Source organism: Brassica oleracea, chromosome C7 (genome assembly GCF_000695525.1).
Source record: "Brassica oleracea var. oleracea cultivar TO1000 chromosome C7, BOL, whole genome shotgun sequence".
NCBI lineage: Eukaryota > Viridiplantae > Streptophyta > Magnoliopsida > Brassicales > Brassicaceae > Brassica > Brassica oleracea.
This window is the reverse complement of record NC_027754.1, coordinates 15,330,690-15,402,585: the sequence shown is the minus strand read 5'-3', so window position 1 is coordinate 15,402,585 and position 71,896 is coordinate 15,330,690. Positions and strand designations below refer to the sequence as shown.

At 34.9% G+C, this 71,896-nt stretch overlaps 7 protein-coding genes across 7 annotated transcripts; 2 read left to right on the top strand and 5 right to left on the bottom strand.

Moving 5' to 3' along the window:
• Positions 1–11,514: 11,514 nt before the first annotated feature.
• Positions 11,515–12,487, top strand: LOC106302676 (uncharacterized mitochondrial protein AtMg00810-like). Its single transcript, XM_013739137.1, has 3 exons — positions 11,515–11,607; positions 11,697–11,765; positions 11,846–12,487. The coding sequence occupies exons 1-3, from the start codon at positions 11,515–11,517 to the stop codon at positions 12,485–12,487; spliced, it is 804 nt and encodes a 267-aa protein (XP_013594591.1).
• Positions 12,488–31,660: 19,173 nt separating this feature from the next.
• Positions 31,661–32,752, top strand: LOC106303984 (LOB domain-containing protein 4). The gene is made up of 2 exons (XM_013740348.1): positions 31,661–31,887; positions 32,374–32,752. The coding sequence occupies exons 1-2, from the start codon at positions 31,711–31,713 to the stop codon at positions 32,713–32,715; spliced, it is 519 nt and encodes a 172-aa protein (XP_013595802.1). The 5' UTR covers positions 31,661–31,710; the 3' UTR covers positions 32,716–32,752.
• A 2,392-nt stretch (positions 32,753–35,144) lies between these two features.
• Positions 35,145–36,034, bottom strand: LOC106305209 (photosystem I reaction center subunit III, chloroplastic-like). The gene is made up of 2 exons (XM_013741580.1): positions 35,638–36,034; positions 35,145–35,524 (listed from the first exon to the last, which is right to left on the bottom strand). The coding sequence occupies exons 1-2, from the start codon at positions 35,979–35,981 to the stop codon at positions 35,215–35,217; spliced, it is 654 nt and encodes a 217-aa protein (XP_013597034.1). The 5' UTR covers positions 35,982–36,034; the 3' UTR covers positions 35,145–35,214.
• A 1,636-nt stretch (positions 36,035–37,670) lies between these two features.
• On the bottom strand, positions 37,671–38,210 carry LOC106301789. The gene has a single exon (XM_013738264.1). It carries the CDS (start codon positions 38,114–38,116, stop codon positions 37,901–37,903), a length of 216 nt encoding a protein of 71 aa, XP_013593718.1. The 5' UTR covers positions 38,117–38,210; the 3' UTR covers positions 37,671–37,900.
• A 211-nt stretch (positions 38,211–38,421) lies between these two features.
• On the bottom strand, positions 38,422–39,831 carry LOC106301788 (ubiquitin-NEDD8-like protein RUB1). The gene is made up of 3 exons (XM_013738262.1): positions 39,629–39,831; positions 39,130–39,389; positions 38,422–38,741 (listed from the first exon to the last, which is right to left on the bottom strand). The coding sequence occupies exons 1-3, from the start codon at positions 39,719–39,721 to the stop codon at positions 38,624–38,626; spliced, it is 471 nt and encodes a 156-aa protein (XP_013593716.1). The 5' UTR covers positions 39,722–39,831; the 3' UTR covers positions 38,422–38,623.
• Positions 39,832–42,157: 2,326 nt separating this feature from the next.
• Positions 42,158–44,180, bottom strand: LOC106301478 (spermidine-binding periplasmic protein SpuE). Its single transcript, XM_013737882.1, has 5 exons — positions 43,739–44,180; positions 43,426–43,665; positions 43,025–43,342; positions 42,784–42,945; positions 42,158–42,703 (listed from the first exon to the last, which is right to left on the bottom strand). Exons 1-5 carry the CDS (start codon positions 44,129–44,131, stop codon positions 42,269–42,271), a joined length of 1,548 nt encoding a protein of 515 aa, XP_013593336.1. The 5' UTR covers positions 44,132–44,180; the 3' UTR covers positions 42,158–42,268.
• Positions 44,181–47,784: 3,604 nt separating this feature from the next.
• LOC106301430 (bystin) lies at positions 47,785–50,544 on the bottom strand. Its single transcript, XM_013737822.1, has 11 exons — positions 50,352–50,544; positions 49,705–49,929; positions 49,485–49,611; positions 49,365–49,416; positions 48,967–49,294; positions 48,798–48,877; positions 48,670–48,717; positions 48,453–48,599; positions 48,313–48,385; positions 48,147–48,225; positions 47,785–48,052 (listed from the first exon to the last, which is right to left on the bottom strand). The coding sequence occupies exons 1-11, from the start codon at positions 50,466–50,468 to the stop codon at positions 47,976–47,978; spliced, it is 1,353 nt and encodes a 450-aa protein (XP_013593276.1). The 5' UTR covers positions 50,469–50,544; the 3' UTR covers positions 47,785–47,975.
• Positions 50,545–71,896: the final 21,352 nt, after the last annotated feature.

Sequence of the window (71,896 nt, the reverse complement as noted above, 5' to 3'; positions counted from 1 at the left end):
CAGCTGGACGACTTATCGGACGACTTAATTAAGTCGTCTGGAAAGTCTTCCATCTGGACGACTTATTAGACGACTTATAATAAGGCGTCTGGAAAGTCTTCCCAGCTGGACGACTTATCGGACGACTTAATTAAGTCGTCTGGAAAGTCTTCCATCTGGACGACTTATTAGACGACTTATAATAAGGCGTCTGGAAAGTCTTCCCAGCTGGACGACTTATCGGACGACTTAATTAAGTCGTCTGGAAAGTCTTCCATCTGGACGACTTATTAGACGACTTATAATAAGGCGTCTGGAAAGTCTTCCCAGCTGGACGACTTATCGGACGACTTAATTAAGTCGTCTGGAAAGTCTTCCATCTGGACGACTTATTAGACGACTTATAATAAGGCGTCTGGAAAGTCTTCCCAGCTGGACGACTTATCGGACGACTTAATTAAGTCGTCTGGAAAGTCTTCCATCTGGACGACTTATTAGACGACTTATAATAAGGCGTCTGGAAAGTCTTCCCAGCTGGACGACTTATCGGACGACTTAATTAAGTCGTCTGGAAAGTCTTCCATCTGGACGACTTATTAGACGACTTATAATAAGGCGTCTGGAAAGTCTTCCCAGCTGGACGACTTATCGGACGACTTAATTAAGTCGTCTGGAAAGTCTTCCATCTGGACGACTTATTAGACGACTTATAATAAGGCGTCTGGAAAGTCTTCCCAGCTGGACGACTTATCGGACGACTTAATTAAGTCGTCTGGAAAGTCTTCCATCTGGACGACTTATTAGACGACTTATAATAAGGCGTCTGGAAAGTCTTCCCAGCTGGACGACTTATCGGACGACTTAATTAAGTCGTCTGGAAAGTCTTCCATCTGGACGACTTATTAGACGACTTATAATAAGGCGTCTGGAAAGTCTTCCCAGCTGGACGACTTATCGGACGACTTAATTAAGTCGTCTGGAAAGTCTTCCATCTGGACGACTTATTAGACGACTTATAATAAGGCGTCTGGAAAGTCTTCCCAGCTGGACGACTTATCGGACGACTTAATTAAGTCGTCTGGAAAGTCTTCCATCTGGACGACTTATTAGACGACTTATAATAAGGCGTCTGGAAAGTCTTCCCAGCTGGACGACTTATCGGACGACTTAATTAAGTCGTCTGGAAAGTCTTCCATCTGGACGACTTATTAGACGACTTATAATAAGGCGTCTGGAAAGTCTTCCCAGCTGGACGACTTATCGGACGACTTAATTAAGTCGTCTGGAAAGTCTTCCATCTGGACGACTTATTAGACGACTTATAATAAGGCGTCTGGAAAGTCTTCCCAGCTGGACGACTTATCGGACGACTTAATTAAGTCGTCTGGAAAGTCTTCCATCTGGACGACTTATTAGACGACTTATAATAAGGCGTCTGGAAAGTCTTCCCAGCTGGACGACTTATCGGACGACTTAATTAAGTCGTCTGGAAAGTCTTCCATCTGGACGACTTATTAGACGACTTATAATAAGGCGTCTGGAAAGTCTTCCCAGCTGGACGACTTATCGGACGACTTAATTAAGTCGTCTGGAAAGTCTTCCATCTGGACGACTTATTAGACGACTTATAATAAGGCGTCTGGAAAGTCTTCCCAGCTGGACGACTTATCGGACGACTTAATTAAGTCGTCTGGAAAGTCTTCCATCTGGACGACTTATTAGACGACTTATAATAAGGCGTCTGGAAAGTCTTCCCAGCTGGACGACTTATCGGACGACTTAATTAAGTCGTCTGGAAAGTCTTCCATCTGGACGACTTATTAGACGACTTATAATAAGGCGTCTGGAAAGTCTTCCCAGCTGGACGACTTATCGGACGACTTAATTAAGTCGTCTGGAAAGTCTTCCATCTGGACGACTTATTAGACGACTTATAATAAGGCGTCTGGAAAGTCTTCCCAGCTGGACGACTTATCGGACGACTTAATTAAGTCGTCTGGAAAGTCTTCCATCTGGACGACTTATTAGACGACTTATAATAAGGCGTCTGGAAAGTCTTCCCAGCTGGACGACTTATCGGACGACTTAATTAAGTCGTCTGGAAAGTCTTCCATCTGGACGACTTATTAGACGACTTATAATAAGGCGTCTGGAAAGTCTTCCCAGCTGGACGACTTATCGGACGACTTAATTAAGTCGTCTGGAAAGTCTTCCATCTGGACGACTTATTAGACGACTTATAATAAGGCGTCTGGAAAGTCTTCCCAGCTGGACGACTTATCGGACGACTTAATTAAGTCGTCTGGAAAGTCTTCCATCTGGACGACTTATTAGACGACTTATAATAAGGCGTCTGGAAAGTCTTCCCAGCTGGACGACTTATCGGACGACTTAATTAAGTCGTCTGGAAAGTCTTCCATCTGGACGACTTATTAGACGACTTATAATAAGGCGTCTGGAAAGTCTTCCCAGCTGGACGACTTATCGGACGACTTAATTAAGTCGTCTGGAAAGTCTTCCATCTGGACGACTTATTAGACGACTTATAATAAGGCGTCTGGAAAGTCTTCCCAGCTGGACGACTTATCGGACGACTTAATTAAGTCGTCTGGAAAGTCTTCCATCTGGACGACTTATTAGACGACTTATAATAAGGCGTCTGGAAAGTCTTCCCAGCTGGACGACTTATCGGACGACTTAATTAAGTCGTCTGGAAAGTCTTCCATCTGGACGACTTATTAGACGACTTATAATAAGGCGTCTGGAAAGTCTTCCCAGCTGGACGACTTATCGGACGACTTAATTAAGTCGTCTGGAAAGTCTTCCATCTGGACGACTTATTAGACGACTTATAATAAGGCGTCTGGAAAGTCTTCCCAGCTGGACGACTTATCGGACGACTTAATTAAGTCGTCTGGAAAGTCTTCCATCTGGACGACTTATTAGACGACTTATAATAAGGCGTCTGGAAAGTCTTCCCAGCTGGACGACTTATCGGACGACTTAATTAAGTCGTCTGGAAAGTCTTCCATCTGGACGACTTATTAGACGACTTATAATAAGGCGTCTGGAAAGTCTTCCCAGCTGGACGACTTATCGGACGACTTAATTAAGTCGTCTGGAAAGTCTTCCATCTGGACGACTTATTAGACGACTTATAATAAGGCGTCTGGAAAGTCTTCCCAGCTGGACGACTTATCGGACGACTTAATTAAGTCGTCTGGAAAGTCTTCCATCTGGACGACTTATTAGACGACTTATAATAAGGCGTCTGGAAAGTCTTCCCAGCTGGACGACTTATCGGACGACTTAATTAAGTCGTCTGGAAAGTCTTCCATCTGGACGACTTATTAGACGACTTATAATAAGGCGTCTGGAAAGTCTTCCCAGCTGGACGACTTATCGGACGACTTAATTAAGTCGTCTGGAAAGTCTTCCATCTGGACGACTTATTAGACGACTTATAATAAGGCGTCTGGAAAGTCTTCCCAGCTGGACGACTTATCGGACGACTTAATTAAGTCGTCTGGAAAGTCTTCCATCTGGACGACTTATTAGACGACTTATAATAAGGCGTCTGGAAAGTCTTCCCAGCTGGACGACTTATCGGACGACTTAATTAAGTCGTCTGGAAAGTCTTCCATCTGGACGACTTATTAGACGACTTATAATAAGGCGTCTGGAAAGTCTTCCCAGCTGGACGACTTATCGGACGAGTTCCTCGGTATATACCGAGGGACATTTCCCTCGGAATATTCCGAGGAAAGGTTTCCCTCGGTATATTCCGAACGATGTATATATGCCTAAAAACGCATCGATCGATGAACGTCCGAGGAAGTATCCCGACGAAGTTCTCCCTCGGTATATTCCGAGGACCTTTCCGACAAACTAGTGATCCTCGGAATTTCCTCGGAAGTTTATTTCCTCAGAATTCCGTCGGAAAATTCCGAGGAATTTCCGAGGAAAGAAGAAATTCCGAGGAATTATTTCCGACGACTTGTTTCGTCGGTATGTCGTCGGAATAACGATATTCCGACGAAATTCCGACGATTTTTTCCCTCAGAATCCTTGCTGTTTTCTTGTAGTGAAGGTTTAAATATCCTTTAGTACTGTTTGGAAACATGGATATCAATATAAATGATAATTGTTTGGAAACATTGATAACAATATAAAAAAGTATAATATTTTTAACTAATTTCATTAATATAATTACATTAATTTTATTTCAATATTTCACTGAATTTAACAATTTTATTAATGGTATTACATTAACAATACATTACATAATTAATTATATTACCGTAATAATAATAGTGCAGATTTTTATTTATTAGTTAATCAATATTAACTTTGTGCCATTACAAAATAAAAAATATAAATTAACTTGGTCTTTCATATGGTTAAACGTTCGATTTATTGTTTTTACTAAAACTTTATTTTAATTTTAATTTCGATCGGTGGAAAATTATGTAGCCAAAAACATAATTTAAAGACATATTTTTTGTGAATAAATTAATAACTTAAATTAAAATAATAAAAATACATTATATTTATTACCACTTAATTTTTCACTCCATATAATTATTTTTCTAAATAAAAAAACTCATCTATTTCACTTAGTTTAGCCAAACACTAACAAAATAATGTTTTTTTATTAGTTTATAAACATTATATTTATTTATTAGATTAAAATATTAATTATAAAATAGTTTATTTTAAATTGCCTGAGATAAAAATAAAACATGTTTAAAAAAAGAGAGACAAATCTTATATATATTATGTTGTTATCCAAAAATAATATTTCTGAATCATAAAAATTAAAACTAGAAAACATAACGATCTGTACAGTTAAATACTAATCAAATAAAATAAATAATTGAAAACGCAATAAATATTGAGGAAATTTTATTCTTACCACTTTTCATCTTTACTACCACTAAAGAGATATTTTCAAAAATACATTCTTCATTAAGTGGTAAAAGACTCTTATATCCTTGTTATCTATATATATAATAAATAATTATTTAAATAAATAAAAAATAATAATTATTTTTTTTATGTTTTCGAATTATACTCTTTCAAATTCGAACTTTTTTATAAATTTTTTTTTTGATTTTTTTTTGAAATCTTTTTTTATTATTATTTTTCAAAATTTCTTTTTAAAAATTGAAAATTATGTTTGAAACTATTTTTTAATTTTTTTATATATTTTTAAGTATTTATATATATATATTTATTAGAATCCTAAATTTCATATTCCAAAAACCATACCCCACCCCCCAACTATAAACCCTAAGTCTATATTAGTTAACCCTATAGATAATAGTGTCTTTTACCCTTCATTAAAAGTGAGGGTAAAAGTGATTAGTGTAAACATGAAAAGTGGTACTACTATGAATGTGGTATTTGTGTCAATTTCCCATAAATATTTATATTTATTTATTATATTAGATTAGATAATTGATAATAAATTAATATAATAAATTAAAAGAAAATAGGATAAAAATAAAAATCTATTTTAAAAGTAATAAGATAAATATTATATATATTTTGTTGCTATCCAAAATAATATTTTCAATTATAAAAAGTAAAATAAAAAAAATATAATGATACATGATTAAATATTAATCAAGAAAAAGGAATAATTAAAAATATTTTTTATATTAAGTTATAAGATTATATAACTGATTATAAATTAATATCATAAAATTGGTTAAGTAAAAATGTATTTTAAAAATAAATACGATAAATCTTATACATTATGTTGTTATCCAAAAATAATATTATCAGTGATAAAATTAAAAATTAGAAAACTTAACGATGCGTGATTAAATAAAAATTAAGAAAAAGAATAATTGACGAACGCAATAAAAATTTTAACATATTCACAAATATATGTTTTTGATGAAAAACTTTGTTATATGTACATGATCAGATGTTTGACTAAATATTTTGAAAGCACGAACAAAAACTTATCGTGTTATTATTAATATTTTAAACAAGTCGTTTTGGTCTAATGCTAAATGGGTTCTATCTAGAATCTCTGCCATGGGTTTGATTGCTTTGGCCATTTAGTTGTGTCATTTAGATAGATTAGTTGCTACCCCGATGCAATGCTCGTGGGTTTTGTCTCTGAGTATAGAAAAAATTTGGGATCTCAATGGTTATAAAAAAATATTAAAATTTAAAATGCATATATCTATTTATCTATCTATCTATTTGCAAAGTGATTTTACGTTTCGGAATTCTCGTGTTAAAAGTTAGAACGGCTAAAGTCTTCAATACCCTTGATGAATTACTCCCTCCGTTCCATATTGAGTGTCGTTTTAGAAAAAAAATTTCGTTACAAAATAAGTGTCGTTTTCGATTTTCAATGCAAAATTTATTAATTTTATACAAAGTTTATTTTTCTATTGGTTGAAATATGGTTAGCTATATAGGTAATAGTGTTTTTTATAGGAAATGTACAAAATTAATTGTTTCCTTAATCCGTGTGCCGAAACTTAAAACGACACTTATAATGAAACAGATGGAGTATTAAATAGATAATTTATCAATTAAGAAATAGAGATATAAATCTGTATAAATATTAATTACTAATCAATCAACGTAAATTAGGTATAACATATATCTTTAGTTATTATTTTCTTTCAGAAAAGCATTACGATTATGAGATCAACTATTAACATTGGTTTGCTTGCATACTTCTCATTCGTTCATATCGTGATGTTATCTGAAAAGAATAGTTTTCGGTCATAGATAGTTAAAAAATAAAAAAGATGCATAAATAGTAATTCAGTGAAAAAAACTAAATCGAATTTTGCATAATTAAAAAGGGATATTCAGTGATCTTGATAATTTCTAAATATATACTATGTTGTTATCCAAAAAGTATTTTTCAATCATAAAATTTTAGAAACATAATTAAATTTTGTGTAATCAAAAAAGGAACATTCAGTGATTTCAAAGATTTGGTTATTATTAATGAAGTTTGTATAAAATATTTTTAAAAATATTTATAATATATGATAATTTATAAAAAGAATGCAATAATGAACATATATATTTTGATGATAAATTTTGTCATATATAAATAATTTGATGTTCAATTTAAAATTTTTAAGAGTATAAACAATAACTTATTATGATGGTGTTTAAATTAATAATATATTTATTGATAGTAAACTTAAGATAATTATGTTTGCCGATAAAATATCTAGTTAATAATATTTAAAAATGGTTATTTATGCCCGGAAGACAACACATCTAGTATAACAATGCTTCCAAAATTAGGTGAGTCGGTTGATCATTTTTCAAACTTTTCAGAGGTATTACTTTTCAATCCACTTTAGAATTTTTTTGTTTTTTTTGTCATCAACTTAAACAGATTCATATTGATTCTATAACTGAATTTTTTGTTTAATTACTGAAAAAAAATCTAGTTTTACTATATTCATCTCTCCTTTCTGGCAAAGATTCAGAATTCGGACGAATAGATTCTCCAGAAGATTTGGTTGAACTCCTTCATCTGCAGCCGGATCAACTGAGTGTCCTTAATTCACGCTGTTGCATTTTTCTGTGTTTTTGAGATTGTACTATAGGAGAAACATTAAAATATATAGAGTTAAGGTTTGGTGATGGCTGAAAAAAAATTGAAAATGAGCCTTCCAGCAGAAAAAAATAGCAAAAACGATCAAAACATAGAGAATAAATTCTGAAAAGATAGACAGATAGTGGAAAAACAACAACAATACGAAGAAAACAAATCATGTAAAAAATGATAACTGGATTAGCACAATATTTATATGATATGTAGGTAACTGAGGTGGTTTGTGAATTGTGAGTGTTCACATGTAAGAGTTGTTGGACATTCTTGGCGCTTTCCCAGTCGAAAGTCAAGGTTTCTAGTCTCGGGCCTTGGTTGTCTCATATGCTTAACTTTTGAGGAAAAGTCGAGTTGGTATGGCTCATTTGCTCTGTTTTGTTTTGGCCATGTATTTTTTGCCGTTCTCATTACTAGTTGAAATCGATTTAGTTCCTTCTTCAGCCCCTTATTTCTGGTGGAGAGGTCGCAGAAATTTTAGATGTTGACTTTAATTGGTTCAGTGTCAATGTCTTATATAGAGATACAATCATATCTCTCAAGATATCAATTATATATTCTCATTTATTGTGTGTATATTCCCTTAGGGCTTCTCCTCTGTACTATATATGTCTTGTAACACTCTTCACGTTAATATAGAAGAATACAGTTTATCTAAACATATATGGTATCAGAGCTCCTCCTTCCAGGACCTTTCTAAAAACTTTCATATCTCTTTTTTTTTCTTTCTCACGTTTTAGACATCATGTCTGAAAATTCCACTGCAATTGTCAACTTCGCCACTGAGTCGAACACGATTGTCTCTGTCAACATGATCAATGTGACAAAGCTTTCCTCAACCAACTACATCACCTGGAGTGCTCATGTCAAGTCACTTCTTCGTGGCTATGACCTCTTGAAGTTCATTGACTCCAACTCTGTTCCGCTGCCGAAGACTATTACCAATTCCGGTAGCGAAGAAACAAATCTTGCTTTCACCGTGTGGAGAAGACAAGATAGTCTCCTCTACAGTTCCATCATGGGCTCTATCGAAGTGGCTCATCAACCTCTCATCGCAACGGCTGCAATGGCACTAGAAGCGAGGAACCTGCTTGCCTCCACATATGCAAAACTGTCACGTGGTCACATCAAACAGCTGAAGCAACAACTCAAACATAGTGTTAAGGGCTCAAAGTCGATTGATGAGTATATGCAACTCATCCGAGCCAAAGCAGATGCACTTGCCCTCCTTGGAAACGCTGTAGATCCTGAAGATCTCACATATATCATCTTCGACGGTCTCAATGATGACTACAAAACCATCATCGAGTCTGTTCAAGGCCGTGATACTCATATTGCCTTTGCAGAACTTCACGAGAAGTTAATCAACCGTGAACTCACCATCTCAGCACTAGCGCAAGCTCCTCAACAACTCCCCATCACTGCCAATCATGCACAGCAAAGGCCAACCAACTGGCGTCAAAATCATGGAGGAAACCACAACTCCAACCGCAACAATGGAAGAAACAATGGAGGTCAACGTTTTTCTCGCCCCTACCAAGGAAGGTGTCAAGCTTGTGGTACACAGGGACGCAGCGTCAAGAAATGTCCTATGTTCAGACTTGTTTCCCAAGGCTCAAGCTCCACACAAACCTACCAGGGAAACAATCGCAACTACTCTCAGGGAACACCACATGCTTACAACGCCATGACACAATCATCAGACACACCTTCCTGGCTTCTTGACTCAGGCGCCTCGCATCACCTCACTTCGGATCTTGCAAACCTATCACTTCACACTTCATACATTGGTGGTGAAGAAGTGCAGATTGGTAACGGCATGGGACTTGAGATTGCTAACACTGGTTCCTCTCTTCTCCACTCTGCTACTCGTCCTCTTAAACTCAATAATGTTTTACATGTTCCGAGTATTGCGAGGAACTTGCTATTTTGCTATCAGTTCACAAGCTGTGTAATGACAATAATGTTTCTGTGGAATTTTTCCCACACTTGTTTCAGGTCAAGGATCTCAGATCGGGGGCACCAATGATCAAAGGAAAGACTGAAGATGGTGGGTACGTGTGGACAAGCCGAGATTCATGATCCCCTTCAGCTTTTTCTTCTTCACTTAAATGTCCTCTCTCCATCTGGCACTCAAGATTAGGACACCCATCTATCCCTATTTTAAAAGCTATCGTTGCTCCTTCTATGATTTCTGATTCAAACTCTTTGTCATCTTTCAATTGCATTGATTGCTCAATAAACAAAATTCATAAACTCCCTTTCTCCACAAACTCTTCTCTCTCTACAACCAAACCACTAGAACTTGTATATTCTGATGTCTGGACTTCACCAGTTTAGTCCATTGATAACTTCAAGTACTATGTGATCTTTGTTGACCACTTTACTCACTACATCTGGTATTATCCCTTACGCCACAAGTCAGACGACAAACACATCTTCATCAGATGGAAAGTGCTTGTTGAGACTCGATTTGAGCATAAACTCATCACACTTTACTCTGACAATGGCAGGGAGTATATGGTTCTCTCTGACTTCCTCGCTACAGCCGGAGTCTCTCATCTCACAACGCCGCCACACACTCCCGAGCACAACGGGTTCTCTGAAAGAAGGCACCGACACATCGTCGAAACAGGGCTTTCTTTACTTTCCCACGCCTCTATTCCACCAACCTATTGGACTTATGCACTTGCAGTTGCAGTCTACCTAATTAACCGCCAGCCAACACCAACACTATCACTCTCCTTTGCTCATGAAAAGTTATTTGGCATCAAACCAAACTACATGAAGCTTCGTACCTTCGGTTGCCTCTGTTTTCCTTGGATCAAACCCTACAAAAAACACAAGCTTGAGCCAAAATCAAAACCCTGCATCTTCCTTGGCTATTCTCTTCGTCAAAGTGCTTTTCTCTGTCTGGAACCCTCAACATTTTTGTATATTTGTCTCTAGACATGTACAATTTGTTGAAACAGACTTTTCCTTTCAATCCTTAACTTCCTCACCAATCAAACTCAAACCTGCTTTTCCCACTTGGTGCCCGCCAGTCACCAGAATCTTGGTCCAGCTACGGTCTCCTCCGTCTCCAGCAATGCCCCCAGGTTTGACTCCTTCACCTCCTCATGAAACTACATTACCGTCTCCCTCTGTTCCTTTCCTCTGTCTCAAACGGTGCAGGAACAATAGAATATAAAAGAGTTAAATCTGGGGATATCATGCCAACGCGGAACAAGCATCAACTTCTACCCCAGTTGAACCAATGCCTCCAAAAGAGAACACCCACAAGATGGTTACACGCGGGAAGAACAAAATTTTTAAACCTGCCAAAAAGTTCTCTTTCGTCGTCAACAAGAAATCACTTCTTCCTTCAGACAATGAACCTGCATCTCTGATGCAAGCACTAAAAGATGAACGCTGGCGTCTTTCAATGAGTGAGGAGTTTGACTTGCAACTTCGCCATCGCACTTGGAGCCTAGTGCCATATAATCCTAAATACAACTTAGTTGGGTGCCAATGGGTTTACATGATTAAAAGAAGAGCTGATGGCACAATTGAGCGACGTAAATCCAGGCTCGTCGCAAAAGGTTATCATCAAAGACCTGGAATTGACTTCCACGACACCTACAGTCATGTGATCAAACAACCAACTGTTCTGATTGTTCTGAATCTCGCTGTCTCCTGCAACTGGGATCTCAGGCAATTGGACGTCAATAACGCTTTTCTTCAAGGACATCTCACTGATGATGTCTACATGGAACAGTCGCCTGGCTTCGTCGACAAGGATAAACCCACACATGTCTGTAAACTTTACAAGGCTATCTATGGCCTCAAACAGATTCCTCGGATTTGGTACATGGAGCTTCGCAACTTTCTCCTGCAAGCTGGATTCTAAAACTCACTTGCTGACGCCTCTTTGTTCATTCTTCACTGAGACAATGTCGTTCTCTATGTGCTTATATACGTCGACGACATCATCGTCCCAGGCAACAACCCCAAACGCGTACAAGAGTTCATCGATATACTTGGCCGTAAGTTTTCACTCAAAGACCTTGGAGCATTGTCATATTTCTTGGGTATTGAAGCACAACTCTCTGCTTTGGGGTTACTATTAACACAGAGGAAATACATCAATGATCTCCTCTCCAAGTGCAATATGACCACTGCGAATCCAGCTTCCTCTCCAATGGTAAGTGATCGACTGCAACTCACTTCGGAACAACTTTTAATGATGCCTCTGAGTACAGAATGGTGGTTGGCAGTCTGCAGTATCTACACTTCACGCGCCCAGACATTGCTTTTGCTGTAAACAAGCTCTCTCAATTTATGCACAGACCTACAGACCTTCATTGGCAAGCAGCAAAGCGCGTTCTTCGTTACCTCGCTAGAACAAGAGATAAGGGAGTCTTTCTTCGCAGCAACAACAGGCTATCCCTTCATGCCTTTTCCGATTCTGATTTGGCTGGCAACAAGGACGGCTACACCTCCACAAGCGCCTACATTGTGTACCTTGGCTCAAACCCGATCGTCTGGTCGTCAAAGAAGCAACAGACAGTTGCTCGTTCCTCCACTGAGGCTGAGTACCGATGCGTTGCAGACACAGCCGCAGAAATGACTTGGATTGTCTTCATTCTTACTGAGCTTGGTGTTAAGCCAGTGTCTCAGCCAGTCATCTACTGTGATAATGTTGGAGCAACATACTTGTGCGCAAATCCGGTCTTTCATTCGCGAATGAAACATGTAGCTTTGGACTACCATTTCATCCGAGAGTTAGTTCAGTCAGGTTTTCTGCGGGTCTCACATGTCTCCTCAAAGGACCAGTTAGCTGAATCTCTCACTAAGCCCGTCACTCATACTCTACTCAACACACACTCTTCCAAGATAGGACTTTCCTCCGGATGTTCATCTTGAGGGGGCGTATAGAGATACAATCATATCTCTCAAGATATCAATCATATATTTTCATTTATTGTGTGTATATTCTCGCGGGACTTCTCCTCTGTACTATATATGTCTTGTAACACTCTTCACGTTAATATAGAAGAATACAGTTTATCTAAACCTATATCTTATTGTTCTTTAGTTATTTTGTGAGAGTGCTTTGATTTAGCAGTTCAGGATTTTTTTTTTTTTCTTTCGTCCTGCTGATTCCTTTCTTTTTGTTTTAAAATTTTTCTTTTCTCTGCGTTTCGTATGACTGATAAATAATAATACGTATTAGTTCTTACCCACGGTAAGAATTCCCAATCAAACCCAACATATATACTGGGAGAGTTGATGTCGCCAAAGAATTTATTATTGTTTGGTAGGGGCCATAATGATATGGAAGTGATCTTCTTCTTAACTAATTGTTATTATAAAGTCCACGACAGTTTCTTTACACTGAGAAATAAACTGCTCTCCTATCTAGTTTTTTAGATTTGTATTTTTTAAAATATTCCATCAACCGAAAGAGCTTTTCTTTTGGGTTGATTTATTTCTTTTTCGAGCTTTTTCAACCGTCAAAGAAACGACGTCTCTAGTCTCAGCTATTTGTCTACTTCAATCGATAGTGTTCTACTCTCTCGTTTCTCTCTCTCTTTTCTCTTTTTGTTTGAACCCCTTGCCTTGAGGAACCAAATAACCAATAGAGGTGGTGGCTATTATCAAGGTTAAATAACTGGCACACAAAAATACAATATTATCAATATGCAAGTTTTTTCTATCTTTAAAGAAACAAAAATACGTGTCTAGGGTTTATGGAAAATTATATGAGTATATCTCTAAACGAGTCAGGTAAAAGTGCATTGCAGAAATTTTTGGTGATTTGATAAACAGTCCATAATTTTTAACTTAGTAGTTAGTACAATAGTGAATGACAAGTGAATACAGCATTTTAGAATATGGATTCTAATAGTCCATATCTATACTGAATCATCTTTACTAAATTTAATTGATAATTTGATTGGTTAAAGGGGAAGCTAATGATCAATCTCATGCTAAATACTTTTGATCATGAGAGTTGCTTTTTGACTACAGTATAACTAACTGCCTTATTGTGATGAATTAAAATATGGAATTTAAAATTTAACAATTGTTTAGTCAGAGAAATATTTACTCAATTGTTTGTGTTTTAGGAAATAAATATAAAGGAACATCAAGTCAGCGAGAGGTTACAAAAAGAAGGAACAATAAGTAATCAATAGGGTTGTTGTGGAGGACATTCTTAATTTGACTAATTAACTACCACTTAAAAACTACCATGAGTTATTTTCTAATTCCAAGAATAGTTGACCTATGGTAATAATAACACTCATGATGGATGTACAAATTATATATTGCATAAGCACTTTGTAAATGATATTTCGTAAGAATGACTTATTCAAGGACCCCGCCTTGTATAATCGTACTCTTGTTAAGTATGATTACTTAAGTATATAATTAGCTATATCTCGATTAGAAGATGACGTTATAAGTTATTTAGCAAAAAAAAAATGACGTTATAAGTTGGCTATGTTTGCTTGATCCGAACTGATGTAGTTTAATGTATGTTGAGGAAAGTGATACAGTATTAGTAGAAATGTCACATATATTCATATTTCATTTGCGCCACAACAAAAAAAAAAAAAACTATAAACCATAATTTTGACATTACATATAACGTTCATGATTCATCTATTTTGGTGAAATTTAGTCCCCTGTTCTCGAAGAAAAAATATTGAAATAGACTAGATATGATATTACATTGTACTTTTCTTTAATTTTGTAAACCTTTTTGGAGTACATAAAAAATCAAGAAAGATGTAGACAATTGGAAGTTAACCCTTAATGAATGAACATAGTATATCTAAACCAGAACTGAAGAAGAATGGTTGTTGTAGCCTCCGAGGGCAGTGAGTGATGGTAAGTAAAAAGCTTCCCCTGAGGTCTTGAGATTGTGTCAAGTGGAGAACTTGACTGGTCCAGTTTAAGTATGTTTGTAGATTTAGGGTTCAAATCTTAACATGGTTATAAAATAACATGTCACAAATATGAAATCCAAACCGTCACGAACATTGGATTGTTCTATAGAATTTTTTTTCCTGTGTAACTAAGATGTTAATACTGGGATCACTACTTTTTTATGTAACAAGGATCACTACTTATTAAATAATATACAGTGGTATAATAATCGGGCGGCTTCAGATAACAGTTGAAAGAAAACGAGTAGCAGCTAACTGCCAATACCTTTTTCTTAATTTAGAGAAAAATCAAAGATTTGGGATTAGAGAGGAAAAGATCTATTGAAACCGACACAGACGGTCCAAAATATTTCATTTGTACTACAATAATAATAATAATCTAATTCAATACTAAAATACATAAAATTCAGCTTTTTGGTCCTGTCACTGCATATAAAATCATAAAATATCAAGAAAATCTTTGAACTTTATTCCATTGCATATACAAAATATTAAGTTTAATGCATCAGTAAACTTTAATATTCCCATGACCAATAAAAATGATGGAAAACGGCAAAAGCTATAAGTGGTTATTGAAAAGAGTCGACTGTTGTAGTATTGTCGGAAAGACACTCCACCATATAACTACAAATCTTATCACTAGTGGAAACTGTCGAGTGTGGATTTTTATTTTTGGGTGATTTACACTGTAGGGCAATTTATGAGTTTTTACACCATAAGGCAGTTATTGCTCTTAAGGCAGTTTTTCACAACTACAAGTTAACTACGTTCTTCATTGAAATTAAATGGACTCCACAATTTTTCTTTTAATTTTGTTTTCTTTTTCTCTTTGTAAAAGAGAAATAACTTTTAACGGTAGAGAAATCCCAATAAAAAATCTGAAAACAATGATTTTGAAAGCAAAAAAAGATGAAGAGGAAGAAGGTGAGCGGTAGTCACTTGAATACGATGTTGATATGAACAAAGATGTTGCCGTAAACGCATATCGTCGTCTTTTACTTTGTCGAATGCCCTGATCTGTTGTAATCTTCTTTGTCATCTCCTCAGACGCGTTGATTCACCTTGGCATCTCTTCCATTGCGTTGTAACAATTTTCCCAGCGTCGTGACCTTATCTCTCGCCGTCACGGCACTGTAAAAGCTCGGGAACATCAATGGCCACTCTTGTTTTTTTTTTGGTCCTTAATGTTTTGTATAATTTTGTTTTTAACCCTAAACTTATTAATTGTGCATATATCTACTCAAATCAACCCATAAACTTCTTGATTGTTCATTTTTGCCTCTGAACTTTTAAAAATAAACACTTGTTTCTTTGATGTATTTCAAAATTATCATGTGTACAACTATTGTCATGTACACCATATTCAGTTTGAGTTGATCTATTTTGTTATGTATTTTGGTATTCTTTAGTAGACAACCACTAATCCACCTATTTGTGTACAATTTCGTCACATATATTGGTGCATTTTTGATGTACACGTGTACATGTCACAACTGTACACAAAATAACCAACAAACTTCTTGATTATTTATTCCAGTATATTTTTATAATTGCACGAATAATCCTTGTTTTTTTTGCTTTATGTTTTACCTCCAAACTTTAAAAATAAACAATTGTCTCTTTGATTTAGCTAAAAAGTAACCAATTATGTGTCACCCCTCTAGTAATGAAATTGAACACATATATGCACATAATTAAATGTATTGGAAAATAAATTAAATGAACTAAAATCTAAGCTAAAAATCATTAGATACGAACAACACACAAAAGCATGTGTACACCTATTGTTCATGTACATCATCTTCAGTTTGATTTGATTTACTTTGTTATGTATTTTGGTATTTTTTAGTAAGCAACCGCCAATCCACCTATATGTGTACAACTTTTTTATATATATTGGTTCATTTTGGTTGTACACGTGTACATGTCTCAAAATGTACACAAAATCACCCACAAACTTTTTGATTCTTCATTCTAGTACATCATCATAATTGCACAAATGATACTTGGTCTTTTGATTGCTTTAATTTTTTCCTCCAAACTTTCAAAAGTAAGCAATTGTCTATTTTATTTAGCAAAAAAAAATTGATTATGTACTACAACCCCATGCTAAAGCAATTGAACACATATATGCACATATTTAAATGCATTATAAAATGAATTAAACGAACAAAAATCAAAGGCTAAAATCATTAGATATGATTAACACACAAAACCATGTGTACAACTTCAGTTTGACTTTTGTTATGTATATTGGGAATTCCTTTAGTAAGCAACTGTCACTCATCTATATGTGTACAACTTCTTCACATATGTTAAAATAATATGTCCCAAAAATTAATAATGTATACACTAATATGTCCCAAAAATTTATGTACACAGATCATAGATATACATCGGTTATACTGTACACCGTTTAACACATAACCATGTACACCGATACACAGAAATACATGTACAACGATACACATAAATATTTGTACACAGTTATGTATACTACACAACAAATGTACACAATTTCCCACGAAACCACTCTTCGATTCTATTATATGTTCATTACATTGGCCATCACACCCCTTGTCATTTGTTAAACGATACATGTACCAGTGAACTTCTTTATTAGTATGCGTCATGTATACTAGATACATTTACGTACACAACCTACTAATTGTACACAGTTTCTAATCAACCATGTACTTGTGTTCACTCAAATTTGTCCACAAAAAATTGAAACTATAACTTTTGAAGCTATTTTATGTGTACACTATACCATGTACACAATTTTTTTTATTATCCACATGTACATTGATTCACATGTACGAATTTTTTATTATTATCACATGTAGATTGATTCACATGTACGCAAATTTACTTGTACAATAATTCATTAATTCATAGACCTCTCATATAATGAATTAGCATGTATATTTTCAGGCAAAAGACAAGTAATCACCTGTAAAAATATCACAAATATATTACTAAGATTTAACAAAATGCACAAAAGGAATGAACATATAACGTTTAAAGCCATTTGACGTGTACACTATACCACGTATACAAGTGTTTTATTATCCACATGTACAATGATTCACATGTACACAAATTAACTTGTACAATAATACATGAACGCCATATAATTTCACTATCCTCCTATACATAAACATGAAACATGTAGGTTTTCCAACTTAGAGCAAAAAATATGTACATCGATTTATTTATACATTGATCAAGTTATGATGGTGATTTTAATAGTTTTTAGTATAGTTGTTCAGAAAAAGAAGACAAATCACATGTGTACATGTAGACATTGCTCAAGTTATGATATAATGTAAAAATGAAAATTTGGAACTTCATTTAAATCATTTATACCGGTCATCTACAATATAGTTGATGTCCACATGGACACCCAAAATCATTGATATTCTTTTGGAGTTTTATGTTTGTTTCTATTATAGACAACATCAATGATATTTTGTGTACAAAGTAACATAGACAATTCATCAGTGTGAACATATAAATTATGGGATCAAATCAAAAGGATTTATTTTCCAATCAGAAACATCTGGGGCATAAACGAAATGAAACAAAACGGCATGGACCAATGTTCCAAAATAAGAATATTTGCTTGGTATGGATTGCACAATTAAAAGTTTCGGAAAATATTCATGAACATAATAGAATTTTGAGACAAATTTGAGAATAAACAAGAGTTGGAAGACTAGATGTGCAAATAATCAAAACTTGACCATTGTTGTTCCAGTGAAGCTTTCTCTTCGATCTGCGACTAAAGTACCGACGATTCCAATGTCCACAACTCTGGTCCCGAGCATGACGACCACGGCGAGGAGGAGAAGATTTGACCTTGACGTGGATAGCGGTAGAGCTATGTCGGAATGGAGCTTAGGGTTTGAGGTCGCCAACAATGGAATTTCCGTTGGCGAAGAAACGACGGTTGTTCGTTGGAGAAGAAACCACAAGGTTTTTCACCACTCCAAAAATGATCTGGATTCTTTTTTTGTTCTATTTTCATGAACGATTGTTCATCATAAAAAAAATTTTTGTTTGAAATCATGGGAGGAATTGTCTATATTATGTTACTAAAGATCAGTTCTTTTTACCGTAATAATCTCGTTCGGTAAATTTCAATATCTTTTTGATCTCTGAAAAAAAATATATTTAATATTGAGAAAAGAGAAAACAAGGAAATAGAGGAAGTGGGACCTAACAGTTACAGCTTGTTTTGGTTTGAACCAGTAAACGTAACCAAAAAGGAAGAAAGTTAGAAAAAAAAAATGTTCTAAGTGACTTATTGTGTTATAAGAAACTTAAAACTGCCTTTCAGTGTAATTATTTCTTTATTTTTCGAGTGTGGAGTTTTTTTTCTTTCTAATAAAACAACATTATCTTTCTAAATTCTTCCAAAAGTAAATTTTGATTTTCTATTGAAATTAAAAGGTTACAGTAGATTCAGATCTGCTCTACTGCAATTCGAAAGCAAATTTATCTTCAGAAATGAACAGAGCTCTACGCTCATTCTATTAAAATCTTAGGAACGAAATATGATATATATTTTTTTGTATCTATAAATTTATTCGAACATTTGAAACCGACTGTTACATCACTAAGCTGACAAGGATTACAAATCCTTTAGAGACACAAGCCAGCGAGTTTACAAACTGAATCTCCCGGAGCCAAGATATTAAAAAGATAGAGAAAGTAAAGCTTTCTAAAGAAACGATGATGTTTTATTAAGATATTGTAAGATGTTTTATTAAGATGTTCTATACTTCTATTAAGATGTTTTATTAAGATGTTTTCCACAAGATTACTTTTCTACTATTGTTTGATAAAAGGACAAGCTCGCCACGATTCTACTACGTTCTTTTCATTTGATTTGATTTCGAAAGCTGTGGGCGTCTTCTTTGTTTTTTTGTCCTTTTCTACGAAAATAGCGTGCCCTGTATAGTTTCTTTCAACTTTGTTTTTTGACTAGTGATGAATAGACATATTGTGTCCCTATTATATATTTGTGTTTATTTTAAGGTAGCTTTCGTTATAATTTGTGCCTTCTATAAAAAAAAAAGTAAAAGAAGATTTAGAGCATTTATTACAATCTACTTTTTTATTTTAAAATTGTAGCGTAAAATATTGTGCAGGAGCATTTTCTATTTTTTTTAGCAGCATTTCTATTGCTCAAACTTGAACTTGAGGTAGTCTTGTAACCAGACCGGAATAGAATAACCAATAAAATTCAATTTTTCTTCTAAAATAGAGTAATTATATAATGAAACTGGTTTTATTTAATTATATTTTATTTTCATATTGAAAATTAAATAGTGACCAGAAAATATTATTCTATTTAAACGGTGTACTCATACTTACTTCCCTCGGAAGCTAAAAATAAAATAGATTTAGAATATTTCTTATTCCAAATTCCGTTTTGAAATGAAATGAGATTAAAGATACTCTACTATACTTCTATTTATTTTCCAAAATAAATAATATTATTTTAATTATATATAGAGAATTGCTATTTTCCTGTATCAGAAAGTTATATTTTTATTTTCAAAGTATTTTTAAATTTTTTAAAAAAAAACTAAATTATGATTAAGAATATTTATTTTAGTTATAGTTTCTATTTTAATATTCATATGTTTTCCATAGGACTCTGTCTTGTAATATTAGATGAAGAATATTATAAATTTGTTTAATATATCATAATTTTAGGAATAAATTGAAATATATTGTAAATGTTTGCATTTCTGTTTAACCTTGATAATATGTTAATAGTTTAACAATGATAATATGTAATTTTAGCAACAAAAAAAACAATGATAATATGTAAAAGAAAAATAGGGAATTGAGATGTATAACCTTCAAATAATTAATAATTTTCTAGCTATCTAAATAGCTTAACTCACCGATACACCGCTTTTTTTTATAAATAATAGTCATATTGCCCTCATGAATAACCGCAGAAACCTACAAACAAAAATCAATATTTAATAATAATTAATGTGGCAAAGTTATTCGTGTCCCTTTGTTAGTCATACTTTTTGATAATCACACATATCTTTAAATGTTATTTTTATTAGTAAATATTAGAAAGATTAATCAATTTTGTTCAGATGTGTAGCGACTCTCGACGAACTCTATTGTGTTCATGGCGAAGGATTACAATGAGCAGATACAAAAACTCTTTCATTTCTTTTTTCTTCTTATCTTAAATCATTGATTAATTGTAATCATGGTTTTACTTTAATACTATGTTTTTTTTTCTGGTTTTGTTTTCCAGATACAGTGGTGAAGAATAACGACGGCAGATCGGTAAAAATGTCGCCTTGTCGGAAAAAGAAAGGAGATGAAGACGAGCTCTATATGGTGATGAAGAATAATGATTGTGAGTCTAGTAAATGTGTCACCATCAACATGTCTAAAAAAAAGAAATGAAGAAGATGAACTCTTCGTCGGTGAAAGGAATAATATAGTATATATATTTTAGTGTACTTATTTATGTAAAGGTACCATACTATTTGAGACATATTTCTATACTATTTCTTAAGGATATAATAATATGTCATCTTTTTAAATTTAATAGTTCTCTTCTCTGTAATTTTGTGTGATTGATTGTAATATAAAATTTATTTTTCGAGTGTTGGACAAATTTGATTATTTGTAAAATTTTCTTAATATACTACTTAGACTATATGGAATAGAATATATGCAACATGCTAACCAAGTAAGTGTGCCTTCAAGTGTCCAATATTGGAAAAAAAATTATAAATTTTATTTGGGTTTATAGGTTTCTGCCTAGGGTTTAGATTTACTAAGTAGAGGTTTGGGTATAGTAAACCATATGTATACATTCTATTTGGGTTTATGCTTCCTTGATTAGGGTTTAGTTTTACTAATTAGTGGCGTGTCTTATATTGTTGTATTTTTTCGGGTGGGGAGAGCTTACTATTTGCATTTCATACTATGGATACATCACTGGACAAATTTGATTATTTGGAACATTCGTTTACTATATTATTTAGACTATATGGAATAGAAGATATGCAACATGCTAACCAAGTAAGTGTGCCTTCAAGTGTCCAATATTGAAAAATAATTTATAAATTGTATTTGAGTTTACAGGTTCCTGCCTAGGGTTTAGATTTACTAAGTAGAGGTTTGTGTATAGTAAACCATATTATATACATTCTATTTGGGTTTATGCTTCCTTGATTAAGGTTTAGTTTTACTAATCAGTGGTGTGTCTTGTATTGTTGTATTTTCGGGTGGGGAGAGCTTACTGTTTGCATTTCATACTATGGATACATCACTGGATAAATTTGATTATTTGGAACATTCGTTTACTATACTATTTAGACTATGTGAAATAGAAGATATGCAACATGCTAACCAAGTAAATGTGCCTTCAAGTGTCCAATATTAGAAAATAATTTATAGGTTGTATTTGGGTTTATAGGTTTCTTCCTAGGGTTTAGATTTACTAAGTAGAGGTTTGTGTATAGTAAACCATATTATATGCATTCTATTTGGGTTTATGCTTCCTTGATTATTAATCAGTGGTGTGTTTTATATAGTTTCCAGTAGAGGTTTGAGTGAGATACAATAGTACATGCGTAACCGAGATAGAATAGTATACACGCAATCTGGTAAGCATTAACTTCTTCATGCATTCATGTTCTTTTATCTATGTTTATTAATGACGTAAGAAATTAAAGTGACGTGATTCTTTTTTCTTTCGTAAGTTATGCAAATGTCACATAAATTGTGGACCACATAAATTAGTGTCAACATCACTCTTTATCATTTGTTACCCGTAAATACACATATTTTACATGGACGACGTAGACTTACTTTATTTCCTTCACCAGCTACTTGTAGGACAGAGGGTTATAACCGGATGAAAGGAGACACATTTGTTACTTCTTTAATTATGTCAAAATCATTGATTTACACTTAATTAAACTATCAAACTTAGATATCTCGCAAATTTTCCCAAAAAAAATGGTATGTGTTCTTTTCAAGATTGTTGTGTCATGCGAGCCTCACTACGATATACAATCAAATATTGTTCGTCTGCTTGGCAATCAGTTACAACTTACAAGTAATTTTTTTTATCCTTAAATTTTTAGCATACGAACAATATTTGCGAAAAGTAACTGATCGCAAATTTACAAAGTGTAGATAAAAATAACATGCAAACGAACATAGCTTAGTGATTTAACATGTTGTTGCCCCTTATTTGTTTAACCCTTCTTCAAGTTTTTCTAAGCAACGAAATTTAGTTTTCATTATAAAGTTTGATTTTGATTTCTTTTAATATTCCCTCCTAAAGCATATTGGGGGACCCACATGGAAAGCTGTGAAAATCAAAATATTAATAAAGAAAAGAAATAGAAAACAATGATTACATGAAGAAGCACGAGGAACAAATTTCTCACCCTTGTACATATACGATTGTATCATATACACATTTTTATAGAACACCCCAGAGAGACTCTTCTGGAACATATCCAACCCATTGTTATTTTAACCTCTATATTAGTATTTAAAAGTAAAATTGCTCTAATCCACCTCTATTTTCTCTTCTATAATAGAAATTTCTATTTTTTACTCTACATTTAGAGATTGTTATTTTAAAGAAATACATTGGAGCATATTTCATCTCTATTATAGAATTCCTATATTTTAGAGGTGAAAATAGCAAAATACATTGGAGATGGTCTTAGAAAGGTTATTAAAACAAAAATTTGTGTGAAATTTAACAATTTTAAAAGTTGATAGATTTCTAAAAATTAAGTAAACTTATAAAATATTTTGTATGAATTTTTATTGATAGTTACTGAGTTCATAGATTTGCATACATCTGTTTTTCAAAGAAATCTTCTTTGATGGTAATATATAAAAGTCTTTTTAGAATCTTTCCAAATTTTTTTGAATAAAATGTATGTATATATATCACCAACAACCAATTGACATTGATGAAAAGTATCATCGTGAGCTTTCTACAAGAACTAGTTTTCTATTGCAAATCTTATATTTTCTCCATTTCATAATAATATATGATGTTTTTGCTTGGTGCACAAAGTTTAAGAAGCTTACGTTCCTCTAAAAACACATTTAAAGATCTAGATAAAATCATTCAACCAATTATAAAAAAGATTGTTAAATCTAATTGGTTGAAAAGTTTACAATAAAATTAAAGTTAACATTAAAACCTCAAAATATATTATATATTTTGAAACAACGTAAATCTTCTAAGACATCATATAATTTGAAACGGAAGAAGTATAATTTTCATGTTTTGTGAGCTTCCTATATCATGAGTCCAGCAAGGAAGTACACTCTTTTGTTTTTCAATTGTTCTATGATCCTAGGTTCTATTTAATTACTCTAGATCCTATATAGTATTACAAGCCATCCTGGTGTGAAATACGATAAATAACTCTAGCAGTCAATGATTATCAGTTTGACATTAAGCTCATCAAATCTCTAAATCTAACATGGTGATTACTTAGACATGAAAACAATAACACAAATTATAGTCTGAATATATAACATAGATAATAAAGAGCATGAGTTCCATATAAACTCTGAAGGAGTTCTAATCTATCTCTACAAATCTAAAATAAAGCTTAGTTGTCAACAATTGTTTAGAAACAAATAATATAGGTTAAAACATATTTTAACACTTTGTAAATAAGGGAAACTTCTGGGTCAAAATGCTTACTTAGAAGCTGATAAAAACTGGTCGGGAGCATATCAGGAGTAGTGTTTTTCGACACTCAGTTGGTGTCTGTCGACAATATGTTATAAGCTTGAAAACTCCTCTCTCGTATCACACGAACCACTCTTCAGTAAAACAAACATAACTTTTGATCTAGGTCATAAATAGATCTCAAACTGGTGGTATTGGCAAGATTACTCAATTATGTATATTGTGTCAAGATAAGAGCTTCATCCATCAGTGGGAAGTTGTCCATCCATTGCAAAATGGCTGACGTATCTGCACAGTCTTACATATCAAATTGTTTAAAAATCTTCAAAGTTGTCCAAAACGCACCTAGAATTTTGAAGACTCTAAAAACTCCAAAATAGACTCTAAACATGGTTAAAACCTATAAAAACCATGATATATCAGGTAGTCTTGTTTGTTGTTAGGTTGATACATCATCATGGTTGCTAAGTTGTTAGATGCATACCACATATTGCATAAGAACACCCATATTTTTAAAGGACTTAATGAATTGATTGTCTCGAGGAAATAATTGTTATATTGATTGATGTTGCTTGATGATTGCTGTGATTGTTATTTATGAATTGTGTGTGAGCTAGATTGTAGAAAAAAAAAACTAAATGAGTAAATTATTATATGCATGTAGTGGAGATTATATGAATGATGTTAGGATGAGACTATCTGATGTTTGTGACTGGGGAGATGTGTGGATTGGTGGAGAAGAGTAGTGTGAAAGAGAGGAATGCCGGTTGGGAAAGTAAAAGCACTTTTTATGGGCGTTGGCCTTGGGGAAACAACAGTGGCTCACTGGATGTACGGGCGGTTGGCTTAGGAAGGACAGCAGTGGGAAGTGTAAGAAGTCATAATTGTAATTATGCATGTTTGGTGATAACTTGTCGTACTTATAATATTATAATCGTATCTTGTTGATTTTGGCTAGTCAATCTTCATTTTGCATTGAGTTGTATAGTTACTCATGCCCATAAGTTGGTCTAGAAGTTATCTCACTGAGAATTTCATTTGCTCACCCATCCCTTTCAATTCCATTGCGTGCATAATTGTAAGTACAAGTTACATATATGGTTGGGTTGTGGACTTTAACAGAAGGAAACACGTCTAGATATCATGGGACCAATGGCAGGACATGCTGGCATGCCTTATGGTGTAAACATGTGTCCCTAACCCGCGCTTTCAGGCTTAAGAGGGGAGGCGGGTGTTAAAATTTGTTATCATAGCATGGGTTAATATCCCTTAGTACTAAAATGAAAGATTAATTTCTTCCTTTTCGAAATTCTTATTTCAGTTTGGGAAAACTTTGTGAAATTTCGTGGTATTTAAAATTTTTGTGAAATATTTTGAAAGCCACCAACCATATATGATATGTATGCTTTTATTTATAGTTATGATCAGATCTCTTTACTTGCAGATTATCTTCGCCAGCCAGAGTTAACCTTAAAGATGATTGTATGCGTCGTGGACAGAAAAAAACTCACGTGTATGCTAGTAAACCCATTTATAATAGAGATGGCAATATGATACCATTCACTTACCCGTTTGAGGAAGTAGTGACCCACAAATTGTTGTTATCCCATTCCCGGAGGCGCTTGGAGCGGGTTTGTTAGTTGTTTTCGCCATCACTAAAGGTAGAGGTGATTATAGAAAAGAGGAAACATAGCCACCCAAAGAAGGTGAATTCAGAATCCGTTGTAAGACGTCAGCATCCGTCGTCCAAAGAGGAACCGTCAAGGAGGAGGCGGGGTAGGCCAAGGAAGATACCATTGCGGATGAGGGCACCCCAAGAGAAAGTTATGAGCTATGCCAGTGTAGAACCTTAGTTCAGAGCCCACACCATTGAGGACTACACTGAGAAATTGATGGATAAAGACATGAGGTGCAAGCAGAAGCTTGCGGTAGAGTAATGCTAGTTGTACAAGGCATGATGATGTATTTTGAGTTTTCATTGTTTTACCCATCATTTTGATTGTCATTTTGATCATTTAGGTGTATAGCATCTGCATATCAGGTGTTGGAGATACGTTTCAAGAGATTTGGAGAAATTGGAGCATCAAGAGGAGACAAAAAGATGATTTTGATCGTGAGACGAAATGAAGGTAAAGTGTCACAGCAGCCAGGAGCAGCGGTCAAGGAGTCTTTATCAAAATTCTATGTAGGCGTGTAGCGGCTAGATGCAGAGGTCTCATAAAGCCGTTGCAGATCTCAGAGATCAAAAAGCCCAGTTGTGCCAAACACTCGTAGCAGTCTATAGGCTATAGCAGCGGTACATGGGCTATAACAGCTGTTTGCGGAAGCCGATGGAACAAAATGTCAATTCTCTATTTTAAATCAGAAAGAGGCAGCAGTTTCATGTAACCGTTGCAAAGAAATGAATATTACATCAGTAAGCAGCCTTCAACAGTGGTACGAAATCTTTACTTCTAACAATTAGAAGCATGCAACGGCGTTCCCCATCAGTTTTATAAGGCTGTTGCGAGCCTCCGAAAAGGCAACTCTTATGTTTTGACCAAATTGTTACTTATTTTATTTAGGGTCTACCTTTTTTTGTTGGGTCGACCCCGCTCACATTTAAGAATCTATTTAAGTGTTTTGGATAAATATTGGCTCTACATTTTTTGGATAAATATTGGGTCTATCTATTTAAGTGTTTTGAATTTATTTAGGGTCTACCTTTTTCTTGTGCTTATTTAGTTATTCTTGCTATCTAATCATGATTAATATTGAGTCTTGTATGAGTCTAAGGTTTCTTATGGTGATTAGTGAGTAGACTCGCTTTGAGTCCATGAGCTTTGTAGATTAGGATGATTGAGTGATGATCTAGGGTGTGTAGTGTTATATCCTTCTTGTCATATGTGTATCTTGTAATCTTAATGCTAGTTTAGGCTTGATCTTCTTAAATTTATATTCTAGGCATTTTATGCATTGAATGTGTTTAATGAAATGCGTGAACCAAATTTATATTTCTCTTTGTTGTTTAACCAATGAAAATTGATGTTAAAGAAGTTTAGAAAATTAATAGAATTGTTAATCATGTATACTTGCTTGTATTAGACCAATGGAAGTTGATTTTAGTGCTTGTTTAGTGTAGGGATTAGTACCATGGAAGTGGATTTGTCTACTGCTTGTGTCAAGACTTATAGAATATTACTGATTGATTGTATGATCACTCTAGATAGGATTTTGATCATCCAAAGTCAATTCCCTTTGGTTCATATTGCCATATTGATTGAAAACTTGTTTAGTTCTTTAGCTTAAATATTGGATTATTGCTTGTTACATTTCATTACAACTTGATTGCTTAGATTAGGCTTATGTGCATTCTCATTGTTTATGATCACTAGGATTGGATTGACTTCTCAAATACTACATTGATTTGAGGAATAAACTTATTCTATATCACGAGACTCGATTGGGACATTCAGGTTAAATTGATTGGTGTTTTAGAACCCTCAGAGTTTGCTTTGGTGAGTAGATGGCAGGTCAAGCGATAGCGGCAGAGAAGTTGATCATTGATAGGGCCATCAATATCTCCAGCTCTATCCCCGAGAAGGACTCGCCTGATTCAAAGTGGAAATATGAGCTAGAGTTTGTCAGCTAGAGTTTCCCGCGCTACCGACCATAGATCCGAGTCAGAACACACTTCTCTATTTCATTGTGTTTAGTTGAGATTTTGGGTTCATTTCATAGGAGTAGGACATATGTTTTTCTTATTTTTCATTGTCGGCTTTTTGAGTTCTTTCCCATAGATTGTTTGTGTCTTCTATGTTTGTTTTGGTTTTGGATATTCTGATTTGAAGTCTGATCATTGTAATTTGGACAAAATTACGATTAACAAAAGAAGAATCGTAACATTTCAAAACGTCATAGCCCATTAGAATTAAACCTAAGGTTTTCCTCCTTTTGTTATATATAGTAGTCAAGGTTTTTTTTTATCTTCTCTCCATTCCTATCTCTCAGTCTTTCTCTCTATCGTTGATATCTCTATCTTCCCTTGCATCGTCTCTCTCTCTCCTCGATGTGTGCCACTGCAATTCATCCCAATCCACCACCAAGTTGTGCCCTTGGTTTTTGTAGTTGTTCATTTTCGTTTGATTGTTGTTCTTCGTTCTTGTTTCCAAATCAGTGTCAGATATATAACCCAGGTGAGGTGGTCTCAAAACCAGTTTCTTCACTTAATATTTTATATTATATGATGTTGAATTAGGTTTTAGTAAGTCTTGTTTGTTGTTAGGTTGATAAATCATCATGGTTTATAGGTTGTTAGATGCATATTACATATTGCATAAAAACTCTCATGCCTTTAAAAGATTTGATGGACTGATTGTGTTTTTGCGAGAGATTGATTGTTATATTGATTGATGATGCTTGATGATTGTTTGTGCTTGTTTTTTATGAATTGTGTGTAAGCTAGGTTGTTAGGAAGAATTGAACGAGTAAGTTATTAGATACATGTAATGGATTAGATGAATGATGTTAGGATGAGACTATGTGATGTTTGTAATTGGTGAAAAGTGTGGATTGGTGTAGAAAAGGAATGTGAAAGAGAGAAATGACGGTTAGGCAAGTAGAAGCAATGTGTGTAAGTGTGTTGGCCTTGGGAGGAAAATAGTGGCACATTGTGTGTACAGGCGGTTGGCCTATAAAGGACATTAGTGGGAAAAAGGGAGTGTAATGAGTTGTAATTGTGATTATATGTGTTTGGTGATAACTTGTCGTAAATCTGATATTGTAAGTGAATTATAATGTTTGCGGCTAGTCAGTCTTCGTTATGCATTGGGTTGTATAATTTCTCATGCCGAGAAGCTTGTATAGAAACTAGCTCACTAAGCATTCCATTTTCACACCCCTTCCTCTCTATTCCCTTGCATGTAGGTAAGTAGAAGTGATGAATATGGTTGGGTTTCATGGAATTATACAAAAATAAAAGTATATGGGTTCCCTGGGATTAAAGGTGGTACACAATGGCTTATCTTATAGTGTAGACATGTGTCCATAATCTCGTCCTCTTGGTCTTCAAAGAAGAGACGAGTGAGTGTTATAAGAACAACCAAACATAACGAAAGATCGAATTTAGCAGAGCCATAAACTGTGACATTGCTTTAGAAAGAATTAATTAATCTCACGAATATCAATTAAAATAAAGAAAGCTATGAATCACAAAATCAATAAAATTTATCTTAAAAGATAAGGATAAAACTAAAGATATAGCAACTCATTAAATGATATCAATCATAACAATCCAATAAGGTTTTCATCAAAATTGAATCGAAAAAAAAAATCAAAGAAATAAGAAAAAAACAAAAGAAATAAACAACAAGAATTCATGATGAAATCAAAATATGCACAAAACAAAATTCATTAAAAATCAGAGATGAATCATTGGTGATATGTCGACCATGACAGTGCTTTGAAAACCACTATGCTAGAGACAGTAAGCTGAAAAAACGGTACTTTGAGAGTCATTGGTTGTCGAGATAGTGCCGAACTTCGGGAGAATCTGGCAAACAAAACAAAAACTCTCTCTCACTTTTTTCTTGATATACTCTTTAAATGAATAGAAGACAAACAATAAAAAATAAAATTTAGAAAATTTCAAAACTTAAAAAAATCTCAGACCAATTAGAGTTTTTTGGGGAGTAAAAGATAAAAAGAAATAAATTAGCATTTTGACCCAAAAATTAAATTTTATGTAACGTTAGAGTTAATAGCTTATTTGCCAAATAACTAAAAGGATAAGTTAGAATTTTAGAGAAATAGTAGAGAGATAGTAAAAGTAAATAGGAAAAAATGGAGAGTTTTAGTTAGTTAGTGAATTTGGGTTTTGTGTATATAAAAATAAATATCCCTAGAGTTTAGTCGCAAGCGTGACAGATGTTTTTCTTAACTTTTTTTTTTTTCATCTATTAGATTAAGAGTGGATTAACAATAGTTCTTACACAAAGCCGGCAAAGGTATAACACCATTCTGGAGCCACAAGCCGGCGTGAAACATGATACACCCGGAGAAAAACTATGGAACTAAAACCGACTTCACAAACCAGTAACCAACACACTTACCACTTCTTCAACAAGAGAAGCCACCATAGAAAAAAAGCCTTCAACTCAAGCAACCAACAATGAGACACATACATTTTTGACGATCGGCTACTCCAAGACCGTTGTGATTGAGCATAAGCTCCATAGCTCCTTACCAAGAAATCTGGAGAAACCCGTCGGTTGCAAACCAAGGAACCGCACAACTTCCCCGTTACGACCCTTCATCTACTGAAATCTTAAACACAAACACCACGTTGAACGACGAGACTAACCAGAGATCACACGTAGCAGAACCCGGATACCTCAAAGAAGAACAAACCGCTCTAAGACCACAACAGATAAACTCCAACCGATGTCCCGAGCAAGAATTCCATCCAACCAAGTTGCCAAACCAACCACACTACAAACCTCTAACACTCCTTCATCTCAAAGAAACAGAGAATGAGATACGCTAGAAAGCCGCTTGACCAGGTTCGATTGAAGAATTAAACACCCACATCAGAGCCGACTATAACCTGCCACCGAGCACCAGAAAACATATTCGAACCCAGAGAAGCAATCCAAGCTCACCAAAAAGTGACAACAAAACTCGATCCCAAAACAAAGATTCCCATATGAGAGGCCTCAACACAACTATCCTAAAGAACTAGCTACACCAAATTCAACACCTTGAAAGAAAGAACAAACGGGAGGTGTTCCAAAATAAAACGAAATCTCTAAATTCCGGCTTCGGAACCCTAACATCAATCCCACAATCACCGCACAAAACCTAGCAATACCGCAACCTGCGGAACCTCCGACCCAGCTCGAGCAACGAGAAGACGGATCTTCCCCCAAGACCACATCAAACCTTTTACAACAAAGGAGTCGAGAGCCGAGATGAAGAAACACGAAATTACGTACAAGACTTACAATAAAAGGAATACGGAAGAGAAAGGGGATCAGCGGTGGCGCTATCGCAGCCGCCATGCGCCGGTCGAAGGAGATTTAAAACTTGACGGCTACTGAGTTTTGACGAGAGAGATAAAAAGAGTTTTTTGGTCAGTCCAATTGAGTATGTATTCTGTTTTTTCTAAACTTTAGCGGAGTAAAAACTAAAAACATTGCAAAAGAAGAAAAAAGAAAACATGGCGCCAAAAAGCTTAATGGTCGTGTCACGTGATGTAAGTTTGCTTGATACCAGACAAATTTAATATGTTTTCAAAATCTTCGGGCCCCACCTTTCAGATGTGCTAACCTTTTCTTTTCTTTTTTTGTCTTAATTCTTTTATATTTAAAAATTTTAATTCATTTTTTCCATTCTATAAATCTCGACAGATTCATTCTTCACTCTTCAACTAAACACTTCACTTTTTCATTTCATTCCCATACGAAGGACACGTGGCCAGGAAAAGGATGAAAGAAAGTAGCCGAAAGCAAGGAGCGGCGTCGCCATGCGCGGCCTGCAAGCTTTTACGGCGGCGGTGCGCTCAAGATTGCGTTTTTTCGCCGTATTTTCCGGCGGATGAGCCTCAGAAATTCGCTAATGTTCATAGAGTATTCGGAGCTAGCAACGTCAACAAGATGCTTCAGGTATTTGTTCTTCTTTTCATGATAATTTAAACGTGATTAAGCTTACTTTGTTTAATTATGATATTTTGTTTTTATTTCTCTGTTTAAATTTTATTTTAGATAAGACATTACTATCATTTCCTCGGAACTTTTATTTACAACTACTCCATGGTCCGATCCATATATTTATTTTATTATAAATTAATTTTAAGGATTTAAAACAAAATTTGTGAATTGCATTTATTTTCTTGAACTTTAACTTGTTAACGACATTTGCAGTTGTCAGCCGGTGTCGAATTCTACCACTTTTAACTTTTGTTAGCTGATATAGAATTAAATAGGTATAAATTTTGTTAGCTAATGTTATTGATACGGTCAACATTTCTTAGCTAGCTAATGTGGAATCTACATTCAGAGAGATTCTATACGCCTAAACAACATACTTTACTAAAAATCTTGTGAAGCTGGTTAGTCTAATTGCTCACAAGATGTTTAAAAATTCAACAGGAGTTACCGCTCCATCAGCGGGGAGACGCAGTGAGCAGCATGGTCTACGAGGCTAATGCAAGAGTGCGGGATCCTGTTTACGGTTGCGTAGGTTCGATTTCCTCCCTGCAGCAACAAATTGATGTGTTGCAAGGCCAACTAGCTCTGGCTCAAGCTGAAGTGGTGCACCTCCGTGTGCGCCATTCAACTAATTTTCCGGGCCATGGACTATGCCCGGATAGCCCGAGCAGCAGTGGCTCACCGTCCTCAAAGCAAGTGAGTCCACAGGACAACAAGGGCATATTTAGCCATATGGACATGGTGGATGAAGCCAGTTTGGGAGAGTCTATGTGGTCTTGCTAGTTCGATGTCCTTTTTTCTCTCTAATGCATTTCCTCTTCTTTTTTTTCTTGGGAAATTTTCGGGATTATATATTTAATTAGGTGTAGGAAATGAAAATGCTCTGTTTTGACTACAGAGTGAAACTATTAACATGATATAGACACATATATGTATACTAAGTACTATAAATCTACTATCTATATATAAGTATAAGTGGTACTTATTTGTATTTCGGGTATTTGGGATTTTGGATCAGGATCCACGTCATTTCTAGCCGAGGAGAGAACTTTGTTATCGATCTAATGTAAACTTGTGAAATATATATTTATCTTAAGACTTCTATATACGGACATGTTTTTGCTTTTGCCAGTTTGTAATATCCAATTGTTTAGCCCAGGGATTAAAAACAGGCGGTTATTTCTGGTATCATCAAATAATTTCGTAAAGTTAATAAAGTCAGAAGAGAAAACAAGAAAACTATGGAGAGGTCTTAGAAGAACTTTCGATAAAGTATTAGACCATGATTAACCCGAAGTTTTCCGAGTGAGGTTTTTAGCGGAAATTAAGAAACTGTTTCTTGATTTTTAACTAAAAAAACTAAGAACCGGTTCTTAAAGTCCTTATTTAAGAACCGGTTCTTAGCTTTTTTTAGTTAAAAGTTAAGAAACAGTTTTTTAACTTTCGCTAAGAACTCCATCTTAAAAACCTCTGATTAATCATGCTTTTAGGTTGGTCCCAAGTAAAGTGTAACACAATTAGGACATGACACATGAACATGGTAACAAGTACCGAATTGATTTGAAACCGGTGCGAAGAATATGATATGACCTTATCAAATCTTGTGTCATTAGATTAAATAATTTTACAAATTTTGATATAAACTTTATGTTATTCGTTCTATCTTTTCTAAGAAAAAATTAGCTATAGTTTCGTGTTATTGAATCAATTATTTAAAAGTACATACTGTCATATAAATGGGGAGGTCCTAGTTGACTGACCCAGAAAAAAATAAAATAATATTTAAAATAATACGTCACCTACTATATACAAAGCTTATGTCAATGGACAATGGTTGATATTTACTTGTTAGATTGCTCACAGGAAAATGTTATTAAAGCTTCTAAATGAAAACGTCCTTTTCAAGCAAGCAGCTTCACCACATAGAGCTGGTTGTTAAGTTTAGCCACATCAATGAGATTTTTACTGCTCATGTTTACATAATAGTGTAGCGTCAAGACTCGAATCAGCTCAACCGATATAAGTTGCTTCCGGAAAGTTCTATGCATAGAGCAGGAGATTGAGAGTTTCTTTTGTAGGAAGATAATTAAGTAGAATTTACCCTAATCATAGGCGAGGATAAGCTCAAACACTTGCTAGGATGAGCTTTCTATTAGACACAAAGTGTCTCACATTGGTAATTGGAATGGATCCTAAGTAATATATAAGATAGATGGATCATTCCAATTATCACCAATTGGTTTTAGGTTGGAAGTCCATCTAGCTTAACATGGTATCAGAGCCAGACTACGCAGTCCAACCCGATCCACATCGATATGACCCAAAGTTTGGTCCATCGATCCTTCCCCGAACATTCCGAGATTGACGTTCAAAGAACCATCATCTCGAGGGGGCGTTTTAGACACAAAGTGTCCCACAGACGAAAACTCTACCGGTGACATTACAACCTTGGCTTTCAACACGTTGGAGAGGGTTCCTTTCGGGATTGAAGTAGAAAACATAAAACGGTTTTTTAGACGTATACTCGGCCATCCACAAAACAATTTCAATCACTCGCGGTCATTCCAACAATTGAAACAATACCATCAATGAATTCATTGTCCGTCAAAGTGTAAACATAATTCGACCATTCATGTTTCTGGACATCCTTTAGAACCCACATAAGCAACTCAATGGCATTGTCAGCCTCATCATACTCCCAGCTAACCCACTTACCCTTAGTCCCTTATAGTTTATCAGTATAGTATCATATTAATGTATTATTGACCACAAATGCTTTTGTGTCAATGAAACTGATTTTTCTGAGATCTAACATCTAAGCAGATTATCTTCACTCCAACAAGTATTGTACCTGCAGGGGCAAGCGATCTTACTCCTCCATCTTGGTTTTCCAGTCTTGATTATTCATGTTTTTAGATCGGATATAAACCTGTTCTTATTGGGTCGGGTTTTTTTCGGGTCAGCATCTATTCGGGTCAGGTTTTTTTCGGTTTTGGTTATTTTGGATAGATGAATTTTGAACAAATGTCTTGGACGTGTCACAGTCCGGATTCAAATTCATTAGCACGCGTCAAACCAATGTCTCTTTGTCAGTCAATAGCTTTTGGTTTCTTCTCATTTTCTCACTGTAGGATTCTCAACATTTTAACATGCAATCTTCGGACTCCAAATCAGAACATTATTGTTTTTCAATATTGCAGAGATAAGAAGAGTTAACAAGAGATTGAATACATACAATGACAAACACGAGAGCGTAACAAAAGATCAAATACAGGTTTGTTTCTAGACATCCTTGGCGATGATATCACCATTGAGTAACGCTCTGTAAGCAGCAACGGGCCAAATGAAACCACAGAAGATGAGACGACTAGCCAATGGAACATCGATAATGATCTCTTTCATGGCTGGTTTCTTCTCATCACTGATCGCTATCAAGTAGCTTCTCCCGACCCACCCGATCCATCCAGCAATGTAGAGAAAGAGAAGCCCTGGAGTTATGAACTCTCCCCAATGCCGCTGGTCTCCGTTCACTATCAAATGTGGTAGCCCGTCTGCGCCGCAGAGGAGCCCGTACTTTCCGTAGTTGTCGAACCTAACAACAAAACAGTTTTCAAGAAATCAGAAAGAAAACAAACTCCTCCACAACTCAATTCAATTTAAGTTTATCATAAAGCTACTCAATCTTCATTAGTAGTAAAAACGGACCTGCGCTTGGTCTTTTCTATCTGAGCGTTAAGAGCAAGAGCAGGGGCACTTTCAGGAGCGTAGAGTTTAAGAGATGATTCTAGCTTCTTGATATGTTGCTTCTCCCTCTTGGCAAACTGTTTTGACTCCTTGCAAGGGGTCAAGCCCGAGATATCAGCGACGGCTGGCATCGGAGCTGAGAGGAGGATGGAAGAGAGAGCGACCGCCGCGGATAAAGCCTTCATGGACTGATGTTGCTGCGTCGCGGATTTGTCATCGGAGCAGACGAATCTCGCGGCGGATTTAGGTACGCATTGAGTGAGAGACTTGTTGAGGACGAGGTTCGACGGGATCGTGAGCGACATGGCTCTTAGGAGTTCGAAGTTCTTAGGGAGGATAGAGAGATGAGCTTAAGATTTTGTAGAGTGGGGGAGAAGACAAATAGATTAAGTTTAGGGAGAGAGAGATAAGAGAAGAGGTCTCGTGGTGATGATGTGGCGTGTTGTTAGTGGTGGTTAAGTTACAAGTCATGGATAAGAGATTTTCCCACTGATTTTGTATTTCTCTCACCAGATTTGTGGACTACACACGACTTATCTTTTATCCTTATCTTCTAGACTATATTTATGAAGTGATTTTACCACATGTATTCTCTACAATCAATTTCACAAAACAAATATTATGATAACATGGCTTCCGAAAAAATATGACATGGATAATTTCATTTAATGTTGATTTATATTTTTGGCAAACTTATTAGTTAGTGGTAATAATTCATATATTACATTTAATATTGATATTTCTTTTTGGTAAATTTTTTTTAAATATGGTAATAGCTCATATATCATCTATAAAATAAATATATTCATATATAACATTTCACATTCTAAATGTTATTATTTTTGTATAATTATACAATTTGTATTACTAAACCTTTCAAAAATTTCTACAATTTTTAAAAAAATTAAATATCTAACCGTAAAATCATTAGTTTCTTATATATCTACAAATTTTATAAATATTGTTTAGGCTAAATTTTTGATAATTATACAATTTTTATTAGTTTTATGCAAATTGATTTAATATATATCAAATCTATATTAAATATTAGTATGAAAATAGTAAAATATATAATATTTAATAAATTTATTTTTAAATATACATTAGATTTAAAAAATTCCTTACAAACACCTAGTTACATACATATACACAAAACAGTAAAAATATACATATGTAGACAAAAATAAAGAAATGTATTGTATAGTTCTAAATCAATCTTGATTGGCCAACCACATATCATGAAGAAAGAATGCCCGAGCTAAAACTCATTATTATACCCTCTATGTTTTAAAAAATTTATACAAATTTCAATTTTGATTAAAAATACACTATTTTTTGTTTAAATATTTATATAATTTTTAACCAATCAAAGTTTAATAAAAAAAATTAATTTCTTCGAAGTTTATAGTTGTTATTATTGTCTAATATTATTGTCTAATAAAAATGCTTTAAAAATATAAAAATATATTTTTGGGACATTTTTTTCTAAAACATTAATCATTTTAAAACGTAAAAAATATAAAATATCAGTTTTTCCTCTCCCATGGTATAAAATATCAGTTTTGTGTTTCTCTCCAATCAAATTTTTTATTTAAACTGCGAAAGGCATCTTTGGAGGTATTTTTTCACTAATGTTACAAATTTGTGTTTGGTTAACGCCAGTTGAATTAGAAATCGTTCCACCATTTAGCCGGTTACAGATCAGACAATACATATATGAATACTATCGTTTGCAAATGACTTGACATTTGCTTCAACTGTTACAACCATCTATTTTACTAAGCTATCTTTACCTGAGATCAAAAATAACATTGGAACTTAAGAACACCTTAATCAGGAACTCATCTCTTAAGTGCAGTTCACCCATTTTCCAAATTTATTAACTATCAAGATTTTGGTTCCGTTGAAACAGCATAAGTTTTTGAAGTGTTGCTTCTTTGGTCTAAATCTAAAATGGGACTGTCGTCTTTGCAGAAACATCATATATCTATATTCGAAATTATTATTGGCTGATTACACTACGTTATCAAATACTTGAAACCATACGGTCCATACCACTCGTTAAACTTTCTTAATGACATCAAAGCTCTCTAATTTACATAAGAAATATACACAAATCAAGAAAGAAACATATTCTCAAGAACGCTAGAGAAAAAGAAAAGATACAGCAATTCACAATAGATCAAGCAAAATCATCTTCCAATAGAGATAAGGAGATGGAAAATCAGACGTTGTGTGAACTGTCGGGCTTGGCGTGAGGAAACAACGGCGGAGAGGAGGCAGAGATGGTTGCACCGGGAGGTGGGGCAGGAGCACCGTACACCTGAGGATTTGTTTGAATGTCACGACGGCCGCGAGTTTTGCCGAGGAAATAGCAACCGAATCCAAGAAGAAGACAGAAGAAAATCAGAGGAAGAGATATAACCACCACCAAACCCATCTGAGATCTTGAGAACTAGTTTTCTACTTTCTTTCTCTGGTTTGAATGTGTTTCTTGGAGTCTTGGTTGGTTTGATTCTTTCTCGACTTAAAATATAAATATATATGATTTCGTAGGGAGACTCTGGAAGAATCCGATTCTTTCAAAACGTTTATGTCTTGTAAAGCTTAACGTTCGAATATCAACGGTCACTTCTTATGTGGGGAAGATGAATAAATGCTTACCTAGTGAATATAGTTCTGTCAATTTTTTATATTTATTATTTCTTCAACTCAGAGCCTGGTCCAACCCAACTCGCAGTAAGATAGTCATCAAAAACAACCAATCCAAATTAAGAAAAAACTATATGTAATCATGTATCATCGATACTGAACAGATTATTGGTACATAGATTCCAAACCCACTAAAACAGCAAAGCATCAAACCCAAATCGCATTCACCTTTTTTTTTTTTTTTTTTTTTTTATCATAGAAAAGAAACTCTGGAGAAAAGAGAAAGAGGTAACTTCTAGAGAAGACCAAAACCACCCCTAAGGGCAAGAACCAGATGCAGAACAGAGCCTCCCTCGATGTTGTAGTCTTTTGCCGTCTTGTCATCAGCTAGCTGTTTTCCAGCGTAGATGAGCCTGCCAAAAACAATCCACCATGAGAGAATGATAAGCATCCACCAAAATACTCATGTAAATCAGTGTTATATGTAGATTATAAGCTTGCACGCAGAGTATAATTAACTAATGGCAAAGAATATAAGAAAACACATTAGAAAGGCTTGACGAGTGCACCAGGGAGATTTTCTATGTCACTAAACATTGTCTTCTAGAATCAGTTTTGACAAAACTGCAAACAACTCTAACGAGGTGAGAAAGATTGACAATGAGACAAGAACAACATAGGAGCTACACTTATAAACATTGCCAACCCTAAAGTAGCTCACACTTTAAAACAACAAGATTGTCAACGAAAAGACAAACCTTTGCCACACATACTTGTCGAAAGAAAGAAAGTAATAATTACCTCTGTTGAACAGGAGGGATGCCTTCTTTCTCCTCAACACGCTCCTTGATGCGATCAATGGTGTCGGTAGGTTCGATGTCAATCTCGATTTCTTTGCCAGTGAGAGTCTTGACCTTGATCATGGTGCCACCCCTAAGCCTCAAGACCAAGTGAAGAGTGGACTCTTTCTGGATGTTGTAGTCCGCAAGGGTTCTACCGTCTTCTAGTTGCTTCCCAGCGAAGATCAGCCTCTGCTGATCCGGCGGTATTCCTTCTTTGTCCTGTTCACAACAATCAACATCAAGAATCCATACTAATCAGAATCAATGGTCTTTTGGTCAGTTAGAAACAAGAATCTTAATTCAATTTTTATAAATCTCACAAAGCAATTCAAATCGAGTTTCTTCATCAGAAATTAAGCAAGCACACGACGCATTAAGAGAAGCTGGTCTAAGAATTGCCAAAACGCTAGGGTTCGTCTATCGAATCAAACCATAATAGTCAGTGGAATAATAGAGACCTGGATTTTGGCTTTGACATTGTCGATGGTGTCGCTGCTTTCAACCTCTAGGGTTATGGTTTTCCCCGTCAGGGTTTTGACGAAGATCTGCATTTTCTTTCTTTTCTTGCTTAAAGATTTTTTTATTTGATTTCTCTTTCTCTCGCTTTGTGATTATCTTTATATATATAATACATAATTGGAATAGTTTTGAAGGATTTGGAATAAAATCCACAGATTTCCTGATAAGCGTTTGGTCTACGCTATTTCTTCTTATGCCAAACTTTCTTTAATTTATTAAATTTGTTTCTTATTTGTTTTTGTACAAAATTATTTATTTTATCATCAAATGTGAGGACTTAGGACAAAGCTCATTAAATTTTAGGTGCTGATCTTCGATGTTTGTTATTAAAACTTCCTGAATTAGTTACATTCAAAAATAGATATTCTCTATTTTGGTTTTATATAAAAATGATATATATATATATATATATATATATTCTTTCTTGGAATTGAAATGAATAGAAGAACAATGATGAATGGAGGAAACAAAATGAAAATAAATTGAAGGTCATTGAGACATGTCATATAGTCAAAAAATGTATCAAATTATAAATATATTATACTATCAATTAAAAAATAATTGCTCCATAAAAATCTGTTGTACATAAATTATAGTTGGACCATTTCCTTAGTAACATAACAAATTAAATTAACAATTTTTGCCATTGAGATTTATCTTTAAAAAAAGAAGAAGAGATTTATCTTTTATTTATAAAGCTCAGTAAACTATTTCAGTTCGACATAAGAAAATTAACCAACCATTCTTATTCACATTCATGGCGGCTACATATACCATTCCTAAACAGTTATATTCAAACATATTGAACCAACTTAGTTTCCAAAAAAACTTAAGCAGCTTGAAAATGATATTCATCATTATATTCCAAATAGTATTTTTCCATTTTTTTTTTTTGCGGCTTAAGCAGCTTATAGAAACTATCATTTTCATTAATGAATATTTACCATTTAGCAAAAAAAAAACTTATTTTATCCTCTAATCTAATATAATCTAGTTCACTAAAATTTTTACCAAAATTTTGTTAAAAATTTGGGGGAACAAAAATATCATATCTAGCTTCTACGTCTAACTGCATCACCTATAAAGATCTACGTCTGACCAGCTTTAGTTGCACCATGTTGAAGATTCCTTGTAAGTTTTTCCCCTTTAGTCTGCATAATTGTTTAATAAATCGATTTCTCCGGGAATTAAAATCTTGACTTGCCGGTGTAGAAGAATTAATGAATCCTTAGTCAAACCACTAGAATGAGAGAGCTTCCACAGACTTTTTAAATTTACAACTTCAGTAGAGTAGTATAATCTGTTAGGAAAGAATGTAGAAACATCTTATGGTAAGTGTAAAAGTAAGCACATTATGCCTTTACACAGACAACCACAATGCTATTAAAAAAATAATCTACACTCTGCATAATGTTAGTGGTGTGCAATTTGCAGCATTGCCTGAGTTTTTGTTGTTGTTTAATGTTAAGTCACTTGTCCACTAAAACTAGAATGGTCGTGAAGACGTGCTCGGATTATGTTCCCAGACAAGTAAGCATCAAATTTTTAAGTACCTGCCTATCTGTGCTTATATCTTTATATATAAAAGACAGTTTATTCTCTTCTCATGAGGACACGTAGGCAGACAACTAGATAAGTCGATCGATCTCGCGTCGACACGTGTCTAGCCGAGTAAACCGCAGCGTTTCATTAAACATATCGTGGGCTTCGTTCCTTTAGCATGTGATTGGGCGGTGAAATTGGAAAGTGGGCTTCGTTCCTTTAGCGTGTTCAACTATTTATAATTGGTTGTACATTTAACAAAATTTTACATCAAAACTTATATAAGAAATATAAAATAATATTTAGATCATGGGTGTTGGGTTGTAAGTGCAGAAATTTTGTTGTAAGAATTTAGTTTGTAGTTTTTAGTGACGTAGTTGTAAGTTTTTTAATATAGAAAAATATTAAAATTTTAAAACCGCTGATTACAATATATATATATATATATATATATATAATTATATATTAATAGGGTTGTAGATTTAAAGGGCCTGGTCAATTAAATAATTTAGAGACTAATGTGGAAACAACATTTATAAAAAAAAAATCAAGTGAACTGAAGCATTTCTACAATGCAACCAATCAAACACATAACTAAAATTTAATCAATTTTGATTCATTTTGCTCATCACATTAAATATAATTTCCAAAACAAAATATCAAAAATTTGGACAATAATTTTTTTTGAGATTTATATGATAAAAACAACAAATATGTTTTTCCAAAATTATAATTTTGTAGCTACTTATATTTTTATAATAAATTATAATATTTATATATCAAAATAAACATATAAAATATATAATAAAATTAAAATTTAAACTGAAAACCCGGACATAGCCCGGACCGGTCCTAGTATATATATATTATAATATCATTATAGCTGTTTGGAGATTGTTTTACTTTTTTTTTCACTAAAACAATTATTAACGTCAGAAACTAACCAGGTTTTATATTATAAAAATAGAATTTGACAGAGGTTGCTCTATGTAATCATACAAATGATTCTGTATCCACTTTTTTTTTGACAAGTCTCTTTAAGTGTTTTTCTTCATCTGAGAGTGAAGCTTTGTCCTAAAACTCGAAAAAATGTTCTCAAGTTTCTCCACAAGGCCATGTCCTTGTCTTTGTTTCCTTACAGTATCGATCAGAAGCCTGTATTCCAATAGCGTAGCCTCTGGTAAAGGTTCCAAGAACTCACACTTAGTCAAGATCTCTGGAGGAGGAACACCCGAGACGAGGTTCGTGTCCAGTTTTGCTCTGCTTTTCTTTGTTACTTCGGGTTCTCTAACCAGGGGACCACCCTCAATAGCTGAAGGAGACGCACCGGGGATCACTTCCCGTGTGAAGGGTAATGATCTTGCGGGTTGCAAGCAGAACTCTATCCACTGGTGAACTAATGGAGATGGGCCTCGGGCTCGTCCTCCTAGCGCTTCAGCTCCTTTACCAGAGTCAGGTATAGCTGGGATTGCCTTTGGAAAAAAAAAAACAATGATGCTTCACTGGTTAGTGTCCAGATATGTTATATGGTACTTAGCTCAAGAATGTTTACCCATAGATCAGCCCATAAGGTGGCACCGGACTTGGGAACAATCACTGTAACATTAGACATACGTTTGGCGACAGGGATAACATCGCTGCTCCAACCAACGGTGACCCAGACATCTCCCACATTGAAAGCTTTTAAGTAGTTGGTACTGTCAAACAGTCTAATCTGCGAGCAAAATGAGAAGCAAAGATGAGCCAAACTTTTTCCATTCTACTCAAAAAATTATAAAGAGTTTCTGTGAAACCTGTTTCATAAGCGATGCTAGATTTGTCTCCACAGCGATTTTTCCACCAGTAACTTGTGAATCCAGGTCGGTGGTGTTGTATGATGCTCCCATGTACTTGAGAACAGCACCAACAACCTCTCTAGGAGAATTCACCATTGAGATCTTCCCTGCAAGCTCGGGTCGCCACAGATCCTCCCAGTCCTGTATTGGAGCCAGTTTATACTGCTGAAACTTGCTCTTCTTGTATGCTATTACCATGCTCCCCCATCGGTATGGAACAGCCCACGTTTCACCCTCAGGAGCTTGTTCTCCAGCATAGTTCCTGCGGAGATAAACCTGAGACATTCTAAGTCACGAAATGAACCCCCAAACAAACAAAAAAGAATTCCAAGTTTAGAGACAATGAAACACATTCTCACCTTCCATTTATCACTCAAGCCTTTATACCAGTCTTGATATTCTACACCTTTCATTGGCTCAATAAGCTTCTCCTTGATTGCAAAACTAAGCCAAGAATCACCAAGGCTGATCATATCAGCAGACCCTGACTTCCCTTTGTTAGTAGGCTTCTTCTTCGATAGATCAAAGACAATGTCTTCAAGATTCGCCAAGAACCTCGTCTTTAACCTCACTCTCTTCCCTTGTGAGCTAATGAACTCCTAAACGAAACATTTCAAACTATAATAATAAGCTAAGATGCAAAATGATAACAGTGGGAGAAGACAGATGAACCTTGATCCATGAAGGCGGCACTGAACCACGCAAGGCAACGAGTTTTAGCGGTATGGTCAGAGAGTAGACTTTAGCCTTGTATGCTTCGAACTCTGCTTCCAATCTTCTCTCTTCCTCTTCAACCACTACAGTATCTGAGTCGATTTCGTTCTTTGAAACTGAATGAGTCGAGATTACTGGCGGAGGTATTCTAGCGGAGGCCGGAGAGCAGACGCGGAGGCTTAATCCGAGGATAAGCAAAGTCGAGGCAGAGAGACGAACCATGCTCTCGTGAAACGTGTTTCCTTGAGAAGCTCGTGCGACTGAGAATCCAGCTGCGGTTCTCTTTCGCCGCTCTCCGCCGCATAAGAATCTCGCCGGCGGTTTCAGGGAAAGAGACGCGGCGGTAGCCATTTGTCCTCTTCCGACAAAACCAACGACTCAATGTCTTCTTCTAAGTTCTAATCTTGATTCTTGACCGATTAGGCTTGGTGGATTAACTTTAACGGGCCTTAAAATGGGCCTAATCATGATTTCTACCGTTCGTTAAGTTTTGAACTATAAGAGGATTGACAGAAGGCATAAGGACTTAAGGGCATGATTACCGGAGAGTTTTTAGGTGAGATTCTTAACGTAATATAAGAATGGTCTCTTAACTTTTAACTAATAAAAACAAAGAACCAGCTTTTAAATAAAAATTTTAAGAGACGGTTCTTAATTTTTTTTAGTTAAAGTTAAGAAACGGTTCTTATATTAAGATAAAAACTTCACCCTAAAATCCCTCCAATAGAGCAGCATTGATTCATTTGGGGAACCATTTTCTTTTCTTTCTTTCTTTAACACTTGGGATATTTATTAAAGTCTTGGAGCATATCTGCAAAATACATATGGAAACAGAAGACAAAGTTAAACAATTAGGATTACAATTCACCTATCCTAATCTTTGATGGAATTCTGAGATACACTGAAGGGTGCCCCTTGTTCAAAGTTCGTTTTATTTCATACTGCAATTCCAACTGATATCCACAGTAGCTGCTTGAGAAGGATGTAACCGTGAAGGAAATTCGTTGCCAAAAGCAATCCATAATCCAGAAAAATTAGTCTTCTATTTTCCTGAATTCATTTTCCAAGCTGTACAAACCAAAACACCAGTGTTGGTGACGCCAAATCCCGAGAAGAAGATCACACATTAAGGCTACCTCTGCGAGCCTAAAACATTGAAAACCTACACATAGATGATAAAGGGAAAGATCTATCGCCGAAAGCACGAAGCATAACAAGCGATACTGGGATGGTCCGCACGTAAGATCTGGTGCCAATGATGAAGGTTCTGATTTGTATGACCACATAACTAGAGACTTCAACCAAAGCCAATCTTCTTAGAGTTCTCAAGCTAATTAAAGTACCGCGCAAACTCAAGCGGAGAAGGAGAAAAGAACACGGTAGAAACTACACTGGTTCCACTGCCACACACCTGCGAGAGAAGGAGAGGCTAAAACCGTTAGCCAACGGCAGAGAACAACCACACAGCCAACCCTTGGAAGTTAAAGCCTCTAATGTGGAGAGCCGTTTCTTACAGTAAAATACTAATATAATGTGGATACCCTTGCATCCTCCCCCTCTGTGACATCTTCACCAAGAGCAACAGCTTTGAGAATCTCTCCTTAATTTATAGCTTCCACATCCAAATGGTGGCAGTTCACATAACCTGGTGTCTCCTTAGCATCAAAATGTTTGGACCTTTCAGATAAAGCTCGCAACTGTGTTCTGTCATTCTTCAACGGTAACCATTTTGAAGAAAAAGAGGTGGAGACATCTTTGCTTTGATAAAGCAGTTTGAAAATGCATCATCGTCCAAGCCGTTGTATGCAATCATTCCTCAAAGAAAAAGGGTACACAATGTCATCCTAGGAAGATCTGATATGTTAACATGCTTAATGGTCATTTACAGGGACGACTTAGATAGGGGGCGAGCGGTGCGACCGCCCCGGGTCCAATTGGCGGTCCAATCTGTTGTCCCGCTATTTCTTAATAGATAAATACCCGATTTTTTTAAAAAATACATGTATTTATATATTAAAAATAAGAAAAGAGGTCCAAATTTTTTTATATGAAAATATATTTTTATTTCCATAGATTTATTTTTAAAAATACTTCTGGTATTTTGAAAAAAAACATATATCTATCAGATTTTTTTAAAAAAAATAATAGTTTGGAAACTAAAATTTTTTTTGCCCTGGGGCCATGACACCTTTGAACCGGCCCTGGTCATTTACACACACAAAAAAAAAGAAGAAAAACATGCTAAATGGTCCATACGTAAGTTGAAAGATCCAGACTCTGTTTAACAGGCACACCAAGTAAAAAGAGTATGAAAATAAAAATTCTCACCTTTCAAACTGTAGAGTGCAATGCGGTAAGACAGAAGAACTTACAGTAAACAGAGACAGAGACAATAGTCAGTCACATAAAGGATAAAACAAAAATCTATGTATCATTAAGAAACCATGCAGACTTTGGCCATAAATAAAACACCACCTCACATCTACTTCTTGTCTCGCTCATCAAGGTGCTGTTGGTTTACTCACCCAGTTGATCCATCTGGGTGAAGATGCAAATCAATGTTCGTTTTATTCTTTATAATGCTATATCCAGATGGATCATCCGGCTGAATTTTTAAAAACTCATCTCAAATTCTCACTCAAATGAAAGTGAGTTTTGATGGTGCATCTGGATGCAGATGCATCTAATTCAGTCAAAAATGATAAATGACAAAAATGACCTTTTAAAATCAAAATATTATTTTCAAACCGTAAATTTTATTTTTTTGAATACACATTTTTCCGCCAGAACCGAAAAATATATTTTCCCGCAAAAACAAAAACGGACACTTTCCCGCAAAAATCGCAAAATGCGTTTTTCCGAAAAAAAACGTAAAACACACATTTCCATAAGAACACACTTTTCGGCCGAACCAGTCAAACCACACTTTTCGGCCAAAACCGGAAAAACGCATTTTTCCGTCAAAACCCAAAAAAACATATTCCCGCCAAAACCCCAAAAAAACATTTTCCGGCCAAAACCGCAAAAGCATTTTCTCGTCAAATCTGGAAAAACACAATTTCTCCGCCAAAACCAGAAAAATGCATTTTCTCGCCAAAACCGAAAAAATTCATTTTCTTGCCGAAACTGGAAAAACGCAATTTCCCCAGCAAAACCGGAAAAACGCATTTTTCCGCCGAAACTGGAAAACACATTTTCCCGCCGAAACTGGAAAACACATTTTCCCGCCAAAATCAGAAAAACGCATTTTCTCGCCAAAATTGGAAAAACGTATTTTCCCGCCGAAACCGCAAAAAATATTTTCCGCCAAAAACGCAAAAATGCACTTTTCCTGCCAAAACCGCAAAAATGCATTTTTCCGTCAAAATCGCAAAAAAAAAAACTTTTCCCGTCAAACCCGCAAAAATGCACTTTTTCGTCAAAAATACATTTGCTGCCAAAACCGCAAAACGTACTTTTCCCGCCAAAACCACAAAAACGTATTTTCCGCCAAACCCACATAAATGCACTTTTTTGTCAAAACACATTTTTCCTCAAAAACCGCAAAAATATTTTCCGCCAAAACCGTAAAAATGATATTTTTCCGCCGAAACATAAAAAAATATATTTTAGTCATTTTATTAACAAGTCCACTTGGATGCAGATGCAAGTTAAAAAATGAAAAGCAAACAAACATAGATGGATTCAGATGATTCATCTGGAAGTATGGACGAAATTAAGAAACGAATAACACTAGATGAAACATCTGGATGTACAAACGAACATGGCCCAAATGGGTATCACATACACGTTGTTTATACAGACTAGTTTTCAACAAGAAAAACAAATGAGAAATTGTGCATTGCAAAGTTGAATCTACTATTTTATAACAAAGATTAATCCATTTAAAAGTTTGTATAACATGTTCTCTATGACAAGTTATATATGTTTTCAAACTTGTTGAATATTACAGAGACCATATTGATAAACAACTAGTATTATCAAATGCCATATAACCCAAATACTACTCGCTGCGAAAAGAAAATAATACGAACTTTGGATTACAACAAAAGAGTAAAACCATGTTTAAAGGTTCAAACTACACTTAATAGAAAGATGTTCATTTCTTACTGTATAACTAAGCAAATAACCAATGATAAAACTGGAATTTTAGAGTTGTCTTTCTTTCTTCCAAAACCAAACACAATGAAATGAATCAGTCCTCTTCCATTGGCACCTCTGGAATGTCAAACCTGTCTTCTTTGATTGGGTTGTTGATAGTTGTAACTGAAGGTGAGTTGCAGTCAAGGAGATAACATAGCATATATCACATGAATTAACCACACTATTAAAAGCAATTCCAAAGAAGAGATATAAAAAAGGATATAGTTAGTCAACATAGGATCATCTTCTTTCTCTCCACGGTTTCTGCTACCCTGAAGCTCTCTCAGGATCTCAGGAGTAACCTACAATTAACATTAACAAGTTGCTTAAGTAGAGATTTACAAAACATAGGTTTTCAGTTTTCTTAGAGTTAGAAGAAAAGATCTTACAAGATGGTGCCTTTGCCTCTTGAGGAGAATTTGGAAATGCTCTTTGTCTTCCTTTAGTAGCTCATACTTGTACCTAAACATCAGATTAAACATGAGCTTATAAAAAAGGTATATAAGTTTATGTGAAAGAAGAAAGCTACCGTTGCACAAAAGTAAGAAGAGACTGGTGCCAAATCACAGGCATAACTCTTATCTCATCCACAAATCTCATGAAGTGAGCAACCAATGCATCTAGTACTCGATACGGCATACAATATTTCTTCTCCAAAAGAGTTTTTATAAAGTAGCTGCATAATAACAAATCTCTTAGAACTATCCTGTTGAAGAAGTCTAAAAGGAGTAGTACAAGTTTTTTACCTGGTTGTTCCACAGTACTCCATCTCAGCCAAGTTCAGCAAAGCAACACTGTGGTTAATGCAAAACACGTTAGTGATAACAATCTGAAAATTTTAGAAGATGGTCCATTTATGCAAAAAATCACATACCATGAGTGAAGCATAGGGATAGAACACTTTTCAAGAATGCTCCCTATAATCACAGCTTCTCTGAGACTGCATGTACCAGACTGCAAATTCAAAAGGAACAAAGTGTAAGAGAAGTGCAACATTTTTGATGACAATTATTTGGTCTAGAGGAGGAAGACTACATACATACCTTACAAAGCGGGAAGAGTATGCCTTTATTGAAAGCACTAGGCTTGTAGAGAGACTTCTTCAAAGCCTGGTAGAGAGCAAAATGCAGCCTCTTGTTCTTTCTGATATCTTCTCTCACTCGAGGAAGCAACACGTAGCTGTAAAACCGCTGAATCTGGCTGTTTTTCAAGTGGTGAGCAAAGATTCTCGTTGCTTGATACATAGCGTTAGGCGACCATTTCTCCGGCTCGGTCAAGTATAACACATCCTCCCAGCGCTCCATCTTAGTAATCAGCACAAACGCTTTCGGCATTTTCCCAATTGTGTATTCACTCATGATCTTGGCAACACTGCATCACCAGATCATCTTGAGAAACGCTACTTCAACACAGATATGGAATGGAGAGAAGAGAACATTACCCTTTGTATAATTTAGTTACTTTAGGGTCCAACTCAGGGTCAGGACGCTCTTCTGCATATAGATAAAAAAAAAGGAATGAGCTTTAAGAATAGAGTCAAACATCAAGACCTTTATCAAACCTTCAGCTACGTCAGCATCGTTGTCTTTGATTTTCTTGATGATGATATCAGCAAGAGTACGTTGACGAGGGGCGTCCTTAACAAAGAATGACTCAAACAGCTTCTCGTCGTCCTCATTGATCTCCTCCTGAAAGTATGAAACATTTAAACTTAAAAAAAATAGGTGATTTAACTTTGAAACAGAAAAAAAAAAAAAAAGAGTAAAGGTGCTCTCGCTCACTTGGTGGTAGCTATCATCTTCTTCGAAGTTTCCATCAAAAGCGTCGATATCATCATCTTTCTCATCCTCCTCCAGGATTCTCTGCTCCTCTTCCGCAGTCTTGGCGGCTGCAGCAGCAAACACAGCGCCACTGGAGTTCCTCTCAGCGTTTTCTTCATCAACAATCTCCTTTTGCTGTGCAAGAGCGACCTTCATGATCTTGGAGCTAATACCAGCTTCAATCAACTGCAGATAAAAAAAGATTTTTAAATCCTACGAAGCTGCTAAACCCACAAGCAGACATGCTTAACCTTCTTACAACTCTTGTCAATGTCGTTGCAACATCTAAACTGAAACATATTTACTTGTGAAGTTATCTAAGCTTCTTCTATTACAATAATCAAAGGTTTAAAAGTCAGACAAATGTAAAAAGGCCTTACAAAGTGTGTCTGAATTAATACAGAGAAGCAGCTTCTTCTTAATTAAAAAAGGTCTAAACTTTAGTTAAGAGTCTCTCTGTTTTAGTAAACCATCTTAATCTGACTAGTGAATATTTCAACAAAAATCGACTAAGTAAAAGTGAAGCAGCTTCTTCTTAGTTAAAAAAAGGTCTAAACTTTGAGAATAAAATAAGACGAAGATATGGTGAGAAGTTTGTAGTCCGCCACCTTCTCCTGTTGCTGATGGGTTTTGGGAACCTTTGAACGCTTCCGGGAAGAAGCGACGGAGGCGTCATCGGTGATAAAGGGCTGTGTGTTGATTATTCTATCACGTTTCTTCGCCATTGTTTTTTGTGAGAAGAAGGACCCTCCTTTTTTTTTTTTTGCAGAAGACGGCACGAGATAGAGAAGCAGTTGGGGTTTTGCTGAAACTCGAGTTGTAAAACATTAGGTTAGGTAAGAGTACGACCACGGAATTACTATTTTACCCCTGTTTAATTGGAAAAGAGAATTTAAAATGTCGTAATATATGTGGGAGGATGATCGATCGATAATGCGATCTACACTAATCAATTCCGCTTTGCCCAAATGAGCTTTTTTTTTTTTGTCAACTATTTTGGTTTTATAAAAACGAAAGCCCAAAAAGCAATTTTACAAACAGACCCAATTACATTTCGGCCCAAATAAAATCCGTAATCTTAGAGATAACGATGAAGAGCCGGTTTGACAAGTACTCGACGCGTGGCTTCGTTTCTTCAATCCATAATCCATGGAAGAAACGGCGGCGCCGGAAAATTCACCGGAATCCCGACAATCTTCGTCCCAATTTGATTGAGGCTGCTTATATGTTCTTCTTGCCTTCAACCATTGTCAATCTCCAGATTTTGTTCTCTAGTTGTTAGGATTAAATCCGAGGAAGAGCTTTAGATAAAACAAGATCAGAATTTTGTTGGAACGCTGACCTTTATGGCAACTCCAATTCTTCTAGATTCCGGCTTGGATCTCCAAAGCAAGATCCAAATCTCAGGTTTTGAACCATCGCAGATACTTCACTTTAAATATGAAGTGAAGCTTGACACCACTTCTGAGTCAAGAACTAAGTGTTTCTTACAAAGAGAGAACTCCAACATGTCAATCAAACGGAGCGAACCAATAACCCAAAAGGAGAATGACTATGATAGAATTTTATTTATGTTCAATCCAAACCAGAGAAAGATAAGAGTGAAAAATTAATATGATTTGATTGAAACTAACACCCCAAAATCGTCTAAACGGAAAGAAAATTCGCCAACGCGAAATTGAGAATCGCCTAAAGCGAAGAACAAAATCGATCAAGAGATCGAAAGGTTATTTTACAACAAAAGAAACTCTTCTCCTCTAGAAAATTTCTCTCTTGTGAAAGATAGAAATGAGGGAACAAGAGAGAATTTTCTCCAATTGAGCCAAACCAACGTACCTACAAAATAACAAAAATGTGTAAATTTTTATGTTAGATAAAATAAATATTATTTGCAACGAGTCAGCTCATGCGACCCAACTTTTTTTTGCTACATATAATCTTCTTTACAAATACTACATCATTAGAAAAGTAATCCATAGAAATTTCGTTGCCCATTGTTAGTAAAAACAATCAATTATCAGTTTGATTCTACTAAACAAAGCAATGAAATTATGAGTTTCAATTTTCTTATATTGGAGAAACATATGTGGGTTTTGTAACAAAAGTTTATGTATACGTGGGAAGTTTACTAAAATGACACAAATTAATTGTGTTATTACTAGAATGAACTCCTATTTTTTTGAAAATTATTTGAATATTTTTCTAGTTGAAACTGTCCCTACACATAATTATAACAAAAAAAAGTGTCCTTACCATTTTTCCGTTAGCAGATTTATTTTCAAAAAAAAAATCTATCGAGAAAAAAGTCTATTTATAAAATCTGTATAGAAAAATAAATCCTTTATATATTAATCCTCGAGCATTACAACATATTTTTCGTAGCCACGTGTCATCACCAGGATGATTCTTAGAATCATTAGAAAAATAAGTTGGTCCATATACTATACTTTTTATTAAACTAACTATCAAATTGATTAGTAGTGTACAAAAGAAGATTTTTTTTCTTTCCTTAAATAAAATCTACGGAATTACCTAAAATAATTAACATATAAATAACAATTAATGATTATGAATAATACATATTTGATAACAATGTTTTTATCATCTTTATTTTTTTGTTTAATTTTATATTATTAAAAGAAATTAAACAATCACATTAAGCATATAATTAAAAAAATAGATTTTTTCTTATATGTTATGTTTTGAATTTTTTAAAACGACTATAAATTACTAAAATGGTAAAAGTCCCATATTGAAAATTTTGTAATCAATGGTTTAATTTTTTTTGTTCAATCATGATACAAATGATCATAAATCGTATGAATATGAAGTATCATTAATAGATATTTATATTATATATCATTTAAATTAAGTTATAATTTATATAAAAATAGAAAAATATGCTAATTTTAAAATTTTCAGTGAATAATTATTGAGATCTTAATATTTTAATTACAAAATTTGAATTGAAAAATTTTCCATTCTTTTTTTGTGATTAACGGTTTAAATTTTTGTTACAACAAATATACAAATGTTAATAAAATCATATGAATAGGAAGTGTCAATAATAAATATTTATATTAAAATATACTATATATATTTATGTCAATATAAATAAAGTTTAATTATATACCATATAAAGTAAATAAAATGGTTGTTTTGATTTATTTACCAAAAATATGATTGTAAATTAATAAAATGTATTGATTTTGATTTATGTGCTTACTATAATATATATACTTTTATGTATACAAATTATCTATTAAATAGGTGGCTTCTAATATTTTATTTGATCCTGCCAATCCCAGAAATACATTTCTTCAAATCTAAGTAATTTTTAATATTGGATGCACTATATATATTATTTCATTCATATTAAATAAATTAGTCTTGATTTTTATTTCTAAAAATATTTTAATAAAATATCATGAAAAGATTTCAATCATCTTCTTTTGAGTTTGTTTGAAGAATGAGAGATTTGATCATTCGTCTAATATTTGTTTCTCCCTAATACCTCATCTAATTATTATAATTATAAGAATGAGAGGTTTGAGCTATTTATTATAAGTTTTATGGTTTATCATTTAATAAATCAAACAGTTCTTAGTTTATACATAGTTTACATATACTATAATGGTAAAATATTATATATATTTTTAATCGGTATACTCTTAAGTATCTAAACTTCAAAAGCGCAGGTTAATAAAATAAGTAATCTGTTTTGTTGTTATAGAATTAGATGATTTTTAGACAGAACTGGTGAATATATACTAGACATACATTTATATTTCGAGTTTGCACTTATATTATATAACAGTTTGATATATTAGATTTGAACACTAATCTATGAATAGAGTTTTCTGGTGATTTTATTCAAAAATTTGATTCTTAGATATGTACCTGGAGTGAAACTAAATTTTACATATGTTCTTCTTTATAAATTGACAGTTATGTAATTCACCAAATTCATAGAAAATGTTAAAACAAGAACAAAACTGAACAAAAGCACAATTTTATAGAAGTAGAAAATGAAATCACTTATGGAGAGTCAATAGTAAATCGAGAGCAGAAAACCTAATCCCCTTTCGTCATTTTACAATCGATGTTGCCTATCTGGTTTTGGTGATTTATGTTAGCCGCAAAAATTTATTTCCTTTTGTGCATATGAAGTCTTAAAATTAATTAAAATAACATGTAATACGTTAACTCTTCAACAACGATGATACATTTAAGATACCAACATTTGTATTCGTCTTTTTACAATCGATAAAGATTGTAGTATTGCAAAACGTTAAAAGCATTTAATGAACAAACATTAGTATAAAAAGTTTATCCGTGCGTGCGCGGGTTATCATCTAGTCTATTGGTGTCAGACTTTCTTAGAAACGTTAGATTTATTTCCACAACAGAGTTAAATATCCGATTTAAATGGATAACAAATTTTTAAAGATATGTCTGGCGACTGAGATATCAGATTTGTTATAAATGGTAGATTTTTGTAGTCAAATTATTTTCTTATATACCGACTTTTTTTTTTGTTCGACTTATTTTCTTATGGCAGAGTTATAGGTCCGAATTAAAAGTGTTGGTAGACTTTTTATTTTATATGATGGCGACTTTTTAATTTATGTTGTGGCAGATTTGTTGACGGAAATTCGGGTTTATGTAAACCAAATTTAATTCAATGTTCAGTTTCAACCGAGTTTACATTAATTTCAAATCTAGTTTATTTTAGGTTAATTAATATCAGAATTAGGTATCAATTTGTGAAGTATCAACAAACTGCAAGTTCTTTCGTTGGTATATTTGACGTCTTTATGTGTATATGTATACATATAGAATTGTCTCACGTATCATCATTGTCCAAGTTTCTTTCATCACCTGAAGCATAAGGTCTGGATTTAACTTAGTCCACGATTATTTTGTCACTACAATTTACTTCGATAAATAGTGTTACTAGGGGCAAAGTAAATAAAAAAAATCTGTATGAGACTCTTGATGAGATTTTAAGAGCTGGAGTAACAACACTCACGGTTGGCATATACAATAATCCGAGGTTCAGATCCTGCGGTATGTTCTTCTGTCTTTGCACACTGAACTGCTTCTGACTTTTCTTCCACATTTTAGGAGACAACATCTAGCCAGCAATTCCAACAACATTCTTTTTCTAAAAGAAACCAAAAATATGAAAAACCTGAAGTGAACTGAGAAAAAAACAAGATATTAGCACAAGAACCACAATTAGTGTACCTTACAAGTCCATTAAAGGAAACTGTTTCTATATATATACTAAAACTGTAGAACACATAATGAATAAGTGAGTTACTATCTTTCTTTCTTTTGATCAAATTGAGTTACTATCATGACTAAACTAACTCAAACTCTTAATGCAAATATACTAAATTTGCACAACACATAAAACTAAGAAATGAGCATCAGACTACCATTGTTGCAGTACACATAAAACTGCGAAGCCCAAACTGAGAAAGGGATAAACTTATGACCCAGTCGAACTGGAACTGCGACAAGCGACTGGTCACTTCACCCAGATCTTCAACACTGATGCAGGATACGCCAATCAAAGACAAATTCAACTAAGTGACGAAGGCAGAGGCCCCGCTGGACGCGGAACCACTGAGCCGGACTCAAACCCCACCGGACAGTTAGATTCACCATCGTCCACAGGCGGATAGATCACGCCCTGACGACAAACTCGGCCTCACTGGTAACAAGGCAGGAACCAACCATCGCTCAACCACACCATATCACCATTGAGAGAAGTTCCATCACCTTCCAGTACGGCCGAAGACCTTAAAACTTCAGAAGATTGATTAAAAGTAAAGAGGACTCATAGATGCCTTCTCACAGCACGGGTAAGAGCATCGCGGCCAGAAAAAGTATCAGATTCGAGAGACACGAGAGAGGAAACAATGTTTTTAGGTTTTTGTAGATATAATGCTTTTAACGTTTCAAAAATAATGTAAACTAGATGATAACCCGTAGCATGCGCGGGTGAGTTATTTATACGAATGTTTGTTCATTAAATGATTTTAATATTTTGCAACACTCAATTTTTTATAGAGTATAAAATGACGAATACAAATGTTGGTCTCTTAAATGTATCATCGTTGTTGAAAAATTAACGTATTACAGCTCATTTTAATTATTTTAAAGACTTCATATACACAAAAATAAATTAAGTTTTGCGGATGAAAATAATCACCAAAACCAGATATGCAACATCAATTGTAAAATGACAAAAGATGATTAGGTTTTCTGCTATCGTTTGTTTACTATTGACTCTCCATAAATGATTTCATTTTCTACCTCTATAAAATTGTGTTTTCGTTTGCGTTTCTGTTTTACTGATATGAGTTGTATATTTTTTAACTTATTTTTGTGAATTCGGTGAATTACATAAATGTTAATTTAAAAAGATGGACATCTGTAAAAATTAGTTCCACTCCAGATACATATCTAACAATCAAATTTTTAAAGAAAATCACCAGCAAGCTGTATTCACATGTTAATGTTAAAGACTTCACATATATCAAGCTGTTATAGAATATAAGTGAATGCTCGAGTTATAATGTTTGTCTAGTACATATTCACAGTTCGGTTTAAAAATCATCTAATTCTAGAACAACAAAAAATTACTTATTTTATTCACCTACACTTTTGAGGTTTAGTTACTTAAGAGTATACCGATAAAAAATATATATTACTTTACCATTCTAGTATATGTAAACTATTGTATAAACTAAGAACTGTTTGATCTATTAAATGATAAACTATAAACTTATAATAAATGGTTCAAATCTCTCATTCTTACAATTATAACAGCTAGATATGGTATTAGGGAGAAAAAAATATTAGACAAATAATCAAATCTCCCATTCTTCAAACAAACTCAAAATAAGGTTATTTGAACATTGTTATGATATTTCATTAAAATATTTTTAGGAATAAAAATCAAGACTAGATTATTTAATATGAATGAAATAATATATATGTTGTTATATATATATATATATATATATATATAGTGCTTCCAATACTAAAATCACTTCGATTTGAAGAAATATATTTTTGGGATTGTCAGGATCAAATAACATATTAGAAACCACCTATTTAAAAAATAATTTGTATGCATAAATGTATATACATTAGAGTAAGCATATAAATCAAAATCAATACATTTCGTTTATTTACAGTCATGTTTTTGGTAAATAAATCAAAACAATCATTTTATTTACTTTATACGGTATATAATTAAACTTTACTGATATTGACATATATATATATATATGTAGTATATTTTAATATAAATATTTATTATTGACACTTCCTACTCATATGATTTTATTAACATTTGTATATTTAGTGTAGAAAAAATTTAAACCGTTAATCACAAGAAATTTAATGTGAGTTTTTTCAATACAAATTTCAAATAAAATATTAAGATCTCAATAATTTTTCAATGAAAATTTTGAAATTAACATATTTAAATATTAATATAGTAGATAATTTAATTTAAATGATATATATATATATATATATATATATAATATGAATATCTATTAATGAGACTTCATATTCATACTATTTATGATCATTTGTATCTTGCTTGAACAAAAAACAAATAAATCGTTGATCACAAAGTTTTCAATGTGAGACTTTTACCATTTTTAGTAATTAATAGTCGTTTAAAAAATTTAAAAATGTAACATATAAGAAAAAATATAATTTCTTTTAATAATATAAATTAAGCAAAAAAGAAAGAGGATACAAAAATAATTATCAAATATGTATGATTCATTATCATTAATTGTCATATATATGTTGATTATATTAGCTAGGTAGTTTCATAGCTTTTATTGTGGAAGTAATTGAGAATATTGTTTTACAGTACTAATCAATTTGATAGTTAGTTTAATAAAAAGTATAATATATATTTATATGAACCAATTTATTTTTCTAAGGATTCTAAAAATCATTCTAGTGATGACACGTGGTTACGAAAACATGTTGTAATGCTCCAAGATTAATATATAGGGGATAACAGCATCGTAAATAAGATTTCAAGGGTATTTGTGTATTTTGACCTTCTATGAAATTTATTCTGGTAATTATAAAATAATATGCATTAGTTTAGTCATTACAAGTAAAATATGTGTCATTTTAGGTACTTTCTCTTAAATTTATCTATTAATATAACTATTCTTTTGTTGCATAATGATATATCATGATTTTTCACCACTTTTTGACCATGGCATAAGTCTTTTATAGATTATTTATATTATATCTTCGAGTCTGTCTTGAGATTTTTTAGGTTTAGGTAGGCTTTGGAGTATTGTGGAGATCATGAAACCATTTAAAAAAGAGAGAAGAAAACCGTATCTGTGCGAAAAACAAAAACAGAAGTCATAGTCGATATTTGAAAGGAGTGTCGATCAAGATCTCCTTGGTGTTAGTCGACACCGATGCATTTCACAAAAAATTACGAGGCCGACTCTATTTTCAATAATTGCTTGCACCTTTGGCCCAGAAGTTTCTACTAATTCCAAGAAGATCCTTAGGCGTGTTTTGACATATTTATTCTATTTTATAGCCATTGTTTAGGCTAAGCTTTATTTATTATTCTTAGAGAGGTTTTTGGAGAGAATATTATAACACCCTCGGTCCTGCCTAGGAATAGGTGGACGTCTTATGAACGAGGGTAGTCGAGATTCTGATTGAACCATCGATCCGAACACGTAGTCAAGGTTCTGATCGAACCATCGATCCAGACACTCCATATGCATAATCATATGGTCGAATGAGAAGCTTGGGGAGTTTCCTCGACCTAAACCATGTTTCCGTTTAGCTCAGGATGGTATAGGATAGTGTAGGCAGCTGAGCTAGCTCAGTGTAGTATTGTTAGCTCGTCCCCAGCTAGCTGACCAGCTCAACCAACTTGACGACAAGCTCGGCCAGCTCAACCAGCTAAGGCAGTTGGATTAGGTAGTGGCAGTTGTGAGCGGCCCGGGCCGGGCCAAGGTCTTGGCTAGGGTGGCTCAAGTTAGCTAGGTTAAGTCTTAGCCAAGGTGATTAGTTGGGTAGATGTATGATGGAAATGGGTATGGGTGATGAGCTTCCAGTGTCGACTAACGACCTGGTTATCTCACAGTCCGCCAATATTATTTTTATTACTAGCTCGTTTTATGTGGCCAATCCAAGCTTGTCGTTTCTTGGTTTTCGAATTCTATGAATGTGTCATCCTCTATCATTTCTCTGGTCTTGGTAGATATAGAATTTACTTGTCTACAATAACCTTTTAGTGCTCTTACGGAATCAATCTAGAAGGAGTTTCCTCCTATTATCACGTTAACTCTTTTTATTGAGGTCGGTGATCTTTTGTATCAAAGGTCTTGCTTTCTTGATCTCTGCTAGTGTTATCCTCTTTATATAATGTGGCTTTCTTCATATCTTCTTCACATTGTGCCAACCCTTCTTCTTGGAACTTGTTGAAAAGATAGCTTTTGAATCCAAAGACCTCTTGAGTGGTATGTCCTTCTTTGTTCTGATAATTGCACCATTTGTATAGATTGTCTTTGTCATTGTCTTTTCTTTTCCATGTGTTTGACTTGAGTCTGTTTGATTGTGACTTTGAATTGTATTTTCCCTCGCTGTCATCAGACTTATCATCCTTGCTACTTTAAAGGATTGATCTTGGGGATTTACGTCTCTTCTTGGTTCACACCCTCTTGGCTGATCGTTGTTATCTTCATGTGTCATGTTTTTTGGTGGAAATTGATGCATGCGTTTCAGCAAGAGCCTTCTTTTTCTTCTTCCATTTCCATATACTCCAAGGCTCAGTGGAGGACGTCTTATAAATTTTTGGCTTATTGAGGAAGGGTTCATAACGAAAGTGTGACTCATGCCATAAAGCATTTTTTAACGCGGATATTTGTGCACTGTTACGCATAACAATGTTGGAGAGAACGGTTTTGAATCTTTTGATAAGAAGCAAAGTGATATTCATGCACATGTCTGTGTCAGAAGCTCCTTTCTCTATGAACATTGAGTAGTGTTTCATGAACATAGTTGATTGTTGATAGTGTTAGCCTCCAGCCGAGAGAAGCAATTGAGGGTGGCTTCTGCAAGATTTCAAACAAAAAGTTGGTAGTAACCGGTGTCACTTCTCTGTCGCTAAATCAATTTCGTCCAGTTGCAAAGACAAAAACAATCATATATGAGCTCGGGGTCGGTTTTTCCTTCATAAAGTGGCATTTTCATTTTAACGTTTGGGATTGGAATGCTGGTGATATGATCTGTGAACGACATTCTCTAGGTCTCCTCGATGACTATATCTACTTCAAGGGATCAGCTTGTAGTTTAGTGATTATGAGATTGTACCATTCAGAGCTCAGCTTGATATTGTGCTAAGTTTTGTTTGACATCGCTGATCTTTCCTATCGTTATTGATGTTTCGTCGTTTGGGATCGATCCATGGTTACTGTCTGATCCGTTCAGCCTTGCGGAGGCCATGTTCCTTCCAAGAGCTATGTTATGTGGAGTTATTGGCCACGGGCCAGTAAGCCGTGGATCTGAGCTTGCTACTTTGTTTGGGCATGAGCGACCGGCTACATACATCGTAGGGTTTGTTGCCCTGCAGTATCCTGTTGATCTGCACGTTGAAGCAAAACAAAGAAAACGTTAAGTAATTATCGTGTACCTAGGTTAACATGGCATCCTCATTGATGGGTTGTGCCATCCGTATTTCCGATGGTGGTGGTGGTGGAAATTTTGGATGTCTACAAGGACTAAACTTCTGAGCACCAGTCTGCTGAGTGATGTCATGAGATTTTACATGTTTTACCTATCATTTTCATACTCATTTAGATCATTTAGGATGCATTTAGAGTTTGAATAGCTGCATAGCATATGCATATGTGGTATTTCAGGTTTGGAGAGGCTCGGGATGAAGTTTGGAGATTTGGACAAGCAAACATTACAAAAGCCATGGAGATGGGTCGGCCGCCGACTGAAACCACGGACAAGGTCAGTCCGCAGTAGTGGAAGGTCAAGTCGCGGACGATGGACGCGGACGGTAGCGGTCCACGGCTTCGAGGCAGTAAGGTCGAGGTTGGTGCAGACGGACTGCGGACACAAACTGCGGACTGGTGCAGTCCGCGGATTTCAACCCGAGAGGTCATTGTTGAAGTGGATTGGCCGCGGACCGAGCCCGTCCGCGGTCGATATCAAGACCAAGTTACCCATTTGTTCTTGGGTCAAACCCTGATTTGTCGAGTTGACCCGATTCAAGTTTTAAGCTATTATAAATAGTTTTAAACCAAAAAACATGGATCATTTTTTGGTTTCTCTCAAAAATACATTGATACTTTGGAGAAAATTTGAATTTTTAGTAATATAATCTTTCTTTCTTGAGTAATTTGAGTCTATCTCATCTTTTTAACATGATTTCTCTTGAATCTATTATGGGTTTAAGGTTAATCATGAAGATTAGTGAGTAGACTCTCTTTGGATTCATGGGTTAGGATGATTATGATGATTAAGTGATGATCTAGAATGTTTAGAGTAGATTAATGTGTCTCCTTGCTTGATTGAGTGATCTTAATGCTAATCTAGAGTTGGCAATTTTAGATTGGAAATCTAGACATTTCATTGCCCGGAAGGTGTTCGATGAAATGTCTGAGCCAACTCAACAAGCTCTTAGCTTACCCTACCAAAGGCATTTGATGTTAGGGGAATTTAGAAAGTTGAATGATATGTTCTTAATGATTGTTTGATTGACACAAACCAAAGGAATTTGATGTTTAATCAATGAGAGCAAATGAGCTTTTGTCTTGGCAAAGAACTAGCTTAGAATTGTTATCTAGACTTAGGGGAATGTGTTGATTGAATCTTGACCATTTTAGATTAAACCTTAGTCATTTGAAATCAAATTCCTACACCCATAACTTCTCTTTTATCCATTGCTTGAAAGTTGCTAGAAAATTGTGTTAGAGTCTTGTTAATTTAATCAAACCACTCTATCATTTTAATTGCATTTAGCATAAGTTTGAACCTGAATTCTCTATGCATTAAAACTCTTAGAAATGGATTGACATCTTAAATACTACATGATTTGAATTAGGACCCTTGAAAAGTCCATTTCAAATTTGGCGCTGTTGTCAATTCTAAGTTGATTTTGACATTGAGATTGGGTCCTTACTTGAGACTAAGTCTTATCTTTTTTATATCTAGTTACTGATTCTCTTTCCTAGCCCTTTTGTATCTCAGGTGCATGAACTTGCGGAGCAGAGGCCCAATAGACCTAGTCCCAAGAGTTGAAGACATTAGAGCACTTGAAAGGGAGATTGCAAGGAAGAGGAGAGAAAAAGAGCAACATGCTCACTTAGACAATTGGGGTTTGTGATGGATCAACATCATAATCAGCCTCAAGATGGAGAAGGCATTGGCCAAGGAGCTGCAAACCTTAGGCCACAACACCCACAACGCCAAGCTAGAGCTATTGACACCCATGATGAGCCCAATATCCATGGGCATAGAGCTGGCATCAGAGCAACAGCTGTGGAAAACAACAACTTTGAGATCAATTTAAGCTTGATAAACATGATCCAGAGCAACAAGTACCATGGTCTTGCCTTGGAGGATCCACTAGACCACTTGGATAACTTTGATAACCTGTGTGGAACAACAAAAATCAATGGTGTCTCTGAAGATGCATTCAAGCTAAGGCTGTTTCCATTCTCTTTGGGATACAAAGCTCACACATTGGAGAAGAGTCTTTCAAGAGATTAAATCACTACATGGGATGAATGCAAGAAAGCTTTCCTCACCAAGTTTTTCTCTACTTCAAGAACTGCTAAGCTAAGGAATGAAATTTCTGGATTTCATCAAAGGAATCTTGAAGGCTTTGGAGAAGCATGGGAAAGGTTCAACAGCTACATCTCTCAATGTCCTCATCATGGCTTCAATATGGAGAGTTTGCTTAGTACTTTCTACAGAGGTGCTTTGCCTAAGTTTAGAAGCCAGCTTGATACTGCTAGCAATGGTTTCTTCTTGGGGAGAAGTGAAGTAGATGCATTGGAGCTTGTAGAGAATATGGCTAAGAGTGATTCAGTCTACAGTGATGAGCATGATAGAAGCAACATAGGCAGTGGAGGTGATGACACAAACACCAAGAGAGAGAGTTAAAAGTTCTATGTGACAAGATGGATATGCTTCTCTTGGATTGAGCTAAACAAGAGAAGGTGAACTTTGTTGGTGAGCAGAAACAAGAAGGAATTGTTGTGCTTAATGAAGTTGATGGTCTAGAAGGTCAAGAAGAGCTTTGTTTTGTGAATGCTAATGAGACATGGTACAAGAAGGAGTCTAACTTTCAGTACAACAGTTACTAACAAAAGCCTTTCTACAACAACCAACAAGGTGATTACCAAGCTAGACAAAACTACTCTCAAGGTCTCCCCTCCAAAGGAAATCAGTCTACACAAGGCCAAGCCGGATCTTCTACTTCTACTCCACAAGAGAGTAGCACTGTTGCAATGTTGAAACAGATCTTGGAGTCCCAAACTAGAAGTGAGAAGCACATTGGATATGAGCTGAAGAACCTTCACACCAAAGTTGATGGAAGCTACAATGATCTCAACAACAAATTCTCAAACCTTGCCTCTCACTTCAAGGCTTTGGAGAATCAGTTTGCCTCTATGCCTTCAACCTCCAAGTGCCCAATGGGATCTCTACCAGAGAAATCAGAGCAGAATCCCAAAGAGTATTGCAATGTTATCCTCTCTACTACTTCTTCTGAAATTGAGTTGAGTGATCATGATAAAGAGGTGGATCAGACTGAGAGCTTCTTGTATGGAACATAATCTGTTTCCCAGGCTGCAGCACAGCTTGTGGATAATACTGAACACAAGGCTATGGAGAGGGTTAAGGCACAAGCTGAACTGAAGGTTGCAGCAAAGATTCTGAAAAGAGATGAGCACAAGGCTGAGAAACAAGTTGAACGAGAGGCTGTGCAGAGGCTAAAGGAAGTTAAGTTGGAAGGAACCACTGAGGTTAAGCAGTCACCTTATGATAAGCTCCCATTTCCACAAAGAGTCCTCACCAAAGCTCAAAAGAAGGTGATCTCCAAGTTCAGAAAGGACATGAGTGTTGTAGGAGTCAACCTTCCAGAGATCTCAAATATGCATGATGCTCATGTCCAGATGATGCTCATCAAGGACATTCTAGCTCACAAAGAAGAAGTAGGAGAGCTCCTAGACATCTCTACTATGCAGCTCGATCCATCAATCACACCAAAGTCCCTTCCCAAACTAAAAACCCAAGGGAAGTTCACCTTGTCTTGCTCCCTTGATAAGTTCACACTTGATGATGCCCTCGTTGATTCTGGTGCAAGTGTGAATGTGATCTCAATGGAGATGGTGAAGAGTCTTGGGATTGAGAACATGGAGCCAAACACATCCTCACTCATGTTTGGAGACTCTTCTTCAACAACTCCATTGGGCTTAATCAAAGACTACCCTATGAAGATTGGAGACTGCACCATCCCTATTGATCTCACTGTTTTGAAGATGGCAACTGAGAAGAGAGTCTCATTGATCCTTGGCACACCATTTCTCACAATAGTAGGAGCTTGCATTGACTTTGCCAACAAGAAGGTCACACTCCTCAATGTGAACAAAGCTGTCTCCTACCCAATCAAGTCTCCAATGATGAATTTTGAGTATTGTCGAACCATCACTTGTGGAGAATCTTCCATTGAAAAGATCAAGGATGAAATAGTTGTTAGTAGAAAAGAATGTCTTGATGGAGAGTCCTCTAAATAGATGTGTGATGAGCACTTGAAAATTGCTACAAAGGAGGAAGTGAGTAGAGCCACAAAGGCTGCTCATGGCAAGAAGAAGATAATGAAAGAACCTCACTCTTCACCTCTTGATATGATGCCACACACTCTCACTCTTCACCCAATGAAGTTCAAGGATGCAGCTATTAAGTACAAGATAAAATGCAAGGGAAAGTCTACACCATTCTCAAGTGCAAAGACCATCATCACTCCACAGCTCCAAGATGATCCAATCAAGCTCCAAGAGCTTCTCTCTCAAGTCTTCACCATCACTCTTGAAAGTGGGAAGGATCCTCCTTCTCCACTCTCCGCTTGAGGTACCACTCCAACCTTTCCATTGTATATACCAGTTTTTCTTTGCATTTATTCTTCCTTTTCGGTATCTCTTTCAACTTACTAACACAGAGACTGTGTGAACTAAGTTTGGGGGAGGTACCAAATATTTGATCATGTTTGCTTTGATGATATTGCATTGAGTCTTGCATTGTACATACATATTTGCATAGAAAAACCAAAAAAAATTTGAAAAATTTGAAAAACACAAAAAGAAGCATGTAGTTGCATCACTTGCATTTTTAGGATTGAGTCTAGAGCATATAGGTTGCATTCATGAAGAGGGAGAAACCTTGTAAACAACACATGTCTAGAACTCAATTTGACATCCTAGCTAAACATATCAAGTAGCTTAAGCATCTCTAGAAAAAGTTTGTAAGCTTCGAGCCTTGAAAACTCTTCTTGAAACATGTTGCTTGCTTGATGATTGGCATTGTTCTTGAAACCAACTCCAAATGAACTAAGGCGTAATGAACTTAATCTCTCTTGCATATGGGCATTTGCATACTTGATCATGGATATTATACACATTTGGGTTATCTTTCTCTCTTTGTACCAATCTTTGTTAACCCAAATGGCACTCCCATACCCATTAACCCTCACCATTCTTTGAAGCCAACATTAATTTTCTTGAGTGAGGCACTATTGATAGCATGTCATGTGCAAAATCTTGAGAGTATTAGGAGCGACAATGGGTTGTTCTCATCTTTGGCTAGCATTAGGACCTCATTTAGGCTAGCCTCTAGGATGGTTGTTGGGTTTGTGAGTTTAAATTCTTTTGATTTTGGGAATGAAAGAGATTGAGTGAAAGAAATGAACCAAAAAGAGTGCCTAAAGAAAAGAAACCCCTAGAGACAAAGAAAGTTAGAAAAAAGAAGCTCAACCATCTCCCAAATAAAAAAAATGAAAAGAGAGAATAAAAAAAACAATAAATGAGTGGGGAAAAGAAAAGAAAAGAGCTGAGCCAAAAAGATCTAAAAGTTTAAATTCAAAGTAAAATATCCCTAGTTGGGTTAAATCAAAAGAGAGAAAAGAGTGTTGGGTGAGAGATGAAAGTGAGTGTATTTTGGGTTTGGGAATGATGAAAAAGAAGGGGTAGAACTTGAAATCATCTAGGCAAAGGGTAGAATGATGAGAACAAGGCATTGTATGCATGAATTGCTTCTTTTCTTAGATAAATTTTGCATAATGATCTTGCTCATATTCTTGAGTGTGAGTCACTATAAAAAAATGCATTTGAAACCCATTTTTTCTTCACATTAGACCATCTTCTCTCATCAAGCCAAATGATTGAGATCAAATATCCATTTGCAAGAATTCACTTGTGTGTGTGTGTTTGAATGAATGTGAGGGTTGGCTAAGAAACTTGTTGGTTGAATGGCATCACAACTTGTGTAGAGATAAAAGAGTCTTGATAGGCCTTGAGAAGCTAGAGTGTACTAAGAGAGTTGCTCATGCTATTTGCTATGTTTCCCTTAGGATGTTAAGTTGAAGGCTAAAAAGTTTTCTTTTGGTTATGAGCTTCCATCTTCAAACCTCTTCCTCACCTTGTTTTTAAAAGTTTACTTGTGGACAAGTAAAAGACAAGTTTGGGGGAGTTGATGTCATGAGATTTTACATGTTTTACCTATCATTTTCATACTCATTTAGATAATTTAGGATGCATTTAGAGTTTGATTAGGTGCATAGCATATTCATATGTGGTATTTCAGGTTTGGAGAGGCTCAGGTTGAAGTTTGGAGATTTGGACAAGCAAACATGACAAAAGCCATGGAGATGGGTCGGCCGCGGACTGAAACCGCGGACAAGGTCAGTCCGCAGTTGTGGAAGGTCAAGCCGCGGATGATTGCGGTCCGCGGATTCGAGGCAGTAAGGTCGAGGTTGGTGCAGACGGACTGCGGAGACAAACTGCGGACTGGTGCAGTCCGCGGATTTCATCCCGAGAGGTCATTGTTGGAGTGGATTGGCCGCGGACCACGGCTGCGGACCGAGCCCGTCCGCGGTCGATATCAAGACCAAGTTACCCATTTGTTCTTGAGTCAAACCCGGGTTTGTCGGGTTGACCCGATTCAAGTTTTAAGCTATTATAAATAGTTTTAGACCAAAAAACATGGAACATATCTTGTTTTCTCTCAAAAATACATTGATACTTTGGAGAAAGTTTGAATCTTTAGTAATATAATCTTTCTTTCTTGAGTAATTTGAGTATATCTCATTTTTTTTAACATGATTTCTCTTGAATCTATTATGGGTTTAAGGTTAATCATGAAGATTAATGAGTAGACTCTTTTTGGATTCATGGGTTATGATGATTAGGATGATTAAGTGATGATCTAGAATGTTTAGAGTAGATTAATGTGTCTCCTTGCTTGATTGAGTGATCTTAATACTAATCTAGAGTTGGCCATTTTAGATTGAAAATCTAGACATTTCATCACCCGGAAGGTGTTCGATGAAATGTTTGAGCCAACTCAACAAGCTCTAAGCTTACCCTACCAAAGGCATTTGATGTTAGGGGAGTTTAGAAAGTTGAATGATCTGTTCTTAATGATTGCTTGATTGACACAAACCAAAGGAATTTGATGTTTGATCAATGAGAGCAAATGAGCTTTTGTCTTGGCAAAGAACTAGCTTAGAATTGTTATCTAGACTTAGGGGAATGTGTTGATTGAATCTTTGCCATTTTAGATTAAACCTTAGTCATCTGAAATCAAATTCCTACACCCATGACTCCTCTTTTATCCATTGCTTGAAAGTTGCTAGAAAATTGTGTTAGAGTCTTGTTAGCTTAATCAAACCACTCTATCATTTTGATTGCATTTAGCTTAAGTTTGAACCTGAATTCTCTATGCATTAAAACTCTTAGAAATGGATTGACATCTTAAATATTACTTGATTTGAATTAGGACCCTTAAAAAGTCCATTTCACTGAGTGATTGGGTTTCCTTGGACATCTAGCTGCATATTGGTTTTCACACCATCGGTTGTTTAATCCACTTGCGGAATTATTTGGCTTCGAGTTGTTGCAGACATCGTAATCTGTGTTACACATCGGACATCAAGAGGGATATTGTTTTCCTTCTTATAGCTCCAAATGTTGAATCCTAAAATTCACTCACAAATAGGGTATTTGTTTTCGGTGACTTGTCTAAGGAGTTATCTAAAAGAGGAAAGAATAGGATATGATCAACTATAAAATATGTGTTTTATTTATAATGAAATCAAGAATAAACGATTAATATATAGGGTCTCTAAGAACAAGAGAGTATGAATGTATTAAGACTATAGTTTAGCTATGGAGAAGATTGGCCCCCCTTTTCTTGGCTTTTCCTTCTTCTTTTATAGATCTTTGGCGGTGAATTGTAACGGTGACGTAATCTCCGGCGTGGATTACGTGTCTTTATGTTGGTCTTTAATGTCTTTGATTACTTTATGTCTTGCTTTGAGTCACCGAGCTCGGCGTGTAAGACTCTCTTAGATCGGTGTGGACCTCGACCCTTGTGGGCCGGCTATAGTTCTTTCTTAGGCCTTGAAATGCTTGATTTGGAATCTATTACGCTTAGAATGAGATCTCGGACCGGATCTGTAACGGGGTGAAACCCAGTTTCAACAATTAGCAAATTGTGTGAGATTTAGGAGAGAAGCTGATATCACTCAAATTACCCTAAGGAGTGATTTAATCTCTCAAAGAAGAGGTTCAATTGTACTACTTAGGGATCAAATCCATAGGAAGCTAGGAAACACAATAGATCTAAACAGTTTGTGATTAAGCTAGGTAAATAATAAAAACAATAAATTGCAAGGTGAACAAGGTAGTTGTCCAGTTGATTGGATTGAGGTTTTGTAAACAGTTATTTAGAAAGCATTAGATCTAGGGTTTCTATTCAGGTAATTGAGATTATAGAGGTATAGAATACTTAGGTTGTCAATCCTAGAACTCGACTTCTAATATAAAGATATCCAGCTTTCGCATGTGATTCTTATGTATTGACTAAATCCAATATCTCAGATGTCCCTTGTTGATACGAATCGAACGTCGATCGATGTTATGGTAAGAACGTCGATCGATGTTCTCTTAGACAGGCGTTAGCGAGTTGATCGATAGGTTCACTAGTATTGTCTAAATCAGCTCTCGCTTTTTCTAGCAATACTAGCTCAAAGAAATAAATTCTGGTGCGGAACCTACCGTCGAAGTTGTCCACACTCCTAAGTTCAAGGTTCTAGTTAGCTACTCTACAACACATGCATTAACCACAATTCTTTGAATGACATTTATCACCTTAGCAATTATATATTTTGGACTAATCTTTCTTAACCTATTTGAACCATAAATCTAACAAGTGAATTGCTCAGACATAGCAAAGCAATTCTTAAACATAAACTGAAATTGCATAAATAGAATATAGTTAGAAATACTGGAGTTCTAATACAAATCTCTGAAGTGGTCTTGGATCTTCTCTCCAAATCTACTAAAAACCCCTAAGTATTGTTTGCTCTGAAAAGTAAAAAATAAGAAAACATGTGTTGCATATAACAATGGCAGAGCACATAAATATTAGGTTAAAAGCGGCCAGAGGTAATTCGGTAAATGTTTTGTGACTTGGGCTGAAAACCTAGTCGGGCCTTGCGCGCTTCGCTGTCTTCTTCTCATTTTATCTCCAAAATACACTAAAATCAACATTTTTCTCCCAAACACTCTTGAACCTATAAATATACTAAAAAGACTCCAAAATATAATAAATAGTGCCTAAAACACCTATATACCATGGTTAAAAATTGGTAAAATCCATGGTATATCAGAAGCGCAAAAAAACAATTTCAATACCTATTAGTTTTAGTTATGTAGTTATATAAATTTCAATCTCCAATAAATCAATATTTATTGAGTGCAAGCCCATATAAGAAATAAATTCTGTTTTGGGGAATCATTCATGTTCATCTTTTTTTTGGTCGGCCATTTTCATTTCATAATAAAAAATCCCATCTGGGAAATACAAAGAAGACCTAGAAGCCCAAATCCCATCGAAAACACTACAATACGACCATTTGTCGTCGTAATGTAACGTTGATTTAACGACGATTGTACGACAAAAAATACATTCATTGTAATATCTAGTCGTTGTTTCCCAATTTTCGTAAACTCGACGTAAGGTTTACTAGGACTGGTAAGTGTCGTTGGAACTTCATTGATAAATTATGAGGAAGGTATGACCCTTATGTTACACCCTACTAATGACGAAACAACTAGTAAAATTAGTTGGTAGGTGAAAATGTGTTTGTTGTGTGTGTGATTGGTTGTTTAGAAAAACATATTTCGTCGTAAACTAGTCTTTTGCCTTGTAAAAACCATTTCGTTGTATCCTACCTACCAAACTCAAAATTTTCCTATAAATATGCTACTCCCCTCCCTTTAAAGAAACAAAAAAAAATCAAAAACGTTTGCAAAGAGAAAAAAATGGCAATGTGGCAATACCTACAAGATATGAAGTTGAATGTATATACATAAGCATTTCGGTGGAATGGTGACAAATAAATTTCTCAAAGATTTAGAGATATTCATGTACCGTGCCAAAAACATACCAATCACCCAAGAAACCAGTGAGATGTTATGCTTTGTTGTAAGTGTAAGAATTTAAAACTTGCTAGTAGTAAAACAGGAAGGAAACATATAGTAAATAGATGATTAACCCCAGCAATACTACTTTTGATTCAACACAGAGACGTTATGGTGGGAGTGAAGCTATTAGTAGTAGTCATTTTGAGGATGTTGGTAAAATTGTGAAGAACCAAATCATTTGCATACTAAAACTAGTTACCATCGGAAGGATCAAATGGTACATCGTGATCGGATACATGACATTTATATATGCATTTCAAAAAAAAAACTTTAAACAGCTGATATTTAAGTAGATAATATAGAAGAACCTAAATTGGATGCATATTTTTTATGATATGTTAAATGCTGCAAATCAGTGAATCTATGAACATTGTAGAAAAAAGATCTATCAAAATTGTTAACGACAGCTAGGATGCTGCGATCTCCTTGATCATCTATTCCGCTTTAACCAATTGTGCTGAATAAAATCATTTGTTATGTACATAACAATAACAATATATATAAATAACTTTAGTGCTATCTTCTAATATTATATAAAATATTATTTGCAAACCCTAAAACAAATCTCATTAATTAAATCTTTAATTAACTAAAACAAATCTCATCCTGTTAAAACTCTATCTCAACGAAAACAATTCTTTGTATAAGATAGGTTTATATATGGGCTGTGTTCTCCAACAAGTGGATCCTTGAGTCAGTTCATGCGACCCAATTGATCGTCTTTACAAATACATCATTAGAAAAGTAATCCAAAGAAACTTCATTGTCCATTGTTTAATAAAAACAATCAATTATCCGTTTGGTTCTACTAAGCGAAACAATGAATTTATTAGTCTCAGATAATTTCTTCTCCCGGACAAAGTATGTGGGTTTAGGAACAAAGTTTATATATACTGTTGTAAATTTATGCAGCATTCTTTTGTGATATTATGAAAACAAGAAATAAGTAATAAAAGAAAAGATTCAATGATCAAATATGAATTTTATTGATCAAGAGATCCGGGACTACAACCTGTTGGTTATGGAACCCTAGTTCTAGTCGTCTAACTCTATAGTCGATCGCTTATTCTAAGATTTGGGTCCCTTTTTATAGGTTTTAGTCGATAATTAAGTTAGATACTTCCACATCCCGAAATAAGGAAAAAATTCACTTTATTAGAAGTTTTCTATTTTATCCGAAGGCATGAAGAAAACCCGGCTTGGGAGCCAGAAATAGCCTAGGTCAGAGAAGAAGGCATGCATCCTGCTCTTAAGCAGGAGGAATGACTGTGGATTAATCATTCTCAACAATTTTCCCTTATCTTTTGTTTTTATGGATGAAGTCGGAAGATAACATGTGCACTTTGGTT

Bases quoted from the DNA above. Each gene is read 5' to 3' on its own strand.
- LOC106305209 (XM_013741580.1), bottom strand. From the start codon at position 35,981: ATGTCGCTCACGATCCCGTCGAACCTCGTCCTCAACAAGTCTCTCACT. The intron at 35,525-35,637 runs GTCCGTTTTTAC...TTTTGTTGTTAG, and splicing joins ATAGAAAAGACCAAGCGCAG to GTTCGACAACTACGGAAAGT.
- LOC106301478 (XM_013737882.1), bottom strand. From the start codon at position 44,131: ATGGCTACCGCCGCGTCTCTTTCCCTGAAACCGCCGGCGAGATTCTTA. The intron at 43,666-43,738 runs GTTCATCTGTCT...TGTTTCGTTTAG, and splicing joins TGCCGCCTTCATGGATCAAG to GAGTTCATTAGCTCACAAGG. The intron at 43,343-43,425 runs GTGAGAATGTGT...AGAATGTCTCAG, and splicing joins GCTTGAGTGATAAATGGAAG to GTTTATCTCCGCAGGAACTA.
- LOC106303984 (XM_013740348.1), top strand. From the start codon at position 31,711: ATGAAAGAAAGTAGCCGAAAGCAAGGAGCGGCGTCGCCATGCGCGGCC. The intron at 31,888-32,373 runs GTATTTGTTCTT...AAAATTCAACAG, and splicing joins ACGTCAACAAGATGCTTCAG to GAGTTACCGCTCCATCAGCG.
- LOC106301430 (XM_013737822.1), bottom strand. From the start codon at position 50,468: ATGGCGAAGAAACGTGATAGAATAATCAACACACAGCCCTTTATCACC. The intron at 49,612-49,704 runs GTGAGCGAGAGC...TCATACTTTCAG, and splicing joins AAGATGATAGCTACCACCAA to GAGGAGATCAATGAGGACGA. The intron at 48,718-48,797 runs GTATGTGATTTT...CATTAACCACAG, and splicing joins ATCCCTATGCTTCACTCATG to TGTTGCTTTGCTGAACTTGG.
- LOC106302676 (XM_013739137.1), top strand. From the start codon at position 11,515: ATGTCGTTCTCTATGTGCTTATATACGTCGACGACATCATCGTCCCAG. The intron at 11,608-11,696 runs GTAAGTTTTCAC...CTATTAACACAG, and splicing joins GTTCATCGATATACTTGGCC to AGGAAATACATCAATGATCT. The intron at 11,766-11,845 runs GTAAGTGATCGA...GGCAGTCTGCAG, and splicing joins ATCCAGCTTCCTCTCCAATG to TATCTACACTTCACGCGCCC.
- LOC106301789 (XM_013738264.1), bottom strand. From the start codon at position 38,116: ATGGGTTTGGTGGTGGTTATATCTCTTCCTCTGATTTTCTTCTGTCTT.
- LOC106301788 (XM_013738262.1), bottom strand. From the start codon at position 39,721: ATGCAGATCTTCGTCAAAACCCTGACGGGGAAAACCATAACCCTAGAG. The intron at 39,390-39,628 runs GTCTCTATTATT...TGTTGTGAACAG, and splicing joins ATGTCAAAGCCAAAATCCAG to GACAAAGAAGGAATACCGCC. The intron at 38,742-39,129 runs GTAATTATTACT...TGTTTTTGGCAG, and splicing joins ATCCCTCCTGTTCAACAGAG to GCTCATCTACGCTGGAAAAC.